Source organism: Phascolarctos cinereus, unplaced genomic scaffold, assembly GCF_003287225.1.
Source record: "Phascolarctos cinereus isolate Bilbo 61053 unplaced genomic scaffold, phaCin_HiC Scaffold_5;HRSCAF=322, whole genome shotgun sequence".
Taxonomy (NCBI): Eukaryota; Metazoa; Chordata; class Mammalia; order Diprotodontia; family Phascolarctidae; genus Phascolarctos; species Phascolarctos cinereus.
This window is the reverse complement of record NW_027555958.1, coordinates 51,217,582-51,289,670: the sequence shown is the minus strand read 5'-3', so window position 1 is coordinate 51,289,670 and position 72,089 is coordinate 51,217,582. Positions and strand designations below refer to the sequence as shown.

Below are 72,089 nucleotides of genomic sequence, written 5' to 3'. Positions count from 1 at the left end.
TAAGGTCAGTAAATGGCAAAACTGGGATTTGAATCTAGATCTTCTAACTCCAAATTATTGGCTTTTTCTACTATACCACACAACCCTTCCTTCACCACAACGTTCTGTGCCCTCCAGGAATGCCTTTACTTGCTGACCCCCTAGTCTCTCAATAATCCCCTAAAATCCTCATTTAACACAGACCAGTCGATCAAAATTCACCCATGACCTCCAAATCATCCAAATTCTGTGTTCTTTCTCATCCGTAGAACCTCCTTCATGTCTTTACAACATTGGTCAAGGCTGAACATCCTTTCCTTCTTTATTCTCACTTGGCTCCAGAAACACCAGCCTCTTCCTTCTTCTCCTCCTTCCTCCAAGATGGCTCCTTGCCTGCTTCCTTCCTTGAATCTTTCTTCTCTTCTTGGCTTCTTAGAAGGTGGCTGTTCCTCAAGGCTCTCTGCTTGCCTTTGTTTTGTTCTCTCTAGGCTCTCTTGCTTAGTAAACTTCTCTAATCCCATGGCTTCCATTATCTCTTCCATATAGACAACTCCCAGATCAACGCTTCAGCCCCAGATCCCCATCTCAACCTACCTACAGGATATCACCTCTATGTCCCATTGGTGCCTCAAACTCAACATGTTCAAAACCAAGTCTTCCCTTTTTCCTGCTAGACCTGCTGCTTCCTCTGACTTCCCTATTTCTGTTAAAGATACAGTTATGTCTCTTTCCTCCCATCTTTGTTATTTTATCTTTTGACTATTTCTTCTCTCTCAACCCTCAGAATCAATCATTTATCAAGTGCTACAAATTCTTCCTCTGCAATATTCCCCATATCTGTCTCTTCCCATCTATTCCTAGTATAACTTTGCTATGGGATCTCATTGCCACTTTTCTGAATTATTGTAATCATCTCCTAATATTTCTTTCCACCACTCCTCTCTCTCTCTCCCCTCTATTTCATTCATTTTTTTTGTTTTGTTCTGTTTATTTGATATTTTATTTCCCCCAATTACACTTAAAAACAATTGTAATATTCTTTTTTTTTTTGAATTTTGAGTTCCAAATTCTCTCCCTCTTTCCCTTCCTTCCCTAACTGAGAAGGTAAGCAATTTGACATAGGTTATACATGTGTAGCCACGCAAAACACATTTCCATCTAGGTCACACTGTGAAAGAAAGCACTCATTAATTCTTTTTTTAAAAAATCATATAAAAAATATACATATCTCCAACAGGTTTATTTTTAAAAGTAGACCTGTATGGGTGCAGGGGCAGAGGGGGATGATAGAGCATGGATTAGGAAAGAAGAACAAATGTACTCTACGTTGGTGACTGTTCTGTAACCACAACAAACTAGTACATAGAGCTCCCTGTACAATAACAACAACACAATAATGGCTTAAAGATCAAGGTGTTCTCATGTCAAGGCTAAAGATTTCCATCTCTAGCATTTGGAATTTAGGCTGCAGTTTTTGTTATTTAGATGGGTCACTGAGCAAACAGAATAGTCCCCACCCTACTTAGACTTGAATGGAAGAATTGCAACTTGGCCTATGTAGAAATCAATGAAATTGCTTGGTCTCTAGTAACAGTCAGAGTTTCTCCCCATAATGTAACACCACGGTCGGGCTGTACTTCTTGTCCAACGTCTTCTTGATACAGGCTACTTCGTCCTTTTTCATGTGATCCTTCTCCAGAGCCTATGTAGTACACTCTACAAAGTCCCATTCCCTCTCCTCCAACATGTCCATCTACATTTATTATCATGGTCTTGGGAGTCACCCGTGATTGCTGTGTGTTAACCAGTGCTCACTGCCAGGAGCAGCAGGTCTCAATGGAACTGTTTGTTAGTAGCCTGGCTTTAGCACTTCCTCTGGGTAGATACTTTCACTGACCAAATCATTTCTCATCTACCCTTCCAATTCATTCCTCATACTGCCAAGCCAAACTTCTTAATACACAAATCTGATCGTGTTACTACTCTACTCAAAAATCTTGAGTGTCACATGCCGTATCCCTGACCCTGAGGAGGCTGAGGCTAGTGGATTGCTCGTGCCTGAGAGTTCAGAGCTGCTATAGGGCCAAGCCCTATACTGGTGTCCAATATGGACCAATATGGCAAGGTGAAGGGAGGGAGGACAGGGCCGGGGGGAGGGGGGCACAGGCTGCCTAAGACAAAGTTAACCAGCCTAGGTCAGAAACTCCCATACTGATCATTAATAGGATCTGACCACGAGTAGCCACTGCACTTCCAGCCTGAGTGAAATAGCCAAAAAAGAAAAACAAAACAAAACAAAAAACCAAACTTTGGTGGTTCCCTATTGCCAGCAAGTAAAATTAAAACCTTTGCCTGGCATTCAAGGCCCAACACAGTCTTATACCAACCTGTTTTTTCAGCCTTTTCTCATACAATTAACCTTCAGACACTCCACAACCCAGACAAACCATACCATTCTCTGATCTCAGAAGTTACTTGCACTTTCTCACCTCTGCACCTTTCCTGATATTTCCTATATTCCTCCTTTACCTCTCGACCCTACTGAACTGCATTCTATCCTTTAAACCTATCATGTTAGGTTTGAACTCCACACCCCAAACTTGGTAATGCCTTTTCCCTCTAAGCATTTTGTTTTACTTCTCTCTGGGGCACTGATATATTTACAGTTATGTCTTATCTGCCACTACCCTAATAGTTCTATAACAGTGGGGGCACACTATTATCAATGGTTCATATTTCCTTCGGTACCTAGGACAATGCTCTGAAGGCAATAGGCATTTAATAAATGTTTCCTGAATAATACTGAATTGATTGGGGAAATAGGGGAGAAGAGAGAGGAAGCAGTACAAGAGCTATAGAAAAGAGAGAACAAGCCTCTCCTAAGAAATATTGAAAGAATTTAAGGTGGCTCTTGGGAGGAAGGGAAAAGAGATTAAACTTGCCTGAACATCCAAGTTTAAGGGTAATATTGATAACAAGAGTAATAATAGCTATTTATATATAGCTTGTTATTTGTTTATTTTCCCCAATTATATGAGCTTGTTATGGTCCAGACTTGATCCTCAACAACCCTGAGAGGTAGGTGCTATTATCATCTCCAGTTTACAGATGAGGAAACTGAGGCAAACAGAAGTTAAGTGACTTGCCCAGGGTCACACAGCTAGTGAGTGTCTGAGGCAGGAGTTGAATTCAAGTCTAAATATCCAGTATCACTCTTGCAAATGAACGTAGAGATCCACAGCATGAAAATAAAAACACAAAAGTGAAACACATAGCAGTCATATATCCTGAGATAAGCAAAAGCAGACAGATATTGGGTTAATAGACTATAGGAATATACACCTGCTCCAAGAGGTAAAGGATTAAAGATCCCTTCCTGCTCTAGGCTGGAATTGAAACCACAGGAATTAGTGTTAGAAGGAACCTCAAAGGCCACAGAGACCAGCTTCTTATCCCATTCACCAATTCCTTTAGAGCAGTGGTGTCCAACTCAAATAGAAATGGATCTTCCCCTGCCAGCCTGCCTATTGACTTAGAAAACCACAAACTAACATTGTCTATGTTGCATTGCATTTTTTTTTATTTTGTGGGCCATGAGTTTGACACTTCTTCTGCAGAGCATCTGGAAGAGATCTATCCTGTGTGTAGATATTGCTAGTGAAGCACAGGGTCCTCTGCCTTAGTAACCAGCCCCTCATTTCATTGTGGATAGCTTTGATTATTAAAAATACACAGACATATTTTTTGATTTGCAGCTATGATTTCATTGGTGGATGAAATTCCTTCAATACCAGCCCTTGACCCACTATGCAATATTACATCTATAGACACAATAATATATGTCATTATTATTATATAATATGTTATATAATTATGTAAGAACTAGACCTGGGATTTAGTTGATACAGGGAATTCCTAGATAAAGAAACTCCTTCTACCAATTCAAGTCAGGATCCTCTCTTCCACTTATAGTCTTCAAGTTACCTAAGGCACTGAGAAATTAAGTGAGGTATTCTTGGTTACAAGAACAGTTCTCTACCCCCTGCACTACTTCATACTGCATCTCACGAATCTAAGCTCTATTGTATCATCTTAACAAAATAGCTTCTGCTCCTGGCAATTGAGGCCATCCATAGTCTGCCTCCAGCCTACCTCCCCAACTTTTTCTCAGAGAGCTCCCATTCACAAACTCAAAGTTTCTACTAAACTGGACTATGTACCCTTAACTCATGCCCTGCCCCTGTGACTGGAATGGATCCCTACTCTGTGCCAAGCCCCTACTACCCCCATCTCTATCTATGATGCACCTTCTTTCCTTCAAGGCCCATTTCAGGTTCCATGTTCTCCACTGAGTCTTTTCTGATATACTCGCTGACAAGATGAACAATGTTCCCTACACTTTGCATGTATCTCTGCATCACACTAATCTCACTCTTCCCTACATATTAGTGATCCAGTACTTGTCCTTTTCCCATTGGATCATCATCTCCTCAAGAATAGAACCCAGGCTATTTTCTTTTTGTTGTTGTTAATTTTTTAATACTATTAAATAGTATTTTTTCCAATTACATGTAAAGACACTTTTCAATATTAATTTTCTGAAAAATTTTTAGTTCTAAATTTTTCTCCCTCCCTCCCCAAGATGCAAGCAATCTGATATAGGTTATACATATACAATCATGTAGAACATATTTCCATATTAGTCATGTTGTAAAAGAAGAAACAGAATGAAAAGAAAAAGCCATGAAAAAGAAATGAAAATAGTATGCTTTGATCTGCATTCAGACTCCATCAGTTCTTTCTCTGGAGGTGGATAGCATTTTCCATCATAAGTCTTTTGGAATTCTCTTGGATCATTGTATTGCTAAGAAGAGCTCAGTCAATCATAGCTGATCATTGCACAATGTTACTGTTACTGTGCACAACATTCTGGTTCTGCTCACTTCACTCAGCATCAGGCCATACAAATCTTTCCAGGTTTTTCTGAAATCTGCCTACTCATCATTTCTTATAGTAAAATAGTATTCCACTACATTCATATACCACAACTTGTTCAGCCATTCCGCAATTGATGGGCATCCCCCTAGGCCACATTCTACCTTTGGATCTATGGCATAGAGCCTGACAAATCACTAGTTCTCAATAAATATTTGCTGAATTGAATTGAATAATCACATGAACTGTAGCTGAGGTGGAGCACTAGAACATTTTCTAAGAAAATTTCTTAAAATCTAATTTAAGGAATTTTCCCTTAAAGACTCACTTTCCACCCCACCTCCCCATATCCCCCACCCCATATCCAATTTGTTGCTAAGGCTTGTCGATTTCACCTCTGCAACATTCTTAAATATACCCCCTTCTCTCCTCTGATACTGACACCACCCTGGTGTAGGCCTTCATCACCTCATGCCTTGATTATTACAACAGCTACAGGTGACTCTGCCTGCCTCAAGTCTCTCCCACTACAATTCATCCTCCATTCAGCCACTAAAGTGATTTTCCTCCAGCTCAGGTCTAATCATATCACTCCCTACTCAACAGACCCAGTGGTTCCCTATCACCTCCAGAATCAAATACAAAATTCTCTATTTAATATTCAAAGCCCTTTATAACATAGTCCTTTCCCATTTTTCCAGTCTTCTTACACCTTACTCAAGAACACATACTCCTTGATCCAGGGACACTGGCCTCCTGAGTGTTCCAGGAATAAAATACTCTATCTCTCTTGGCTCCCAGCATTTTCTCTGGCTGTCCCCCAAATCTGGAATGCTCTCCCTCTTATCTCTACCTCCTGGCTTCTCTGGCTCCTTCAAGTCCCAACTAAAATCCCACCTTCCTCAGGAAGTCTTTCCCAACCCCTCTTAATTCTAGTGACTTCCCTCTGTTAATTACTTCCTATTTATCCTGTATATACCTTGTTCATACATATGTGTTTGCTTTTTGTCTCCCTCATTAGATAATGAACTCCTTAAGGGTAGGGACTGTCTTCTGCCTCTTTTTGTATCCTCAGGGATTAGGGCAGTGTTTGACACATAGTAGATTGAATGTTTATTGACTGACTGAAAGAGGGGAAATCAGATCTTTCTTATTTGACAACTAAACTCCCAAATATTTAAAGAGACATCTGCAAGTTATCTGAACACATTTATCCTAATCAAGTGACATTTTTAGTGAGGCCAACTTGATGGTAACCCCACTGGATCCTCTGAGCCTCCAGGGAAATCATAATTTAGGCTTTTAAAATCAACAGTAAACAGCTCAGCCCTTCCAATCTAAAGACTATTGGATTAGTTTAACTATTATTAGTTAAAACATTGATTGGTGCAAACGTTTGTGAAATTCAAGGTCACTGTTCATTTAAGTAAACAGAATAACAAAGTGAGTGAAATGAATATTTCTGGTTCAGAGAGCTACAGAAAAGTGAAAGTCTGGCATTTACAATAGCTGTTACAGTATTCAGTTTGGGATGAACACTCCACTTAATTGACTGGGAGGTCACAGTCCTTAGGGTTATTCACCTATCTGCTCATACAATCAAAGGGCCAGCCATTGATATCCATTTATCCTCTGCCAGTAGCTTTTACAACCTGAAAGATGGCAAGCTATATTCAGCTGCTACCAGAAACAAACAAATAAAAAAGAAATGAGAAAAGTCAAGTTCTTCCCAATGTAATACAGGGCAGATCTTGGAAGAGTCCTCTGTAAATCTATACAGTTGGATGACTTACAACAAGGAGAGGTATTTCCTTTTCCTTGTTGCAAGCAACTTGTCAACAGCCTTAGGAAGATTACCATCTGAGCTGGCACAGCCCCTGCACACATCCTATTTATTAGGATCTCACCCCTGTCTCCTTCTCAAGCTCCCACCTCACATTCTTGTTAAGGATAAAGGATACCCCAGAGGGACATGACATTCTATTGTAAGAATCTGAGACTGAAATAGACTTGCTGGGGCTGAGGGCAAGGTCACAAGTCCAGTTCACTTCATTCTATTCTAGAGACAGACTTCCCTCCTAATCCTGGTCATGCATGCCTTTGGGCTCAAGGTGTGTGTGTGTGTGTGTGTGTGTGTGTGTGTGTGTGTGTGTGTGTGTGTGTGTGTGTGTGTGTGTGTGTAAAGGGAGGGGCAGGGAATCAGTAGAAGGTAGGCATCTCAGTGTGAACATATTCATTATCACTAGGTTAGAAGTCCAGATAACAGCCTATTATTACTTATTCTTTTTGCAGAGGGGGACAAATAGTGTTTAAGCTCATATCCTAATTACTCTTTTATTCAATTCAGAAAGTATTTAATAAAGACCTACCATGTGGATGTGATCATGACAGATGCTATCAAGGTTACAAAAGGAATGGAGAATGTGGGACCTTTTCAACAGAACATGCATTCAAATCTAGCCTCAGACTCTTAGCTGTGTGACTTAAGGGATAAGCCACTTAACCTCTGTCTGCCTCAGTTTCCTCATCTGTAAAATGGGGATAATAATAGCATCTACCCCTTTGAGTTGTTGTGAGGATCAAATGAAATAATATTTGTAAAGAGCTTTCAAAAGCACAATATAAATATGACTATTATTATTATTTCAAGACAGTTACAATCTTCCTGAGAAGACAAGATTTATAGACATGAAATAATTGAAGGATGGAAGTTAATAAATTTTCCTAATGTATGAGACAAACTGAATCATAGGATTTCAGAGTTGGAAGGGACCTCAGAGGCCATGTAGTCTACCATGCCAATTCGTGAATAATCATTTATTAAGTACCTACTATGTGGCAGGCACTGTGCTCTCCACTGGGGACATAAATGAAACAATTCTTACTCTCAAAGAGCTTACATTTTATTAGGAGAAACAATGTGTTCATTTATACATATGAGTATATGTATATTATAAGCAGCCTGAATGTATACAAAATGAATACAAAGTTGTTACATATAGAGCAGTTAGAAAGGAAGAGTGCTCTCAGTTGGGAGGAGTGGGAAAGGCTTCATGGAGAAGATAAGTTGGCCTGGAGCTGAGTCTGGAAGAAAGCGAAGGATTCAAAGAAGCAAGTAGGGAGTGCATTCCCAGCATTTCAGCCACTGAAAAGGCATGGAAGGGAATCCCTACTACAAGCAACTAGGTAAGTGGTCATCTAGCCTCTATTTGAAGACCTCGGATAAGAGGAAACTCACCGAAGTCCTCAATGATTAGTAAGTACAAAACGGAAGAGATTAGTGTGGGCTGGTGGAGTCATTAGGATTGCTGCTGTTTGCCCTTCATTCTCCAAGAGGACCATGACATCAGGGAGGTGATGCCATGATATCTAAGTGAATTGGGTTTCAGTCATTGGGAAAGCTCTTGTAAGATGGAGTGGATGGGATCTGAAATGAGTCTTGAATTGGTGCAGATACTCTGGAATCCCTTCTCCCCTTGTTTTCACAGTGGTCTAGCCAAGCCAGTTCTCAACCCTGAACCAGACCAACCCCATCCCTTATCTGCTTCTTCCACTTCCAATCATAAAATTTTGTTGACTCGTGTTAAAGAATTGACTCAGAACTCTACATTTTTTTTCTGCAATTCAAGGCAGTTTTTTATTACTTGGGGCCATAAGTAAAGAAGTAGATACTATTCACACAGGCAAGTCTCACCACCAGGTGCAAGTTGCCTCCCCTAGCAGATTATAAACTCCTTGAGGGCAGAGGATGTTTTTTTCTCTTCTTTGTATCTCAAGCTTTTAGCATGGTTCCTGGAATGTAGGAAGTGCTTAATAAATACTTATTGCCTTGACAACTAAATTGAAAAGACAGGGCCTGTAGGTGGCACCGTGGATAGAGCACTGGCCCTGGAGTCAGTATGACCTGAGTTCAAATCCGACCACACACATATAACACTTACTAGCTGTGTGATTCTGGGCAAGTCACTTAACCCCAATTGAATTGCGCGCACACAAACACACACACACACACACACACACACACACAAGAAAGAAAAGACAGGATAAATTAGGGTGGTACAGAGTTTAAAAATAAATTGGAGGGGAATGGGGTAGTTCAGCTAGTAGAGGAGAAAGTACAAAATTAGGAGATACTTTAGATTGTGAGCTCATGGAGGACAAGGACTATCTTTTGCCTCTGTCTGTATCCCCAGCAGTTAGCACAGTGCCTGATACAGAGTGGGCATTTAATAAATATTTACTGACAGATTGACTGAGATTGATGAAAGTTAGCAGCTGATTGGTGATTGAAACATTCTGGGAATGAATACTGCAAGTTCAGCAGGTACTTTTCAATGCTCTGCCTAATTGCACCATACTTTTCTCCTGGGAACACTTTTCCCCATAGTTTCTTCAGGTTTGCAATCTCTAATCTATCAGTGGATCTTTGTAGTAATATCAAGCTAAAAGCACAATAAAGTGACAGGCCTAGGGCCTTCATTATCCACTGGGTGTGCTTCAAATTTGTACTATTTAATCTGAATGTACAACAATCCTACCCATCTCTAATTGACTCCACATTCCCTATAGCAGCTGCTCCAAACCATTAGGGTTCCTGTCAAGGCCCTAAATCAATCCTTGCATCCCTCTCTCTTAGCAGGTTACTGAACCTATTACAGAGATTATATATTAATATGTGCACATACATAAAAGATCATATATTGATATCTGCATATATAATATATAATCTCTGTAAAGTATATTTATAGATACTATATAGATACTATATTTATATGTTTATATATATATCTGCAATAGTAAATTTATATATACCTCATTTCTATATACTATACTATGCATATTCTATATAAATATTTATGTGTACCATATGATCTCTGTAATAGTATATTTCTATATACTATACTATATAGATACTATATTTATACATATGTTGTATATAATATCTGCAATAGTAAATTTATATATACCTCATTTCTATATACTATACTATATATACTCCATATCAATATGTACCATATAACCTCTGTAATAGTATATTTATACATAATATGTACTATGTATATACAATATATAAATATACCCTATTTGTATATACTCTATATAATCTCTGAAATAGTCTATATATGATAGTATATATATATATACACATTATATATATATTATATATATAATATATATACACACATATTCTCATCATGTTCCTTCCTCCATACCTTGCAACCTTATCTTTATCCCTCCTCTTCTCCCTTGTCTTAGAATATGAGATGACCCTATTCCTTGCCAAAGTTAATGCCTCCACTTATGCCCTTGATTCTGCCTCCTCTAATATCCTCTGGAAGAGGGTTTGGGGCTAAATACAGAGATTTGTGCAATAATTGCACCCTTGAGAGCTGATAAGTTCAGCAGTGCAGTATGGAGAGAGAAGGCCCAAGGCTGAACTTTGATAGTCACTCACATGTACAGAGATGAAGACAGATGATAAACCAAGAAAGAAGCAGTTGGATGAATAGGGAAAAAGGTTGGAGGGAGTAGTGTTTATGGGGTCTGGAGGTTTAGGGGTGCAGGAACCCCTAAATCCCAACAGGACCTGCCCAAAAGAATTCAACCCAAGTCTTCTTTCAGCAAAAGACAAAGTTCATTAAAGATCTGCCATATTAGCCAGACTCTTAAGGAATCTGAGCACCTGTGAGATATTGGCTAGATTGTAGGAATCTGAGCACCTTAATGGATGGACAAGATGGATTTTATATACAGAAAGACTATGGGAGGGATCTAGGAGTGGCCAGATAGTCTGAGGGGGTGGGGGTGGAGGGGAGAACTGGATTGTGAGGTAATAGAATGCCAGCGATCTGGACCTTGAAGCCAAGGATTAAGGGTGGGAAGTGGCTGGGGGGACATAGGGAGGTAAAACAATGGAGGGCTAGGCTAGATTAAGGGTAACAGAGAATCGGGAGATGGGGCATAGCCACAATGAAAGGCCAGTTAATGGGATTATAGCCTCAGGCAAATGCTGGAGATTTGGCTTTGTGGGAAAGTCTACGGTTTTTCCTTGTCAGGGTCCAGATCCCATCCTCATCATTGTGACTGATTTTTGTTGTTGTTCAGTGATGTCTGACTCTTCATGGCCCCTTTTGGGGCTTTCTTGGCAAAGATACTGGAGTAGTTTGCCATTTCCTTCTCCAGCTCATTTGACAGATGAGGAAAACTGAGGCGAATAGTATTAAGTGACTTGCCCAGTGTCACATAGCTATTAAGTGTCTGAGGCTGGATTTGAGCTTGTGAAGATGAGTCTTCCTGACTGCATTTGGTATTTAAAAGATCTTTAGTAACCCTGCAAAGAATAGTTTCAGTGGAGCGGTTGTGTTAGAAACTAGATTATTTGGGGTTGAGAAGTGAGTGGGTGAGGCAGAAGCATTGACTGCAGAAAATTCTAGGAGCTCAGCAGTGGTGCAGAAAAGAGATAAAGACGGCTTGGGGCACAGGCAGGGTCTCATGAAAGGTTTTTAAGGTAGGAGGAGACGTGCGCTTGTTTGTAGGAAGCAGGGGAGGAGATAGGGAAATAGGGAAGATGGACTGTTGTTGTTTGTCCTTCATTCTCCAAGAGACCAAGACAGCAGGGACATGATGTCGAGACTTGCATGTGAATTAATTGGATTTAAATGAGGCAGGGCTGTGCAAAGTCACCAGCCTCACTCTCTCCTCCTGAGCCATCTGGGTCCAGTGGCAACATAAAGATCAGGAGGACTGGAGATGGCCCCTGTTGCAGTGGGAGACCTTGCCCTTTTTAAGCTAAGATCTTTCACAGGCCAGGGTTAAGTGACTTGCTCAGGGTCACACAGCTAGTAAGTATCTGAGGTCACATTTGAATTCTGGTCTTTCTGGTTAAACTTGGAAGTAATCACTATTTTGTCAGATTCAAAACCCTTGCCACCATCCCAATTTTCCATCTCATGTCACTAAGTTCCACAAAGTTTTTCTTTGCCTCCCAGCACCAATATCAGAGGCATCATGTCTAGAGATTAAGCTATGTCTTTTGCAATTAAGTGTATGTCATGGGCTGCACGGATTTTCGTCCAAATCAGATTAGGGGCAAGAGTGAAGTCTGTATCTGTACTAATACATTATGTCAAAACTGAATAATCTTCTTCAAAAAACCCAGCTGTCCTACCAACTCTCCTGTCTGTGTGCACAATCATTCTGCTAGTCCTATAGAGAATTCAAAAATCTGGTCATGTGACTTGCCCTGCTTTGCTCCTCATCTTCAGTCAATAAGTCCCACTTTTCCTTTTTTTCAGACATAGCCAACATGTTCATGTTTTGCTTGGTTGAACTTATTTGTTGAGAGAGGGGTTTGTGTTGTGGTGGTGTGTTTTTTTAGGGCGGGAAGGGGAAGTTAATGATAAATAAAGCCCTAAAAAGTAAAGAAGGTCAATAAATCACCTTTAAATAAAGAACAGAAGCATACTGAGATGGAAACATAGACAAGTTATATAGCTTTAGAACTAATGTATGGGATCTGTCACATATACATATGGTATGTGTGTAAATATAAACACATTTTAAAAGCAAGCTGCATGAAATAAATTCAGTTTCATAAACAATGCTTTTTTAATAAGAGATCCATCAAAAAAGTATATAAGGTCTCCTGCCTGAACTTTCCATCTGCTTGTTCGCTCTAATAACCATTCACTTACCCAAAAGAAAACAGGCATGTAAGCTCCTCAGACTTCTACCCATACCTTGTGGCATATTAGAATACTGGTGGCCTGCCCATTATGACTCGTTTTTGGTTACTTTCTGGTTTTTAAGGGGGTGATTATTAATCAGGCTTCTAGATGGCCCAGTAAATAGAAGAGGGATTTGGAGGCAGGAAAATCTGAGTTCAAATCCTGCCTCAAACACTTACTAGCTGGATCACCTTGGGTAAATTACTTAATCTGTCAGCCTCAGTTTCTTCCATGTAAAATGGAGATATTAATGGTAGCTGTGTTAAGGATCAAATGAGTTAACATAAACCTGTATAAAGCACTTTATGAACCTTAAAGCACTATATTAATACTATTATCTCAGTCCACTTCACAGAATCCCCCATTTCCCTTTGAAATGGGAACGACTCCCATCACCACCAGCCCACCTATGTGAAGTCTCCACGAAATGCCTGGAGTTGCTGATTCTTGGCACAAGAAAACTGAACCTTCCATGCTTATAGGCATCAAAGCTCAGCAAACCCTCAGAGTATGTGACTGAGGGGAAATGCCTCATGTCATCAACACCTGCATAGATTAGATACAGCATGGATTTTCTCTTTTATTGTGGCAAAAGAGATTCATACATTGTGTGGCCTGCCAAGGTCACAGAATAATACACACACACACACACACACACACACACACGCACACGTGCATCATTTGGCCACACCCATCTACAGAGTCCTGAGTTGGCTATTCCTGCTGAAGATATGGGACTTACCCACAGCAGAGGAATAGGGAGCTATTTCTAATTCCAAACAGCCTCAGACTGTCCTAAAATATCGTGGGCAGAAGTTCATCACCACAATCTGTGGGAAAATAACCCTCCCCTTCAGCTGGCTATGAAAGAGCAAAGATGAAAAAGAAGGGTTTTAAGAGAACAAGTCTTATCTTCCACCTGTCAACTTAGCACTTGTGAATTCTGCTTTTTAAATAACTTCTTATATCTCATCTCAAGGACCATCTGTGCCCATTAATTTTCATTGCCATCACTACCATATCAGCAACATGTAGCATTGAAGTCCAACTCAACCTGTGTGGACCCTACCCCCAGCTATTGGATTAAGGGTAGAGACTCCTTTAATGTATATAAGATATCTAAGTGCAGGACTGAGATCAAAGACAGGGTTAGAAACTATCATATGCTATAGCTTAGATAGAGGTTCAATCTATGAATGACAATGATGATGTGATCATGATGATAATGATGATTACAGCCAGGAACTGTGCTAAGTGCTTTACAATTATTATCTCATTTGATCCTCACAACAACCCTGGGAGGTAGGTGCTGTGATTATCCCCATTTTACAGTTGAAGAAACTGAGGCAGATAGAGGTTAGATTTGAACTCAGGTCTCCTTGATTCCAGACCCAGTGCTCTCTCTACTCTGCTACCTGGTTGCCTCCCTATTTTGAAAAAATTGATGGGAGGAGTAGGGCAAGGAGGTAGAAGATGTTACAGTCAGGGAGTTTCTGTACTATATCCAATTTAACCCAATATTTATTAAGCACCTTCCAATTTGCCAGATACAGCACTAGGCACTGGGGATAAAAACAAAACAATGTTGCCTGCTCAAGGAGCTTACATTCATTCTGTGTGGAAACTCAGCATTCTCTCATGCAATCTACCTGATGCCCACCCCTCAATATCCCATTCCATATCTGCCTGTCCTTTCCGTTGTATCCTCTGGAGTGCCTGCTCCATAATGAATACACTTTCTTTCATCTTGAACCTCTTTCTTTCCCAATCCCTCCATCTTCCAACACTCACTGAGACCTGGTTCCTTCCTGATGACACCACTAACCTAGCCACCCATGCTATTACTGCCTAATCTTTCTCTTAGTCAATTCAATCAGAAAACATTTACTAAGCGCTTACATATGTGGAAGGACTGTGCTAAGCACTGGGTAAACAAATAGAAAAAAAGGCAGTAGCTACCCACAAGGAGCTTACCATCTAATGAAGACAAAACACAAAAGGAAGCTGGAAAATGGAGGGGGAGGGATGCACCAGGAAAGGTTCCCAAGGAGGAGGCACCAAGGTGGAGAAGTTAGTCAGAGAAGTCTCAAAATAGTGCAGCCAGATGAGAAATGAGATTTTGGAGCTTAACTCTCCTTACAGGGGAGGTTTGGAGTTCCTGGCCCCACCCTCTAATCAGAGAGGCAGAGGGTAGTGATAAGGGAGCACCAAGGCTGATGAGATCTTTCAGGGTGAAGTTGTCCCAATAATGAGCTTCCTGAGGCATTGTGGAGAAGTCCCAGAGGAGTGCAGCCAGGTGAGAAATGAAGAGTCCTAGAGTCACAGGTCACAGTGGGAGAGTCAGAACCTCCTTGCTTCCTACTGCCATTTCCAGAATTTCCCTCCACCATTCTTTGAAGCAAATTCTTGTTCTTTGACTCCACTTTGCATCTGCCCCTCTGCCGGGTTTCAAATCCACAGACAAGATGCCCCTCCCTGAATAAGCTCATAGCTTCTAGACTCAAACTATGCCGCTAAACCTTGAAACTACTTCCCTCAGGCCTCTCTCCCTTCTGACTGGAGGACTGGAGAGTAGAACACCCAACTCCTCCCAATGCCTTCCTTTATAGGGGGCAGATAAGGGACTCTCAGCCCATTCCAACATGCATCTGTTGTTCTGCTAGTTTTGTGTCCAGTGCCATCTGGTGTCTTTCCCCTCCACTCCCTTCATTTTCCTTCCCTCTTCTGTGTGTTGTTTCCCCTTTTAGATTTTAAGTTCCTAGAGGCAAGGGACTTTCTTTTTATTAATTAATTATATCCTCAGCTCCTAGAACAGAACCCAGTACCCAGTAGCTCTTAATAAGTACTTATTAGATTGGATTGAGGTTCACACTACTCAAATTTATTACCCAATCCTGATTCTGGTGGCTGTTACCTATCAACATTTTTCCTCAGTGAATACTGTACCTAGCTCAGTCTTTCTCTCCATTTTTTGCTTTCACACTAGGGTTCAACAGCCATACTGGTCCTGTCTCAAATATCTTAACTTTTTAGCTCCTCATTCCATCCATTTCCCATGACCTACTTCTCTCCACCCCAGCCATAAACAGAGGGAGTCATATCTTTGATCTTACCATCCATCTCCCATGAGTGTTCCAGTTCCTTGTTCACAAACCTCAAAATTCTTTTATCTGACCATAATCTTAATCATTTCATGTTCCCTATGCTTTATGACTCATGACTTGGACTCCCTCCACCCTTCTGTGCTATCCCAGGCCATCACTGGAGTACTGGCCACATTCTCTTCCCTTTCCTATCTTGAGCCCTTGGTTCTATACTGTCTTCTACTCTTGGGTCCCTTTCCCTCTTGTCTTATCGCCAATCATGTTTTGCCAAATCCCAACCCTGGATTCCTCTCACCAACTGCTTGCTTTGTTGCTGAATGGAACTCGAGGAAATGATGAAACTGCTGACTGGGTGACTGGCCAAACTCCTTGAGAAATCTCTCTACACTGGCTCCAAACCTCCTTAGTCTGGCTCCCAACCTCATCAACTGCAAGTAATGATGCAACTGAAAGTGCTGCATTCTCTAAAGTTAACGATGGGCTCTTAATTGCTAAACCTTTAGACCTCTTCTCAGTCTTGCTCCTTCTGGATCTTTCTTCAGCATTTGACTATTGATCATCTCCTCCTCCTCCTGGATACACCCCTCTCTAGGTTTTCAGCATACTACTGTCTCCTGGCTTTCCTCCTACTGATCCACCACTCACTAGTCTCCTTTGCTGGATCTTCATCCAAGGCACATCCATTAACTATGAGTATCCCTCAAGGCACCATCCTGGGCCCCCCTCCCCATATACTATCTTGTTGGTAATCTCACCTCCAGTGGATTCAGTGATCTTCTCCATGCAAATGATTCTCAAATCTACTTATCAGTCCTAGATTCTCCAGAGCTAAGATTTCATGTCACCAATACCCTTCAGGCATCTCAAACTCCATATATCCAAAGCAGAATGCATAATGTTTATCCCTAAACCCTCACATCTTCCAAACTTCCCTTTTGTTACCCAGGGCACTACCATCCTTCTAGTCACCCAGGTCCTCAAATTCAATGTCACCCTCAACTCCTCACTCTTACTCACCCCACATACTTAATTCATTGCCAAATCTTGTCATGTTTACTTTTACAATAATATATATATTGAAGTACACATATATAGAAGTATATATGTATATATGTATACTGAATATATATTGTATATAATATATTATATATAATATGATATATTATATATAATATATATTGAAGTGTGTGTCTATATATACTATATATCTATAGATAGATAGATAGATAGATAGATAGATAGATAGATAGATAGATAGATAGATGTACTCGTTTCTCCACTCATACATCTACAACCCTAGTTCAAGCCCTCATCACCTCTTTCCTGGACTATTGTGACATTGTGACAGTCTCCTAATAGTTCTCCCTGCCTCAAGTGTCTTGTCACTCCAAGCCATCCTCCCTTCAGCTGCCACAGTGAGTACACATATAACCTCGTCACTCCCTTCTCAGTGAGTTCCAGTGACACCCTATTACCTCTGGAATCAACTACAGACTTTACTTCTCAGCCATCTTCTTTACCACACCTTCTGCTCTGAGACCATCATCTTCTCTCTCCCAGTGGAAACTCAGACTCTCCTGGGTTTCGTGACGCTGATAAGTCAGCTTTGGCCCTATATTTCTGGGATCCAGGCATCCATACCACTTTCTGGCCATTTCCATTCCACTTTCTCTCATTGCTTTCTGCATTATCTTTCCTCCTTAAGAAGGTAAGGGCCTCAAGGACAGGGAGCATCTCGTTTTTATTCATATCAAAGCTCAGCACAATGCCTGACCTATAATATGTACTTAATAAATGCATAACCTAACTATCGATCTCTTTGGTATTTAGTACTTTTCATAACTTAGCCCTTCTCAACCTTTCCATTCTCCTTATACTTTCTCTCACTCCACAGCCTCTACAATGCAGGAATGCTTTCTTCATGCTCGTTCTCCCACACAACATTCCGTCTCTGGTCTTTGTGCCTTTATACTGACTATCCGTTATGCCTGCAATGCTCTTCACTTTACTTTCTCAAGCTTCCTTCAAACTCAGCTCAGAGTACTCCTTCCAAAAGAGGCTTTTACTGGAACTGACAATAACAATGTTTTTCCTTACCTCTGTTGGGAACATATCTGGTATGCACCTAGCTGTTTGCACTTTGCCTTACTCACTGGAATACGAATTCCTTGAGGGCAGGGACTGCTTTTGCATTTCTTTGTATCCCCCTGTGCTTAGCATGGTGCGTAGTACCATAATAAGAGCTGGATAAATGTTTGTTGATGGACAGGTAATAAGTAAAAAATACCTACAACACAATTTGGAGGATGAGGAAAAACTAACAATCAGGGGAATTAAGAAAGTTCTTATGTAGGAAGCAGCATTTGAGCTGAGTCTTGAAGGGAGCTAGGGATTCCAAATGGTGAGGAGGAAGAACATTGCAGTCATAGGGGACAGACTGTACAAAAACACGGAGATAGAAATAGAAGGCAGAACAGAGACCTCAGAACAAATGAGATCAATACCTGGGGATACAGGTTTTTTAGCTGAAGGACCAGAGGCTATAAGTAATGTCTAAAACAGAAGCAGGATCAAAACTGAAATCAAACCAAATTGCAGTGGCACAAGGTCCTGGGGTCAGGTAGCAATAATTCAAGTAACAAGGTATACAACAAAGAGCAAAGCTTCAGAAAGAGTATTCTCAACTTGCTACACTCAAAGATGCTATAAATACAAGCAGCTATGTAGCATGGTCAGCCCTGCCTTGTAGGTCCTTCTGAATTCTCATTAGCTGGAGGCTCTCACTACTACTGTCTCTCTTCGTGTACTGCAGAAATTGCCAACACTAACTGCCAATGCACATCACCTTGATTAACAATGGCTTTGGACAGTGTTCCATCTAACATAAGGGTCCGCTTACTTGTCTATTACTAAGAAGAATAGGGAGAGAATCTCAATGACATGACTGTTGGCTATACTTCTAGCCTGGGTCCAATGTCTCACAAGGCAAGTCATTAACTGCACTGTTGATCATACGTGTTCACTAAACGTATGAATAAGATTTATGGATAATCAATGAAAAGAGTATGGACAGGCCATGAGTATGTTGGTATTGAAGAGATGAGTTTCTAAGAAGATGAGTTAAAGGTCATTGAAAATGCTACATAATTTCCCCCATTCAATAGGAGGAGCCAAGTTCCTATTCAATTATGGGTCCAGCTCACTATCCATTTGAGAAACCTGTCAAGATTATTATTATTGTTATTATTATCATCACTATCATTAATAACAATAGCTAATTTATATAACATTCTAAAGTTTTCAAAGCACTTTACAAGTATTATCTCATTTAATCCTCACAATAATCCTGTGAGGTAGGTACTATTATTATCCCCATTTTACAGATAAGGAAACTGAGACTAAGTTGCCCAGGGTCACACAGCTAATGAGTGTCTGAGATGGGATTTGAATTCAGGTGTCCTAATTCTTTTTTTGTGTGTGTGAGGCAATTGGGGTTAAGTGATTTGCCTTGACACAGCTAGTAAGTGTCAAGTGTCTTGTCTGAGATTGGATTTGAACTCAGGTCCTCCTGACTCCAGAATCAGTGCTCTATCTACTGTGCCACCTAGCTGCCCCAGGTATTCTAATTCTAAAACCAGCATTCTATCCATTATGATGCCTGACAATGGTTTCATTCAGTGGATTGCCAGCCCAATTACATTCATAATCTAAACAGAATACATTTTTCATCCAGTTTGTTTTCATAGTGTAGTTAGTTGGACTGCTCTCATTATCATTACTATGTATTTCACTGAGGACACTTGGAGGCACCCTGGAGTTTCATGAGCTTATGATATCATTTACAAAGCAGGACATTTGGATCGCCCTTGTGTAACTCTTATTCGTTTCCATTAAATATGGGAAAACTAAGACTCAAACAGATTAAGTGGTTTTTTGTGGTCACACAACTAGTAAATATATAAGATGGCATTTAAATATAGATCTCCTGACTCTGGGTAGAACAACGGACTTAGAATCAGAAAGACCTAGATTCAAATCATACCTTAGACACTGACTGGCTAGCCGTGAGAAGCTGGTCAAGTCACCTTAATTCCTCCAGGCTTCATTTTCTTCATCAGTTAAAATGAGGTGATTGAATTACATAGTTTCCACCCAGACCTAAATCGACGAGCCCATCATTCCAAATACTGTGTTATTTCTATTATACTACATTGCCTCTCAAATCAATCATATAACTTGTGAGTAGAAGACTTGGTTGGTCTCTTTTCTCTCTCCCTCTACACTATTTCACTTGGTAATCTTATCAGCTCCTATGAACGTAATTACCATCTCTATGCTGGTGATTACCAAATCTACCTTTCCTGCTCGAAATTCCTTGCTGACCTCCAATCCCACATTTCCAACTGCCTTTCAGACATCTTGAAATGGATGTCGAATTGACACCTTAAATTCCATATGTACAAAACAGAACTTCTTTCCCTTTCTACCTTCCTTGTTACTATGGAGGAAGGGCAACACTGTCCTCTCAGGCCCTCAGTATCTCAACCTAGAAGTCATTCTGTATTCTTCCCTATTCTTCACCCTTCCTCTCCCCTGTTGAGGTTTAGGAGTTCAGGGGTGCTGGGAACCCAAAATCACAACATGCAGGTCCTCTGCCTGAAATAATTCAACCCAAGCCTTCTTTTAGCCAAAGACAAGATTTATTAGAATATCTGTCATATTGGGCAGACTCAAGATTATTAAACTATTGGCTAGATTATAAGAATCTGAGCAGTGGCTAGATTATAAGAATCCAAGCCTCTTTTTTTTTTTGGCAACACAGCTCGTAAATGTCAAGTGTGTGGTCTGAGGCCAAATTTGAACTCAGGTACTCCTGACTTCAGGGCCTATGCTCTATTCACTACACCACCTAGCTGCCCCTGATCCAAGCCTCTTAATGGAGCAAGATGGACCTAATATATAGAAAGACTATGGGAGGGCTCTAGGAGTAGCCCAGTAGTCTATGAGGTAATAGAACTACAGGGACCTGGACCATGTGGCCAAGGGAGAATGGAGCCTAGATAGGATTAAGGGTGGAAAGTGGCCTGGGCTATAGAGAGATAAAACCAAGGAGGGCTAGGCTTAGTTAAAGGTAACTGAGAATTGGGAAGTTAGGTGTAGGCAATAACAAAAGGCCAGGTGATGGGATTATAGCCTCAGGCAAACGTCAGAGATTTGGCCATGTGGGAAGGTCCAGGGTTTTTCCCTTTTGGGGTCTAGATCCCATCCTCATCACTCCCTTATCCAATCTATTGCCAAAACCTGTGGGTTTCATTTCTCTCATATATATGCTCCTTTGATATTGCTACGAGTGCCAAGCCCTCATCACCTAATGCCTGCTGGTCAGTCTGCCTGCCTCAAGCCTCTCCCACCAAAATTCAATCCAACCATTCAATCAAGAAACATTTATTAAGGACCCACTATGTACCAGGCACTTTGCTAATCCTCCATTCAGTCACCCTAGGGATTTTCCTAAAGCATAGAACCAATCCTGTCACTCCCCTACTCCTAATAAACTTCAGTGGCCCCTTATCTCCAGAACCAAATATAAAATGCTCCCTTTGGCATTCAAAGCCCTTCATCACCTAGCCCTCTCCTCTCTTTCCATTCTTCTTATATCTTGTTCCTCTAAACATACTCTTTAATTTAGCCACACAGCCTCCGGGCTGTTCCACAAACAAGGTATTTCATCTCTTAGTTCCTGGCATTTTCTCTGGCTATCCCCCCATGCCTGAAATGTTCTCCCTCCTCAACTCCACCTCCTGACTTCCCTGGCTTCCTTCAAGTCCCAACTTTAACAGGAAGCCTTTCCCAACCGTGATGGATTCTAGTGTCTTCCATCTATTATTTATTTCTTATTCATCCTGTATGTAGCATATTTTGTATATATTTGTATCCTCCATTAGATTATAAGATTCTGGTGGGAAAGGATTAGTTTTCGGTTTTTTTCTTTTTAATCTCCAGTGGCTGGCACATATTGGGCTCTTAATAAATGTCTGATTAATTGATTACTGCCTTTTAACCTCTAGCAGTTCTATGTCTCCTCCCAATCATCCTGCATGTACTGTGGGACAGAATACCTGTATTAAGGAGGTCACAGGTCCATTGATGAGATGCGGCACATCACACTGCAAGGTTTTTTAAGAGGTTTTCTCACAAAACACTAAGAGATAAGTAGTTTAAAAAAAAACTATCATTCCCAAGGTACAAGTGAGGAAATTGAGACTCAACAAAGTTATGTGACTTCCTTTTTGTCATGAAGCTATTAGGTGTCAGGACTTGGGATTTAAACCCAAATCTCCTGGCTGCAAGAACAGAACTCTTTCTACTCTACCTCACCCTCTTGGGGTATATGAAGGCAAACAAGAAACATGTACATATATACATATACATACACATTGGCTGTTTTCAATCATGTCTAACTCTTCAAGACCCCATTTGGGAATTTCTTGGCAAAGACATCAGAGTGGTTTGCTATTTCCTCCTCTAGCTTATTTGACAGATGAGGAAACTGAGGTAAACAGGGTGAAGTGACTTGTCTAGGGTCACATAGCTAATAAGTGTCTGAGGCTAGATTTGAAGTCAGAAAGTTGAATCTTTCTGAATCCAGGCCCGGTGCTCTATCCACGGCACCACCTCACTGCCCCTAGACACAGACAAAGATATAAACATAGACATACACATACACATTCTCGTACACATATACATATACATACACATACAAATATATACACATACACAGCAGCTAGGTGGTACAGTGGATAGAAAACTGGGCCTGGAGTCAGGAAAATCTGAGTTTAAATCCTACCTCAGATACTTGCTAGCTGTGTGACCTTGGATAAGTCACTTAATCTCAGCCTGCCTCAGTTTCCTCAGCTGTAAAATGAGGATAAAAATAGATCCTATCTTCCAGGTTTGTTGTAAGGATCAAGTACGATAATATTTATTTATCTACTTGTAGGCAATTGAGATAAGGTGACTTGCCCAGGGTCACACAGCTAGTACACGTCAAGTGTTTGGTCTGAGGCCGCATTTGAACTCAGATTCTCCTGACTTCAGGGCTGGTGTTCTATCCACTGCACCACCTAGCTGCCCCAAGGTAATATTTATGAAGTGCTTTGAAAGTGATACATAAAGGTATGTTAATATAAAATATTTAGGTGGCTTAGTGGGCCTGGAATCAGGAAGAGCTGAGTTCAAATGTGTCCTCAAACACTTACCAGCTGTGGAACCTTGGGTAAGTCATTTAATTTTGGTTGCCTCCATTTCCTCATCTGTAAAATGAGCTGGAGAAGGAAACGGCAAGACTCTCTAGTATACTTGCTAAGATATCCCCAAATGGAGTCACAAAGGGTCAGACACAATTGAAAAACATGACTGAAGAACAACAAAACACTCATATAAGTGAATTCTACGTGCCAGGCACTGTGCTAAGGGCTTTACAATTACTGTCTCATTTGATCCTCACAACAACCCTGGGAGGTAGGTGCTCTTATTATCCCTATTTTACAGATGAGGAAACTGAGGCAGAGAAAGGGTGAGCGGCTTGACCAGGGTCACATAGCTAGTAAGGGTCTGAGGCTGGATTTCAGCTCAGGTCTTCCTGACTCCAGACCCAGCGTCTGTCTACTGTGCTACTTAATGCTTCACACAGGGAAATGCTAGCTATATTTTTTATTGTTGTTATTATTAATAAATCACATCACCTTTCTGGGCCTCAATTTCATCTCTGGGCATCAATTTCACCTTTAAATTAATAGATTGAACTACTTTCTTTCTGAGGTCATCTTTTTTTTTTAATATACAATTTTATTTTTGTTACCAATTACATATTAAAACAATTTTTTAAACATTTTTTTAAAAGTTTTGAGTTCCAAATTCTATCCCTCTCTCCCTCCCCTCCCATTTTCTTGAGATGTTAAGCAATCTGATATAGTTGAAGTGCCCCTCTTAACTGTCACATTTATCATATGTCATAATTTAACTGTCATAACTATCATTCTATCATATATGGTACAGTGGAATCTAGCTCAAAAGACGGACAAGGGCTGAACCTTAATAGCTGCATATGACCATGGGCAAATCCCTTAGCCCCCCACGTCCAGTTTCTTTATCTATAAACAAGAGAGATGAGCTTGCCCTGAATGATCCTACACTTCCACCCAAAACTGTCTCTACTCCTTTAAAGTACAGAGCCCAGTAAGAGTGAACCGAGGGCAGTGAGCCCTCCTCAGCCCGTCTGAGTGTCTTAGCTCACAGAGACCCGGCAAAATCTGGTTTCAAATATACCGTTATTATGCAACCTTTTTCCCCCATTCCTTTCTTTCTTCTGCTGGAGCCTTGGGAAACACAGTATCAGCCGAAGGGTTTCAGAGCTGAATCACTCCAAGGACTGACCAGACTCGTTCTCTGTGGGCAGCACTGAAGCCCTCTGCTCATTCCCCACCATCCCCCCAGTGCCCGCCTCCACTGTATACAGTGGCAGGCAAGGAGCCACATTAGGTCACAGGATGAGAACTAGTTGAAGCTGCCTGGGACAGCTCTAGCATATCCATGCCTTGGCCTTGCTTCACTGAGGCTTGAATAATGCACTAATAACCAGCTTCTGAAGCACACAAAGGCTTTTGGAAATCCAGAGATGAAAGACACTTTGTGTTGCTACTCCTATTGCAGTAGAGAATACAGGCATAGGTATTCCCACAGGGACCAGCCATTTTCTTTGCATGGAGCATGGAATGAAAATAACATACAGGGGGGTCTAAGAAATAAAATGTCAGTGGCAGAGGGCAGATTTATTTTGAAACAAGAAGAGACAGTATGCAGTGTGAGTTTCGTGCTTGGCTCTTTCTCAACTTTTATTTTTTGAAACAAGAAAAAGTCAGTCCTTATGAATTGTGGCATATTGTCCAACACTAAACCATCAGGAGCTGAAATTAGATTGACACAGGGTCACAAGGAGGTGAGGTGAGGAAACTGACATGTATTTTCTTTTCCTGCCTCTCTGGATTTGTTCATTTAGGCAATGCAGTTCCCAACCCAATCTTCCTGTGAGAGCCATAACCAGGGTGGGGCAGCTGGGGCTTTTCCTAAGGACTGGAATGAGGGGCATGTTTCTTCTCTGAAAGAAGCCAGAATTTGCTATACTACAAACTTCCTAGTCCTTTGCTGACTGGCACCCTTGCAACAGCCATGGAGAGGAAGAGAAAGCAGGGTCTTTAGCTAGCAGAGGTTAGAGTAGGGGAAAGGACAACCCCTCTCTAGGTGTGATTGCATCTGTGTGTGTGACTCATCTCTTCTGGGACCATCATCCCAACCCTCGAATTGTCCAAAGTACTGGGATTCCTGTACATAGTATCCACCCCTTCCTCAGAAATGGAAAGGACCATGATTTATTTATCTTACTGATTTATCTTCTCAGATTCTGTGTTAGTCCATATCTTGTGTATTTCATATTTCATTTTTCCCTTAGGAAGACAGTTCAATTCAACTCAACTCAATGAACATTTATTAAGCTTTAATACTTTAAGTAGTGACAAGCATTATGGGAGATTTTTGGTAGGGGCTGGGTACAAAGGAAAAAACAAGGCTCTCCCTGGACTCAAGAAGTTTACATTTTAAAGGAATTTTACATCTTGTTTAACCCCTTTCTTTTGTGGATAAGGAAGCTGAACCCCAGATAGGGGATATAATTTATCTAAGGTCATACAACCCTGTTGGAATATACTGTTGTTTAAGAACTAAACTCTCATAGACCAAGGATTTCATCTCTTGAATATTCAACATGACACACTGGGCACAGTTAGGTCCTTAAATATTTAAGTTTGCTGCTGCTGCATGAATCAGTCTAATCATATTTAAGTGGCTGTAGTCATCAGCTGCTATGCAGACCACTACAGATAGTTTAAAAAAAAAAGGATTCTTCCCAGTCTTATACTGAGTTGCTAGTTTAATGAAAAAGACAAAATCCCCAGAGAATTCCCATCAACGTCCACTCCCCACCCTGAAGCAGCAGTGGGGGGAAAAGCTCTAGCCTAGGACTCTTAGCTCTGCCACAGACTAGCTGTGTGACCTGGAGCAAGTCAAGTCATCTCTCTTCCTCATCTGTAAAATGAGGGAATGGGACGAGAGGTCACTAAGGTCCTCTATAGCTCTAACACTGTCTTCACCAGAAGACCTCATCATCCCACAAGATCAAATTAGCCTTGGGACTTACAACTGCTCAGGACTTTCTGCCCTTTGGATTGGAAAACAGAGCAATGAACTCCAAAGCCTCCATTTGGGAAGGGGGCCCAGGATAGCCACCTCTTCATTCCCAACAGCCTTTCTCCATCACTGCCACCCCCTAGTCCCCCACTGCCACCTTTTCAGCTTGCTTTTTTTTTTTAGGCAGTTGGGGTTAAGTGACTTGCCCAGGGTCACACAGCTAGTAAGTGTCAAGTGTTCAGCTTGCTTTTGTGTGTTGTCTTCCCACCTTAGATTGTAAGCTCCTTGAAGGAAGGAATTATCTTTAGTGCTTAGTACAGCGCCTGAGACATCATAGATGTTAAACGTGTGTATTGGTTTACTAACTATAAAAGGAAGCGGTCATAACATATCAGAACTGGTCCATCTAGTTCTAATACCCCTGCAGCTGGGTTATTTGGTCAATAGAGATATGGTCTATGCCAAATGCCATTTGGCAATTGTATGGCCTTGGTCATCATTTCCTTGCTCTGCGCTTTAGTTTCCACACCTATAAACAGTAGCCAAAATCAAATAGATAGTAAGTAGCCCGGGGAAGGAATAAAACTCCAATTCCCATGATTGTTCCACTATATTACTAGCATCAAAGATACTTCCAGCTCTGATATTCTATGACTATATGCTTCAGTTTCTCCCTGCTCTCAAGATTACCAGCAGAGAATCTCTTTGGCTAAGACCAGACAGAACCATACACATAAACAGAAGCGCTTTACCTATATGCCCAGAAGGATGGAAGATTTTTTAAAATATTGCTTATGTTATTTTGGGGAGGGGAAAGGTGAGTTACAAAGGTGCTATTGGACTCTCTCTTCTCCATTCTTCTTCATGTCCTATCACTCAAGTGCCTCTGCCATTATCTCCCCCTTCACCCCTGTCTCACATCATGAAATGGCCTTACTCCCTACCAAGGCTAACCCCTCCAGTTTTTCAAATGACCTTATTCCAACCCATTTCCTCCAACAGATTGTCCTCTCTATCATCCCAACTTTTTCACTTATTTCCAATCTCTCTCTGTCTCCTGGCTCCTTTCTTGATGCCTACAAACATGCCCATGTCTTCCCCATCCTCAAAAACCCCTCAATCTCTCCCTCCATCCCTGCTAACTATCATCCTATATGTCTTCTGCCTTTTTCAATTAAACTCCTTGAAAAGGCTCTCTAAAAAAGATGCCTCCCCTTTTTTTCCTCCCACTCTCTTCTTAGACTCTTGAAATCTGGATTCTGACCTTATTATTCTACCAAAACTGCTCTCTCCAAAGTTACTAAAGTGTCATTAGTAGCCAAATTTAATTGCCTTTTTTCAACCCTCATTCTCCCTGACTTCTCTGTATCCTCGGACATTGTTGATCCCTCTCTCCTCCTTGATACTTTCTTCTGTATAGGTTTTCAAAACACCACTCTTTCTTGGTCTTCTACCTATCTAACTGACTATTCCTTCTCCACCTCTTTTGTTGGACCCTCTTCCATTGACTTCCCTCAGGGCTTTGTCCTGGGTCCTCTTCTCTTCTCCCTCTATACTACTTGGTGATCTTATCAACTCCCCCAGATATAATTTCCGCCTTTATGCTGATGATTCTCAAATCTACCTATTCTTCCCCAATCTCTCTGTTGACCTCCAATCTCTTTCAGATACCTCGAACTAGATGTTCAATAGACATCTTAATGCAATATGTCCAAAATGGAACTCATTATCTTTCCCTTTAAAACCTTCTCCCCCTCCTGCCTTCCCTATTACTGTGGAGGGCAGCACAATCCTCCTAGTGCCTCAAGTTCATGGCCTGAGATTTATCCTGGATTTCTCACTCTCTCTTGCTCCCCATATCCAATCTGTTGGCAAGACCTGTCAACTTCACCTTTGTAACATCTCTTGAATACACCCCACTTCTCTCCTCTGACACTGCCAATGCTCTGGTGCGGATTCTCATCACCTCATGCCTGGATTATTGCAACAGCTGTGAGTCTGCCTGTCTCAAGTCTCTCCCCACTTTAATCCATCTTTCATTCAGCCACTAAAGTGATTTTCCTAAAATGAAGATCTGATCATGTCACACACACACACACCCCACTCTGTAATCTCCAGTGGCTTCCCATTGCATCCAGGAGCAAATATAAAATGTTCTGTTTGGCATTCAAAGACCTTCATAACCTCGTCCCCTCCTACCTTTCCAGTCTTCTTAAACTTTACTTGCCAATACATACTTTTTGATCCAGTGACATTGGCTAATTTGTGACATTCCATCTCTTGGCACCGAACATTTTCTCTGGCTGTGTCTCATGACTGGAATACTCTCCCTCCTCTGCTCCAGCTACTGACAGCCCTGGATTCCTTCAAGTCCCAACTAAAATTTCATCTTCAACTGGAAGCCTTCCCCAACCCCTCTTAATTCTAGTACCTTCCCTCTAGTACCTTCCTATTTATCTTGTCTATCACTTGCTTTGTATATATTTGCTTGTATGTTGTCTCCACCATTAGACTGTCAGTTTCTTGAGGGCAAGGACTGCCTTTTGCCTCTTTTTGTATCTGTATTTAATTCCCAGAGTGTACAGGGTGTTCAGAGAGAACTAACACCTCTGGTGTGAAAGCTTGCTGAGACCTTTTCAGAGCTGCTTATCCACTTTTGGTGTCCACCTCTCACCCAGCTCTCACCTGTGGCTCCAAGAAGCTGTAGGATGCAATGAGGCCACACCCCAGTAAAACCCATCTTGGCAGACAGGCTAAACCAGGCTGAGAGTAAATAACTTGCCTCAAACCCATGGGTGGGTTAGGAGAAGATCTGCCCCAAGCGTGTGAAGACTTCCCTCAGCAGAATAGGCAGATGAGAACAATTTGTTCCAACAGCTGTGAAGACAGATAAAGCAGATGCTATGGAGTGTTTAGAGCTTGGTCAGACGTCAAATGACCTTGGGGTCACCCACTGCATTCTGGGCCATCATTATCTGTCTTGACTTTTGTCCTGCCACTGGATTTTGATGACTCTGGAAGAGAAGAGTGAGGCTGACAACTTTGTGTAACTCTGACTCACTTAAATCCAATTCACTCAAAAGTCAAGACATCACCCCCTGATATCATTGGTCCTCTTCCAAAACAAAGGACAAACAACAATAACATTTAATTACCAGAACTGGAAAAAGAAAGAGTTGGAGAAGATGCAGCATGTTAGGTTGAAGGGTTTTTTTGGAGTTACAGCAAGAGAAAAAAAGCTGGAAGGAAGAGCCACAGCAGAAGACTGGCTGTCTGTGTTCTAGTAGTGAACAGTCTATTATGAGCTGACAAGAAGAGAGCAAAAGGTTTTTAAAAAATAAAGATTTAAAGAAATAGAAATTCCTTTGGCAGTACAAATAAATGCATAACACTGAGCATGCCTAATGCAAGGTTTATTACTCATGGCGATATCTATTTCAGCTTCTGTTTTCAATCTCTTGTTTATTGATATGTCAAAGCTATACTTCTTTAGATTTCAATCACTTTTAAAGGAAAAAAAAGGTTTTCTTTAATACCCAATGATGGTCTCTCAACTGCTCCCAAAAGGAATGTCTAGAATGAAAAGAGAGTGGCAGAGGCTAGAAGAGCTAGTGGTGGTGAATCACAGATCACCCATTTAAAAGTAATCATCTAAGGGGCAGCTAGGTGGCACAGGGGATAGAGCACCAGCTCTAGATTCAGGAGGACCTGAGTTCAAATTCAGCCTCAGACACATAACACTCACTAGCTGTGTGACTCTGGGCAACTCATTTAACTCCAATTGTCTCACCAAAAATAAAGAAATAAAATAAAAGTAATCCATAAGAAAGTCTATAGGTTCTCAACTTAGCCTGTGAACTTGTTTTTTTTTCTAATATTTTTATACTGCATTTTAATATAATTCGTTTCTTTTTAATCCTAAGTATTTTGTTTTATGCATTCAAAAACATTATTCTGAGAAGAGGTACATACATAGGCTTCAACAGGCTGCCAAAGGAGTCTACAATGATGATAATGACAATTATGACAACAACAACAACAACAATGATGATAGCTAGCATTTATATAGTGCTTTAAGGTTTGCAAAACACTATATAAATAAATATTATTTCATTTCATCCTCACAGCAGCATTGGCCAAGTAGGTGCCCCTTTTTACAAATGAGGTACAGCTCTCTCACACACACATATACACACATATACAAGATTAAGAACCCCAGATCTAGTCCAACAGCTTTATTTTATATAAAAATAAGGAAATTGATTCCCAAGTTAAATTACTTGCCCAGGGTCACACAGATAATAAGTGACAGAAGAAACACTTAAGTCCAGCTTCCCTGACTCCAAATGTAGCTCTCTTTCCACTGCTTCCTTTTTTTTTTTTTGCATTTTTTACATGTGATTAAAAATATTTTTAAAAAAACACCTTAGAGTTGAAAGAAACCTCAAGAGAACCATTTAATCCAACCTCTGACCTTCTACAGCACTCTCAACATATGATCAGCTTGTTTGAATATTTCTAGGGATAGGGTCCTCACTACCATATATAACCTCCTAAATTTTTTATAGTTACTTTGAGTGCTGAAAAAAATCCGTTCAAACTGAGTTTTCCTTCCCAGTTCTGAAATTCACAACAATGTATCTACAGAGCCATAGAAAAAAAAAGAGGCAAATCCAGCCTTCAAATTTTAGTTTAAAGAGATCTCAGTTGTGCTTGTGATATCTACAATGCTGTAAACTAATATCCCACCAAGAACCACGTATGCACATGAACCTAATGTTCTTTGGCCCAGGGTCTATGTACCCTGGCAATCAGTATGGACTCATCAAGCATGAACCATACCACACCAGGGTATGGCTTTCTTAACAGGGTCAATAGACTGAAATATCAGAATCCCATAAACATACTATACAAGGCATTTGAAAGTCCCTCATGGTGCATGTGTGGACAAGAGGAGAAGAGAAAGTATAGAGTATGGCACAGTTTGGTGAGTTCAGACTGGATGAATAACAGATACAAGAGGTGGCAATGAATAGATCAATGTCAACCCAAAGGTAGGCTTGAAAGGGAGCTTCCTAGGATCTGTCCACGGTCCTGCTCTGTTCACCAATTTTTTTTTAAAAAAAGAACAAAGGTGCAGATGGCAAACTTGTCAACCTCGCAGATGATGCAAAATGAAGACCAGCTAGCATGTTGGATAACAGAATCTTGGATCCAAAATAATATTGGCTGCCTGGAATGCTGCTCTGACAATAAGGAAGAATTTAATAATGATTCATGTAAAACTATGTTGAATTGGTAATATAAACATGATAAATATTTTTAAAAAAATAAACTGCATAAGTACAGGATAGAAAAGGGACAGCTAAATGATAGTTTATGTGGAAAGACCTAAACAAGGTCAATATGAATAGACAGTGTGACCCAGCAGACAGTGTACTCTTAAGCTGCACAGAAACATGGTGTGTTGAGTGAAATAAGAGATCTTATCAACAGCACCTATGACTGGAATAGGAGAGAGGCTGGCCACAAAAAGAAATCAAGGGTTAACAGAGAGACAGCTTGAATGTTAGAGTACCAGCACACTAAAGACCTGGAGTAGGGGTTCTGAGCCTTTTTTGTTTTGTCCACCTTTTTGGCAGTCTAGTGAAATTTTTGGATCCCTTCTCAGAATCATTTTTTTCAAATGCCTAAAATCAAATACATATGATTACAAAGGAATCTGGATATATTGCAATACTATTATCAAAATATTTTTTAAAAAGCATGTTCACAGACCTGGGTTAAGAATCCCTGACTAGAAGGAAGGGAAGGGAATAAGCATGTATATAGCATCCACCATGTGACATGCACTCTGCTAAGTAGTTTGCAAATATTGTCTCACTTGATCTTCACAACAACCTTGTGAGGTAGGTGTTGTTACTGTCCTCATTTTGTAGTTGAAGAAAGTGGATCTGACAGAGGTTAAATGACTTACCCAGGGTCACACAGCTAGTAAGTGCCTGAGGTAGGATTTCAACTCGGGTCTTCCTGATTTTAGGTACAGAGAACCATCAGAAGAAGGCCTTCAGCACACTGGATGGATCTTCTATGGAAGACTGGTAGAAGAACATGGGCAAAAGTCACAGTAGATGTGAGGAAGTCTTCAGGTTGTAATTTGACCTCATGAAGGGAGTATCCAGATGGTGATAAAATCATAGGACCATTAAAGAGAATGTCCTAAACTAAACATTATGTCATTATAATGACAAGCTCAGAATCAGAGAAGAGATTTTTAAAAATGTCTCTCTCTCCTTTCTTTGTAGAGGTGGAGAATTATGGGTGTGGAACAATGCATATACTGTCAGACTTGATTGAAGCATTGCTCAGTTTTGTGAAACTTCCTTTACTCCCTCTTTTTTACTCTTTGTTGTAAGAGATGACTTAATGGACAGATTAGTGGGGAGGGTGTATTGGAAATGGAAGTGAAATTTAAAAATGTATATTGATACATTTTAAAAGAAAAAAAGTAGTAAGTGTACAAAACAATGTTGATTATACTACTCTACCCTGGTCAGACCCTACCTGGTATACCTACCTGGTATGTTATACTCAGTTTGGGTTACCATATTTTGATAAGCTGAAATAGAACCAAAAGAGAGTAACCAATATGGGGAAGGGACTAAACACCATGCTAGAGGAGAAATCTGAGAATTCATTGAAATAACTGGGAATGTTTCACCTGAAGAAGGAAAGATTTGGGTGGAGGATGGGCTAATGTGGAGAGAAGACACGACAACTCTTTTCAAGAATTTGAATGTGGGCAATAGATCAGACTTTTTTTTTCTTGTTCCCAGAGAGAAGATCTAGCATCAAAGGGCAAAAGTTGGCAAGGGACAGATTTAGGTTAAATATGAGGGAAAACTGCATAATAAAAAGAGCTGTCCCAAAGTAGAACAAGCTGTCTCAGCAGGTAGTGAGGTCTTCAAGCAGAGGCCAGATCATTTATGGGGGATGCTATTAGAGGGAATCCTTGATCTGGGTCACATTGAACTAGATGGCCTCTAAGGTCCCTTCTAACTCTCAGACTCCATGATTCTACTGGTTTCCTACTGGGATGCTTATAGGCTCTCTGGTTACACAGGGAGCTGTGGTTTGAAATTCAGCTCAGCAGGAATGTTTCCATAACTACTCCCTAGAGGAAATGAAAAAAAAAAAAAAGCTAGTCAGCTTTGAGTTATCAAACTAATGGAAAAGAAAAGCCTTAAGTTGGCTAATATAAGACAGTAGGTCATCTGCCTGGGTTTTCTCTTCTCCCTACCACAATGGCACTTGAGTTGTGGATATGGAGAGATGAACTAGAGAAGCAGGAGACAGGGAAGTGTCCTTGAAGAGCTAGAGTGATGAATTTAGACACATTTCCCCTAGCCATTTGGTTGTGAGTCCTTTAAATAGCTCCTCTCCCATTCCTCATTTTGCCCTTCTCTAGTTCTACCTAGATCTAAGAGGTGTTTGAAGGACTCCTCCCAGTTTCTCAGAGTATCTCCTCTCCCTGTTCAGAGCTTTGTTCTTCGTATTATAAATTCAGCAACCCCATCTCTGATTGCCCAAAAAAACCCTCTACCATCAGTTTGGTATGCAGAGGGACACAGAGGAAGAATAGAGTTCACGTAGCATCAACAGCTAGAGAAAGACTATCCCAAGTGGCTGCACATAGGTGCAGCCTCTGTGAATCCAAGTGGTTACCATGAGACTTCTGCCTGGGGCTGTGTAAGCCAGTACACTAAAAGAAAATAGACTCAAGAAAGGATGCTTTAGGGGAGAAGTTGCAATATTTTATGAGTTTCTGAGAAAAGGGGTGAGATAATAGAGTGAGATGGGGGCCTGCTGAGATGGTGAGCATAGTACAACAACATTAGAATATGGCTGAATCCCTTGTAATCATCATGTTTGAGGCCTTATGCATTCTTGTTACCCTCCCTTTGGGGATAGCATCAAGGGAGTTCTGATGTTTATAGCTGTGGAGTTATAATTTCATAGATTTTTTGGAGCTGGTAGGTTCACATAATCCAATCTAAAGGTGTTACATATATTTCTGGACTATCCTGTTGTCTGGCCAGGGGGCTGATATATGTGTACATAGTATAAAAGGCTGTGATGATGCCCTGGACCAGGCCTAACTCAGGCTAGTCCAATAATTTAGGCTCAGGATTGAAATGCAAAGAAATACTCTTGAATGGTATATAATCAATAGAAAAAGATTTACTTAGCAATATTGGTAAGGATTAGACCTGGGATTTCACTAGTATACAAAACTCTTTGGATGAAGAAACTCCCTCTACCAGTGCAAGTCAGCACCTTCTCTGCAATATATAGTTTTAGAGACTTGCCCAGAAAACTGAGAGATCACAGAGGCAGAAGCTAAACCCACATCTTCCTTGCAACAACAAGGTAGGCTTGCTATCCACTATGCCACAAAGCCTTAACAATATTGTAAAAGGATATTAACATTGATGAGTGAACTATGTTCCTCACCATTCATCACTGTGACAGTGCCCAGTCAAGAAGAATGAGCTTCCCTTGCAGTGGGAATTCCCTAGAGACTGAGGTATCCCAACTAATGGGCTGGGATTTTTTTTTTTGTCTCAAGTTACCAGGAAACCATACCAATGGTTGAATCTCTGGTCCCCTGGAATGATCAAGTCCCAAAAATGGCCCTTTAGAAACCAGCCCTGTTAGTATAAAACAGATGTCACTCTTCACAAATTGTAAGATCAAGCCAGGGTCAGTGAATTGGTGAGCTTTTACCTTATCTTTCCCTTGTCTCAGGACCACCATGCCACTTCCAAGCCATTTCCATGCCAGGCTATCAAATGTATACTCTCTGTTCCTCCATTACTCCCTTTTCTATCTCTGAGAACAATAATCAAACACATATTAGCCTTCCTGGTACAAAAATATCAATTGTCCTATGATTCCAATTATGTCTACTTTGACTTCTTTGGCTCTTTCTGGCCATCACTCTTCAACGTGTATTATATTTTCCTAGTAGATTGTGAGTAGTCTTGCTTGGATTCTCTTATGTGCTTGTGCGTGTGTGTGTGCGTGTGTGTGTGTGTGTGTGTGTATTGCAACATTTGCAAATGTACATATGTATATGGATGCATCTATGTATGTGTGTCTATCTACCTTGGCATAGTGCCTGGAACATAGCAAGTGCTTAATTATTGCTTTTTCATTGATTCATTCATCTATTTTGCCTTCCTGAGAACAGTTCCCTGAGTAACTTCCCCTCCACAAGAGCCAAATAATACCATTAGTGAAGAATTTAAGTTATTGGAAATGTGCTACAATGTAGTACAATGAATGAGTTGGAAGCTAGTTTACAATTCATCTCCTATTTTAAATGGAAGCTAATTGAGAGTAACCAGTCACCACAGATGAATGGAGCTCTTCCTTAGCACCTTCTAATAGCACCAGCCCAAAGCTAAATGTTCTGGCTGTGAGACTAGAGTATCAGGTAACACAATGTCTGCAAAACACAAATAACATGCCCTGGCGTCCCATTGGTTGGTTTAAGTTGCAACTCTCATGGAAATGCCTCCTCAAATGAGCAGTGGCAGCGAAGTGGGTTTGCCCCCATTGGAAAACAAGAAGCAGCTCAACGAAAGTATTACTCGCTCAGAACCAAGAGATTCACACCTGAATCCTTGCTTGAAGGCATTTCTTTAAATACTGATGAGCAACCTTGGCCTGAGACAAGAGCCTCATTCCTTCCTATCTGATTCTGTCAGAGAAAGTAGTTTGCAGTAAAACAGGGAGATGAACCACTCATGTGAAATTGACACAAATGTTTCCCAGTGCTTTGGGTAGCACAATTTTTTAACATACTACACAAGTACATACTCACATGAAAGAAAAAGTATTTCTTAAGTTCTTACAATGTCAGTGCCAATGACTCTGCTATGTAATGGGAAATGGGTAGAGACTGAAGTGTTTGTATGTGTAAATAAATGTATGTGTGTATGTACATTTTCACACATGTGTGTACATGTGCATATAAACATGCATATGAAGATATGTGCATACATATACTCATGTGTACACATAGACTTCCCAGAGATTACCCATTTGGCTATTGAAGATAGTTAAACATATTAATCAATTGTCCTAGGAGTCCAATCACATTTACTCTGACTTCTGTCTCTGAAGTAGTAGTAATAATGGACAATCTTTAATATAAAACAAATATTTTAAGTACTTTGAAGAAATATGGGGCTCTTGGGCAGCTAGGTGGTGCAGTGGATAGAGCATCGGCCCTGGATTCAGGAGGACCTGAGCTCAAATCCGGCCTCAGACACATAACACTTACTAGCTGTGTGACCCTGGGCAAGTCACTTAACCCCAATTGCCTTACCAAAAAAACACAAAACATGGGGCTCTTTTGTGTTTTGGGTTTTTTTGGCTAGGCAATGGGGTTAAGTGACTTGCTCAGGGTCACACAGCTAGTAAGTATCAAGTGCCTGAGGCCGGATTTGAACTCAGTTCCTCCTAACTTCAGGGCCAGTGATCTATCCACTGTGCCACCTAGCTGCCCCTACTCTTTTGCTTTTACATCACCTATATTTACTAATGTGTGCTTTCCACCCTCTTCTCTCAATGAGCCATTTTTTATTACAAAGAATAATAAATACGAAAAGAAACCAGTTTGGTCAAACTAACCAACAGTTTAACCAAGTCTAATATGTAGTGCTCCACACCCATTGTCCCCCATCTCTACAAAGAAGGGAGAGAGATACATTCTAATCTCTCTCTTTATAATTCGATAGCATTCATTTTCAATTGTTTTGTTGTCATCCTTTCCATTTCCACTGCCAAAGTCATTGGGTATATTTTGCCGGTTTTGTTTACTTCACTTTCCATCTCTTCATCTATTTTCCCATAGTTTGCAGTATTCTTCATATCCATCATTTCCTAGGAAGAAGTAGTATATTCTGTTACATCAAAGTACCATAATTTGTTTAGTCATTTCCCAGTTGATGGAAATGTATTTTGTTTCCAGTTATTTGCTACTGCAAAAGGTGCTGTTATGAATATTTTGGTCTATATGGGACCTATCTTTTTATTATTGACTTCCTTGGGGTTATCTCCCTAGTAGAAGAGTCCTGGAGTCAACGAGTTTGGACATTTTAGTCACTTTCTTAGCACAATTCCAAACTACTTTCAGAATAGTGGGGTCAATTCACAAAGGAATGATGTTTTTAAGATGCTATGCACACATGTTTTTCAGCGAATATCCATTGGACTCTTAGAGATAATAATAGTAATGATGATGATGATGATGATGATGATAACTGACATGGTGAGAGGCAATAATGATGTAGCAGACAGAAAGCAGGTCTTGGAGACCTGAGTTCAAGTCTATTCTTTGCTGCATACTGGATATGTAACTCTGAACAAGTCACTCTGTCCCTAAGTGATTGTCATCATCATTGTCGTCATCATTGTTGTTGTTATTGTTGAGTTGTTTCAGTCATGTCCAACTTTCCATGACCCCATTTGGGGTTTTCTTGGCAGAGATACTGGAGTGGTTTATCTTTTCCTTCTCTGGCTCATTTGACAGATGAGGAAACTAAGGCGAACAGGGTTAAGTGACTTGCCTGGGGCCACACAGCTAGTAAGTGTCTGAGGCTGGATTTGAACTCAGGTCTTCCTGACTCCAGGCCAAGCACTTTATCCACTGCGCCAACTAGTTGCCCCATGATCTATAAAATTTTCTAATTTTATAAGGTGCAGAGCAAGTGGAAGTGTTCTCCACTGGAGAACAAATACCAATATCTATATCAATGAAATCACAGGCTCAGGCTAAAACAAAACAAAACCTGATTAGATAGATAGACAGACAAACAGACAGACAGACAGACAGACAGACAGATAGATAGATACCATACGTGTATATACACATGTACATATACATATATATTAAAGCTTCTAAGATGCTTAACTAATACTATCTCATTTGACTTTCACAACTCTGTGAAGCAGATACTCCAGGTATCAATATCATTATTTTACAGATGAGGAAACAGAGCCTTAAAGAGGTTACATCACTTACCTATTAGGGCCCCACAGCTAAGAAGTATCAAAGGGAGAGGTGGGATATTTGAATCCAACTATTCCTGGCTTCATCTACTCACTGTACCACTTTCTGGCATTTTCCTTGAAGGTGCTCATTTTAAAAGATGTTGGGACTAATTGTATTGAACACACTCCTGGATACGTTGGCCACAGAAGTCTTGGCTTTGTGCCTTAGTATGAGAGCCAGCTGAGGCATGCTGTTGTCAGCTGTCACTTTGTGATCTGCCCTGCCTTGTGTCATGATTGGTGTCCTTTCTGTTTCCTTCAGTCCACTAATGCACCTGAAGGTCACCAACATAACTAGAATTTCAGCTTATATTAGCACAAACAAATCTCAAATATTTGTCATGTGTGAGCACTTCAAAACCATATGTCTATTTCACCCATTATCACAGAGTTCTTGGTGTATAAAATCACATCTAATCACATCTTTGCTATACTACAAGCCCAATGTAAATTCAAACAGGCATTTACATATAAATGTCATGACTAAAGAAAGAATGCTGACTGATATAAACAAGCAGGAAGAACAATCTCTAAATGAATTATGTTTCTATTCACATCTCTATTGCTAAGCTCTCATATTTTTTCTTAAGAGGTTCTGTTGGAAATACAGAGCTTTAGTTAATCAAAACTGTTTATATCTATTATGGATGCTTGAATTATCCAAGTCATGCATTTTATAAGAAAACCAGACTCACAGACTATTTGGGAGACCACTTCTCTCCACCATAACCCCCTGACCTAAGTTTGCTGGGATTCCCAGCAGGGTAAGGAATGTAGCTGGCACCCCTTCCTTCACTCCAGTTGGAAACTTTGCTGTCAGTACTACCTACCTATCCCTCAAGCCCACTTTCCAGTGATCTCAGGACAAAGAAGAGATAAAGGGTAGTTGAGACAAGGAGTCACCCAGGATACAAGGTAGGGGAGGATAGGATGTATGATAAGAGACACTTTTCCCTATTACTTTTGATAAATTAACATTGTGACTACAAACTAATATGCCTAGATGGCCTATAACATCTAGTCAGGCCCAGCATTACTTCATATTCTATGGGGTTAAAAGATTCATTCAATCAGCTAACAAGCATTTATTAAGTGCTTATTGTGTGCCTGGAATCATGTGAAGTACTAGAGATACAAAGACAAAAGTAAACTCCTGCCCTAAAGGAGACAACTTATACAAATACAAGTATAGGCAAAATATATACAAAATGAAAAGAAGATAACTTTGGGAGTGGGGCGGAGCATTGTCATCCTGGCTACAGAACAGCATTCTTAACATCCTCACTGTGAATTTTTATTATCCTCGTATCCAGGCAGAATGCAAGGGCCGTGCTGGGTGTTTACTACTTACTTGGGCACAAAATTCAATTCTTTGCTGTCTATTTGGGGATAAAAGCAATTATAAAAGAAAGAGAGGGAGGGAGAAAAAGAGTGAGAGTCAAGGAGAAAAAGAAGCATGAAAGAAGTTAGAAGAGAGGAGCCAGGATGTTGTAGTGAAAAGCACGATGGTAAAGGAGGCCTGTATTTTTATCTTGGCATTGCCAGTCCTTTGCAGTAAGATGTCTAGCAAGTCACTTTGTAAGTCTCCACTTCTTCATCTCTCAAAGAACAATAATTCTTCCCAATAGATAAATGGCCAAAGGCTATGAACAGTTTTCAAAACATGAATTGAAAACTACAAATGATCACTTGAAGAATGCTAATAGCCAGAGAAGTGAAAATTATCACAATTCTGAGGTTTAAGTTCTCTTTGTAGAAAATTGACAAAGAATGAGAACAATCAGAGTTAGAGGGGCCAGGGAAGACAAGGCACACTGACATACCTTTGGTGGTGGTGTCAAGTGATCTAAACATTACATCTATCGATCTGAAATTATGCAAGAAAAGTAATTAAATTGTCCATTTCCAATAGTGATCTCACTACAGTGCACAGACTCATAAAGAGGTCAAAGGCAGAAATAAAAGTCTCATAGATACCAAAACATTTGGCATTCTGGGTCATGTGATTAAAAAAAAAATGGAAGACTGGACATTTTCTCTGATCTTTACAACCTCTCAAACTTCTCCAAAATAGTAATTATGTACAAAAGATGAAGCAATTTCAGCTGCCTCCACAGTCTAGGACACCACCACCAACAAAGTAATAATCTGATGAACTAAGAGTAGAGAGCCTTGTACTTGCATAGAGATCATGTTTTCTCTTAAGTGAATCCTTTTGGTTCTCTTCTTCCATATTACCCTCTATTCTGCATATTGTCTACTCTTTCGGCTGATCTGGAGGCCATATTCCCTAATACCTAATGTGCTCACACAGCATCCCTTCTCACATTGTCCATAATAGTCAGGTATGGCAGCACAAGCTGGTGCAGCTTGTTAAAAAAAACCAAACACACCTCATCTCTACCTCCCCTACTCTCATCCAGTGCCAAAGAAAATAAAAAAGCAGAAGCTTGTCCTGTCTGGGACAGCAATATAGCAATATTCTGTCCTGCAAGAGAGCTTAGTCAGAGAACCAAGGAACACAGGGAACTTGGGTAGCATACATGTGTATTTGTGTAAGTGAGTATATGTGTGCAGGGCTAGCAGTCCCCTGTTCTTGAAAGAGAGTCCAGGATCCAATTGGATCCAGACCTAGAAGTCATTTGGGACTTCAGCTAATGCTTATGAAATATAAATTGCCCAAAATGGGATGAGGCTGAGGTAAGGGTGCAACCCTGAGGGAAACTGCTATTAAAGGGATATGAATGAGAAAGGGAGAGATAGCGAAATATAAGACAAAAAAGGCTGAAATTACCAAAGATTTCAAGAAGAAGAAAAATTAGTTAAAAATCTTCAGCATAAGCAAATAAACAGGAATGATATTAATAACAAAAGGGAATACGGCCTCCAGATCACCCAAAAGAGTACAGACATCTATGAATTAATATTTTAAGACAAAAGAAAATGAATGAATACCTGATGAGGCAGAGGACATTGTGTATTCCCAAGAAATCATGGAAATAGCAGGCTCTTCCTGAATGGTTTAAAGAGAAACAAGAATTTTAAAAATAGAATTTATTACTTCCACAGCAGAAATAATGGCCAGAACAGAAAGGTTCTGATAAGTCTCACAAAGAAACAAAATAGAGGAAGATTGATTAAGAATACAATATGCAGAATAGAGAGCAATATGGAAGAAGAGAACCAAAAAGAATAACATTAAAAGAAAACATGATCTCTATGCAAGTAAAACATTTACTTTGAAGACAGGATGCAAAGAGACAGCTTAAGGATTATAGACCACCCAAGTGAACATGACAAGTCAAAAAATGAATATAATAATGCAAGAAATGATACAAGAAAATTGCTCAGAACTTCAAAGTACCAATCAAAGACATCCATAGATCACCTCCAGGAAAAAGCAAATAGATACAGCAAACACCATGCTGCAAATGCTAAGATACATAGTGGTTGAATTTATTTTTTAATTTTATATATATTTATTAATTGTTTATATATATATATATATATATATATCTTATTTTTATGATACAATATTTCCCCCCAATTACATGTCAAAACAAATTTTTTTTTAAGTCTTGAGTTCCAAATTCTATCTTTCCCTCCCTTCCTCTCCCCACCCCGAGATGGTAGGCAATATAATAGGTTATACATATGTAGTCATGTAAAACATTTGCATAGTAGTCATTTTGTACAAGAAGACTCAAGGAAGAAAGAAAGGAAGAAAACAGAAAAACAACATGCTTCAGTCTGTATTCAGACAGTATCAGTTGTTTCTCTAGAGGTAGCATGCTTCATCAGGAGTCCTTTCAGATAGTCATTCACAGTTCTTCATCATACAATATTGCTGTTACTCTGTACTGGTTCAGCTAACTTCTTTGCATCAGTTCACACAAATCTTTCTAGGTTTTTCTGAAGTCATTCTGCTAATCATTTCTTACAGCACAATAATATTCCATCACAATCACATACCACATCTAGTTTAGCTATTCCCCCATTGATGAGCATCCTCTCAGTGTCCAATTCTTAGCCACTACAAAAAGAGCTGCTATAAATATGTTTGTACAAATAAGTCCTCTTCCCCCCCATTTGGTGTCTTGTGGATATAGAATTAGCAGTAGTATTGCTGGATCAAAGGGGATTGCCGGATCACAGTTTTATAGCCTTTTGGACATAGTTCCAAATTGTTCTACAGAATGGTTGGATCAGTTCACAACTCCACCAACAGTGCATTAGTGTCCCAGTTTTCCTACATCCTCTACAATATCCATCATTTTCTTTTTTTGTCATATTAGCCAATCTGATAGGTGTGAGGTGGTACCTCAGAATTGTTTTAATTTTCATTTCTTTAATCAATAGTGATTTAAAGCATTTTTTTCATGTGATTATAGTTTTAATTTCTTGTCTGAAAACTTCCTGTTCATATCTTTTGACCATTTATCCACTGGGGAATGTATTTTTACAAATTTGACTCAGTTCTCTATATATTTGAGAAATGAGGCCTTGTTGCAAAGATACCTGTTTCAAAATTTTTTCTCCAGTTTTCTGCTTTCCTTTAATTTTGGTTGCATTGGTCACAGTGGTTGAACTTAACAATTCCAATAATAACAAATTCTACGTGTGAACAGGAGAAAGAGCTTTAAATACAAAGGAAAAGAAATCTGAATAATACAAGTCTATTCTGTACCCACCAGAAACAGCAGAAGGGGATTGGATACCAAAATATTCATCACAACTCTTTCTGTGCTATCAAAGAATAGTGTTAGAAACAACTTCCTCGCTATGCCCAAAGGGCTATAAAAAAGGTTCATACCCTTTGACTCAGCAATAGCACTTCTGGGTATGTATCCCAAAGAGATCAGAAAAATGGAGAAAGGACCTACATGTACAAAAAATATTTACGGCAGCTCTTTCTATGGTGGCAAAGGATTGGAAAATGAGGGGATGCCCATCAATTGGGGAATGGCTGAACAAGTTGTGGTATATAAATGTAATGGAAAACTATTGTGCTGTAAGAAATGATGAGGGGGCAGCTAGGTGGCGCAGTGGATAGAGCACCGGCCCTGGATTCAGGAGGACCTGAGTTGAAATCCAGCCTCAGACACATAACACTTACTAGCTGTGTGACCCTGGGCAAGTCACTTAACCTCATCGCTTAGACCCCCCCCAAAAAAAAAAACGATGAGCAGACAGACTTCAGAAAAACCTGGAAAGATTTGTATGGTCTGATGCTGAGTGAAGTAAGCAGAACCAGGAGAACATTGTACACAGTAACAGCCACTTTGTGCGATGACTAACTTTGATAGACTTAGCCCTTTTCAGTAATACAAGGATCTAAGACATCTCCAAAAGTCTCATGATGGAACATGCTATCCACATCCAGAAAAAGAACTATGGAGTTTGAATGCAGATCAAAGCATGTTATTTGCTCTTTTTTTTTCTTCTGTTTTGTTTTGTTTCCTCTTTCTTGTGGTTTCTCCTATTGGTTCTAATTCTTCCTTACAATATGACTAATGTGAAAATATGTTTAATAGGAATGTATATGTAAAGCCTATATCAGATTGTGCACTGTCTTGGGGAGGGAGGGGGAGAAAAATTTAAAACTCAAAAGCTTATGGAAGTGATTGTTGATAAATCAAAATAAATGAATAATAATAATAAAAAAGAGAAACAGCTTCCTCACAGAGCTGGTGGCTCAGTAGATAGAGTGCTGTGCATGCAGTCAGGAAGACCTGAGCTCAAACCAGCCCCAAACACTCAGTAATTGTGTAAGCCTGGGCAAGCCATGTGACCTCTCTGCCTCAGTTTCCTTAGCTGCGAATGTAATGATAACACCTATTTCATAGGATTGTTGTGGGGATCAAATAAGATAATTTCTCATTTGTAAAAATAAAAAGGTGCTTGGCACGTAGTAAGTGCTATATAAATGCTTATTCTCTCCCTCCCTCCCTCCCCACCAATTGGAGGGGGAAATCTCTAAGTATGTGAATATAATGGACCCTAACTGCAATAAGAAATGACAAATATGAAAAATTTAAAGACATATGAGAAGAATTGCATGAACTGATCCAGAATTAACAATTACCACAACAATGTACGAGAAGATCACTAAAAAGCAGAATTCTGAGTAACTGAAAAAAGCAATGACATCCTGGAAGAACAGATAATGAAACATATCTTGCCTCATAGCAGACAGGTGAGGACAGTTAGATGTATGCTGCCAAATGGAGTCATTGCACTATATGCTTCTGCTTACTTGTTTTTCTTTGCTATAGCAAAATACAGGAGGGAGAAGTATAAAATGACTGTGATGTAAAAAAAACCAAAAGGAGTTAAAATATTTTAGGCCAAAAAACATTCATAAAATGCTACTAAATAAATGAATGAATAAAAAAAAATAATGCCATTAAATATAATGTTCACTTTTCCTCCAAATCTGACATATAATTTGAGTGTGGCTAATAATAGATGATATTTTTCAATGTATACCTTTTTTCCCTTTAATAAAGATTTCTTTTAAGTAGTTCAACTTATATTTGGGGGCAACAATACCTGTCCTACCTCCCTAGATTGGCTGTTGCAAGACTCAAATAATAATAAGGAAGATAATAATAATAACATTTTACATTGATGCTTTATTATTTCCAACACATGTTCACATAGGTAGTCATTTGATCTTATGAGCCACCCTGTGAGGTAAGTGGGGCAGATATTATCCCCATTTTAGAGACACGGGGACTGAAGCTAGGAGAGGGGAACTGATTTGTTCACGATCACACAGTGGTAGAGAGGAGACTTGAATTTTGTTTTCCTGACTCCAAATCCAAAGTTCAATATACTCTATTTCTTTTTTTAAAGAACCAAAGTGATTTTTATTCCATAAATTAACCCATTTATTGTTGACTATGGGCTAGAGATATTTGATGAGAAGATTTTACTGGTTTTTCAATTCCTTCAGTCTTCTGATGGCAGATTTGACTGTGACGGCAGAGGTGGTATTGTAGGTCCATGCCCCACTAGCTACTGTTTTTATACAGGATCCATAATTCCCAGCACCCACAACCTGTCTCTTCATTTTGGTCTTGCCACAGAAAGAGCAGGTATATTTGGCATGCTGGCTAATCTCAATTTTCTTCACCATTCTTCTAAGGGATGCACCATAACATGTTCCATATTTACCAACAATTTCAACCTTCTTGGTACGTTTAGCCATGTTACCAGTTGTGGAGCCAGAGCTCAGAGGGACTATGTACTGTATTTCTGACTCTTTCCAAGGTACCATATACTACATGCAAAGTATTACAATACTTAGAATAGGCATACAAGCACTTTAAAAATTATGAAGACCCATCTGGGTTGCCAATGCCAAGAACAATAGTTAAAATAATAATAAGTGGAGAATACAAGTTCCTTAAAGCAACGTCTCCAACTGCTTCAGGGAAGGATCTAACACATTTTGGAATCTCAGTAAAAATCAACAGACACTGATAATGACAACCATTCAACTGTCCTGCCAGAAGAAATGGAAAAAGGAGGTAATGAATTTATTTTCAAAGCACCAAAATAGTTTGAGTCAGTTCTTCCATTGAGCCCAAAGTCTAGGTCAGCTCTTGTTTGGCTCAATCACTCCCTCTTCTTAGCTAGTTTCTATTTGTACTTAATGTCTCATGCTGTGAAACTTGAAATAATCCTACATTCCTTACATCTCCATATTCTGCCAAAGAGATCATTACCAAATCAGTTTGGACTTCAAGTCAAATATGTATGAAAATAAACCAGTTTCCCAGCACAAAAAATTCTTTGGAAGTAGGGTCATGTGAGAGGAAAAGGGACTGGCACATGCATTATATCTCTGACATCAATTCCCCATGGAGAAGAGTCTGGGAACCTGCACCCAGGAAAGTCATGATGATATCTAAAGGAAGTGCCTTGAAGAGAGACTGGAGAATAGGATTGCTGTTCAGTCATTTTGCAGTTGTGTCCAACTCTTGGTGGCCCCATTTGGGGTTTTCCTGGCAAAGACACTGAAGTGGCCATTTCCTTCTCCAGCTCATTTGACAGATGAGAAAACTGAGGCAAACAGGGTTAAGTTACTTGCCCAGGATCACACAGCTAGTAAGAGTCTGAAGCCAGATTTGAACTTATGAAGATGAGTCTTCCTGATTCCAGGTCTGATGCTCTATCCACTGCACCACTTAGCTGTCCCAGATGGTCTCTAACTAGTTCCAATCTGCTAACCACATGATGACTAGCAGTCTTTTTGATTGTCTGTGGTTATGGAACTGGAACTGGAGGCTTTCAAGAGGCATTGAGCATTCTCTTCAGCTGCTCTCTCTTGATTTGATGCCCTCGTTGACTGTGTCTGGTAAGAGTCAATGCTATAAGATGGTGGAGAGAGGGCCTTGGGCCTTCTCCCCTTTTAGACCAACATGTGAGCTCTTGAATATGGCCCTCAAACCTTTCACCTTATTATTTGTTATTTTCATTTTGTGTGAAGAAAATTAATCTGGGGGCTTTGACATTATGATCTTCAAAAAGTCAGGAAAGAGAAACTCTGAGAGTCAAGGAGTCTGAGTTTAGGCTTTGCAGTCATTCCAGTATCAATGTTCTAAAGAGCAAGGAGTGACCTTGGGAATGACTTGTAGCACCCAGTCCAGTGGCAGTGAAATGAGGACTAATCCAGCATTCATCCAGCATCTGGAAATGGACATAAAATAATAATAATAACAACAACAATAACTTGCATTTATACAGCATCTACTCTGTCCAAACACTGTGCTAAGTGCCTTTTACAAAATTACTTCATTTGATCCTCAGAACAAGCTGGGAGATAGGTGCTGTTGTTATTTCCATTTTACAGTTGGGGGACTGAAGCCAGATTTCCACCCTGGTCTTCTTGAGTCCAGGTCCAGCACTTTATCCACTGTACCACCTGGCTTCCTTGATGGAACCACTGTCATACAAAAACTACCCTGAGTCTGAGCCCAATGTCCCTGGAGACCGAGGTGGCATAAGCAATGTAGTGTTCCCCAAGGAACTGGGAGAAAATGTTTGTTCTTTTGTTACCGCTGTCTTCTAAGCAGACATCCCTTTGTACAAGCTAATTGATGATAATTGGTTAAATGGAATCAAGGTGCTCATCAGTCACTGGTGGCTAAGAGTGGGTAAAAGCCAACAGATGAGGGCTTCAGCGAATAACAATATTACAGAAGTGACACCCCACAATCCCTTAGGGCACCCCTAGAACTCTAAGGGGGAGTGCTGCCATCTGGCTCTATAAGCCAGGGTATACTCACTACATGGAGAAATTTTACTAATGGAGCCCTAAGAACAATTATGGCCCACAGGAATTAGTGGTAGGAACAAATCGCTCAAGTTTTGTTTTGGTTTTTAAACCGACATCACTGTCTAGTTGAGCTGTCAAGAAGCATCAGGTCAACCAAGAAGGATTTTAATTGGCTATTACACGGTTGGTCTGATGTTTATCGACAACTCAGCCAGCCACTGATGAGCTCAGTAAGTCTACCGAATGTCTACTGGTCCTTCCGCTCTACTTTGCCCCTTCAGAACAAGAACAAAGTCTCAGGCTGCAGTCTGAGAAAGCAGCAAGTGGACGCTTCCTGCTCAGTAAATGTCAGAGAGCAGAACTCACTATGAAGACCTCAGTTTACAACATAATGGCTCTTTGGTCTTTTCATATACTACTGGAAAAGGGAAAAGCCTTACAGCTGGACTTGGGCATCCCCCAACATAGCAATCCCTCCAGATTCCCAAGAGTGATTATGCCTTGGTTTGAAGAACACACAGGAGAAAGTATCACTCCTTTTGAACCAGAGAGCTCATTAGAAAAGGACAGAAAGCCGTCTCATATAGCATAAACTGAGAGGCATGGAGAAAACTCACCTTTTCAAAAATATGACTCTGCTGGATTAGAGTAACATTTTAGTTCCCCTTCTTCCCTCTTGCCCACTGACTTTACAAACATCCTTTAGATCCCAACTTAAAGGTACCGTCTAAATAGTCTTCTCTGATGCCCTCTTTTGCTGGGGGCCTTTCTCCCCTGTGACTATATACAACTCTGCTTGAACTTTCATAATGCACTTATATATTATTTCATACCATAGTTATTTTTTGAATATGTTCTAGAATCTAGAACTAGAGCTCTCTACTAGAATGTAAGTTCCACAAAGGCAAAGACTGTGTCTTAAAAAATTCTTGCATCTCGAAATGTGTCACACAATGGTCTCTATACTGTGACCCTTAATCAAGGGTATGTTGATAAATGTTTAACAAACAGCTGGGGGGGGCGGGGAATCACACAGAACATACTTTTAAGCTTAATCTGCATTATTGCCTGGCTTCAAAATCAATCTCTGTCGCTTACTACCTGTGTGATTTTGAGCATGTCACTTAACTTATCTTGGCCTCAATTCCTCATCTGTAAAATAAGGGATTAGACAAGATAGATCTTAAATCAAAATTTCAGGAGTATGCTGGTAAATGTTTAACAACACTCTAAGAAAGCAGAATACACTTTTAAGTATACTTTGAATGAACATTTTTCTCCATCACTTTTTTTTTTTGGCTAGGAAATGGGGTTAAGTGACTTGCCCAGGGTCACACAGCTAGTAAGTGTTACGTATCTGAAGCTGGATTTGAACTCAGGTCCTCCTGAATCCAGGGCTAGTACTCTATCCACTGTGCCACCTAGCTGCCTGCCCCTATCACTTTCTTAATCAATGAAACAATAAAACAAGCTCTGATTTGCACTGCTTGCAGATTTCCAAGGTATAAATGCTCACACTAAAATTTTAACAATCAGGTCTCCTGAGCAGGGTGGAGCTGGCTTTAGAACATTCCTGCTAATAATTTTGTTGTTCTACTGAATTTCATTGAATTTCTTGTGTTCTGGAATGCTTTCCTGGCTTTAAAAGTGATACTGATTCCATAAAAATGCGTGTGTTTGGGGAGGACAGGTATAAGTAAGAGTAATGATCATTTAAGCTCTTTCAAATTATCAACTAGATAGAACAGGCCTGGGGTCTGTGGACAGATTTTAGGGGGTCTATAGACTTGAATGGAAAAAAATATACATATAAGGGGCAGCCAGATAGCGCAGTGGATAGAGCACCAACACCATAGTCAGGAGGACCTCAGCTCAAATCCTGTCTCAGACCAGACACCTGACACTAGCTGTGTGACCCTGGGCAAGTCTCTTGACCTCAGTTGCCTCACTAAAAAAAAAAAGTGTGTGTGTGTGTATACACACACACACACACACACACACACACACACATATGTCATTATTTTCACTAACCTCCAACTTAAATTCAGCATTTCCTTAATTATAGGCATTGCAGACATTTTCCTGAGAACGGTGTGTATGTTCACTAGACTGATAAAGAGATCCATGACATACTAAAGGTTAAAACTTCCTGTTTTCGAGGGCTCAGAATCATCTAAGTTTCAGCTATGTGCTAGGCACAAAATAAGGAGAGGGAGAGAGGGAGAGAGAGAGAGAGAGAGAGAGAGAGAGAGAGAGAGAGAGAGAGAGAGAGAGAGAGAGAGAGAGAGAGAGAGAAAGAGGAAGAGATGGGGGAGGGAGGGAGGGAGAGAAGAGGAGAAAGGAGAGAGACAGAGACACCAAGAGAGAGAGGAAGGAAGAGATAGATGGGGGGAGGGAGGACAAGAGAGGGAGAGAAAGAGACAGAGACAGAAACAGAGACCAGAGAGACAGAGAGATCCTGCTCTCAAGGAGCTTACATTCTATTTGGGGGAAACAACATGTACAAAATAATATTGATAAAATAAATATTTTTTACAAGATACAAAGTAACTTGGAAAGGAGGCAGACACTGGCAGCTAACTAGGGGATAGGGATCCTTAGCAGCAGCAGAGGCATGAGGGCTCCCCAAGGCAATGACAGGAGATGGAATGTTGTGCAGGAAGAACAGCAAACAGATCTGTTATTTGGAATAGAAAGTATGAGAAGAAAGGTTCCACAAACCCTGGAAGGTAGTCCAGAGCTATATTCGGAAGGGCTTTAAATTTTCTCCTGGAGGTGATGAGGAATGTCTTTAGTTTGCTGTTTCCTGGCTCCTCCTTTATTTTTCAAGAGGAATGGCTCAACTTGCCCGTGAACCGAATTGAAGTGAGGCAGATCTGGGCAAAGTCATCAGCCTCACTCTCTCTTCTCAAGTCACTGAAGTCCAGCCACAAGAAAAAAGTCATTGAGCAGGGGAGGTCAGAACTGTGCTTCTGGAACATCATTTTGGCAGCTTCTTTGGAGAGAAAAGAGATTGTTTACAGGGAGACCAATTAAGAGGCCATTGGACAAGGGACTGAATTAGGGTAAGGTTATATGAGAAGAGAGAAAAGAGCTGATGCAAGAGATGCTGTGGAGGTAGACGTGACAAAGTTGGTCAACTGATATGGGGGGCAAAGTAGAATGAAGATTGAGGATGACACTGGGATTGTGAACCTGGATGACTAGAAAGATGGTGGCTCACTCAACAGGATTAAGTAAGTTAGGAAAAGAGATGGGTTTGGGGGAAAATATGAAGTTGGTTGGGTTTTTTTGACGTGTTGAGTTTGAGATACCGTGGGACATCCCCTGGGAAATATCTAATAGTAGTTGATGATGCAGGATTGATACTCAAGCAGAGACTCAGGATTGATATCTAGATCTGGGGGTCATACATATGCAGACTGGAGCAAAGGAGATGAGACTGGAGGTTGATAGCAAAGTGTTTTAAGATGTATAATAGGGAAGAAGAGAGTTGATGGGTGAATGGCTTCTATTTTCTCACCAAAGGATGAGGTAAGGGCCTCTGCTCAGAGGGTAGTATGGGAAGCTTGAGGAAAGAAGAAAAGAAATGGAATAGCTGATGGGGGACCAAAAGGAAATTACCTGGGGAGGAATAGGATTGCCTTGCTGTAGTAAGGGCCTAGTTGAGGTTAAATAGCGATTTGTAGTAGATCTAGTCAGAATAATTGTGTGACTTCCTCCTTACTAACTGAGAGCATAGGGTCAGACTCACATGGCTTCTCCTCTGGGAAGCTCTTGGCTGTGCACTCTAACCTGATGTGATGTCTCCCACCTCTGTGCTCATACCCTACACATCTCTCTTAGTCTCCACCTCATATCTCTTTTCTGTGACCAGTCTTATGGCACTCACATCATTCCATTTCAGAACATCTCTTCATTTCTCACCTGGCTATACTACTTGAGGACCTTCCTCAGCTTCCCCCTCCCCTTTTTAAATCCTTTTGCATGTTGTTTATCCCCATTAGATTGTGAGCTTCTTATAGACAGGGACTGGGTTTTTTTTTTTGTGGGGGGTTGGTTTGTTTGGGGGTTTTTTTTGCCTCTTTTTGTACCTAGAGCACTTAGCACAGTGCCTGGTACATAGTAGGTGCTTAATAAAACCTTATCAATTTATGTGAGGATTATAATTGTCCATCCTACAATAAAAGAGACTGAGGCAGAGCCCTGAGGCAATGGCACTTTATTAAAGTGTCCATGGTCCCCTCTAATGGAGTGGACCTCAGATCTGCCTCGTGATCTGAAATGCCCCCTTCTTCCAGGACCTTGTATTTATCGAGTTTGATACCGAAGTATGCAAAAGAGGAAAGATGAAATACAGAATCTCATTGGTTGATAGACCTTGCTTTTGAGGGCCAAAAATGACACATCAGCAGGGGGGTCCTAGGCTGGGTGAAGCATGGGGCATCTCAACTGACTGAGTGGTCAGAAGATGGTCACCTGCTGGTGTTGGACAAGAGAGAATGGTCCAGGGGTACAAAAATAAATTGGAAGACTTTCCATGTAGTTGAATCACCTCCCTCATACTGGGCTTGGTCACCATGACAAGGAAAAACAAGAGTAGAGGGTCTCTAGTTATCTTCCTATAATTAAGTGAGTGAATTTACAATCTGTAGCTCACAGCTCCAGGGCCAAAGATAAGGAATTTATAATCACTGCCCCTATAGAATCATATCAAATTGATTGATCCTGATTGGAATAGACTAGGGTACTCAATGAATCAACTTTCTCAACTGAATTGATTTTGTATTTGTATCCCCAGTGTTTAGCGTGGTACCTGGCATATAGTAGGTGCTTAACAAATGTTTGTTGACCGACTGACTAAAGTGGCCCTCCCAGGGCTATTGTGAGGAAAGCATCCTTTACACCTTCAGAGTACTATGTAAATGTCAGTTATTATTTTAACTTTTCATGCCCCACTTCACCAATGAGTTGGTAAAAGCACCCACAATATAATAGAAAGAACAGTAAGTTTGTAGTCCGGAGGACATGAGTTCAAAACCAACAAAAAGTAACAACTTAGTGACCACTGTCTTCTGCTTGGCCCCCCAGAGGGCAGAACCAGGAACAACGGGGAAGCTACAACAAAGAAAATTTAAGCTTATTGTCTTCCTAACGATCAGAGCTATCCAGAAATAGAATAGGCCTCCTCCACAGGTGGTGGGTATCCTTTTATTTGAGATCTTTAAACAAAGACTCAATGACCCTCCATTGGGTTTGCCCGTCAGTTGATGAGGAAATATATTTGATAATAAACACTTTCTTTCTCTTATCAGTGTAAATGTCCCTTAAATGCAAACAGATATCATAATTTTTACTTTGAAATGAAAATTTGCAACCTACCATCTACTGATACAGCTTAGTCCTTAACAGTATTCTTAAATTCCATTATTTCTTAACAGATGCAATAGCGTTCATCACATGTAGGCCCCTGAAGTGCCTTCCAATTTCAGACATTCTGTAAAGTTACTTAATTCCTCTCGGTGTCATTTTTCTCAGCTATAAAACATAGGGAGTGGGCCAGATGACCTTTATGGTCTCTTTTAGCCTATAACCGTACTTATAGGAATCTGAGATATAGATAAAGGATTCACTGAGCATAGCACCATAGATTCTGATTTGGAATGGATGTTAGAGGTCACCCGGAAAAATCTTTTCATTTTGTTGTTGTTGTTGGGTCATTTTTCAGTCATGTCCAACTTCTTCTGACCTCACTTGGGATTTTCTTAGCAAAGATACTGGAGTGATTTGCCTTTTCCTTCTCCAGTTGATTTTACCAGATGAGGAAATGGAAGCAAACAGAATTAAGTGACTTGGCCCAGGGTCACACAGCTAGGGAGTGTCTGAGGTCAACTTTGAAATTGGGAAGAAAAGTCTTCCTAACTCCAGGCCCAGGCTCTATCCACTATACCACCCAGCTGCCCTACACCCCATATTACAGTATATCTTTTGACCACAGGCAGCATATCTGGGAGATGCAAAAGTCAAAGAAAAGAAGAGAAGATATATGTGTGCAGCTACCATCTATGCCTCCAACTCTATCTCTGACAACTGAATCAGTTTTGCCCAATGAGAGGCAAGATCCTAGAGCTGAAAGACACTGGATTTGGATAGGTCAGAAGACGTAGGGTTGAGTCCTAACTCTTTGTGTTAATGGTGCCATCCGAGCTCACCACCTTGGAGGAATCTTTCCCTCTTCCCTCCCCCTCCGGATGCTGTTGATTCTACCTACACCACACATCCCTCTGAGTCTCCACTCTTCACTCTCATGAAGCCACTACAGCCTCCATTACCATGTGCCTGGACTATTGTCAGAGACTCCGAATTGGCTTGCCCTGTCTCCAGGCTCTCCTTACAGGGTCTCATAAGCAGGGAGGACAGTATGGTATAGAGCATAGAAAGCTAAACTTGAAGTCAGAAAGATCCAGGTTTAAGACCTGCTTCTGAGACAAACTGGCTGTGTGACCATGAGCCAATCACTGCACTATCCCGTGTAACTTTACTCTAAGTGGCAGATGAGTCTCTAATCATCTATTAGCTCTTTGGTACAGGAAGTTCCCTCCATTGACGAAATCAGTGGCATGGAGGAGTTACAACATAGTGCAGTCAAAAGAATATGGGTAGGGGCAGCTAGGTGTCGCAGTGGATAGAGCACTGGCCCTGGAGTCAGGAGGATCTGAGTTCAAATATGGCCTCAGACCACACACTTGACACTTACTAGCTGTGTGACTCTAGATAAGTCACTTAATCCCAACTGCCTAAAAATTTTAAAAAAACATCCTTAGAGTTTCTGAGTTCGAATCCAGCCTCAGACACTTAATACTAGTGACCCTGGGCAAGTCACTTAACCCTAATCACCTCACCAAAAAACAAAACAAAAAAAAAGAATATGGGCTATAGAGTCACAAGATTTGGTTTTGAACCCTAGCTCTGCCCCTTGATGGCTTTTTCATCTCTAAAGTAAAGGAGTTAGAGGGGCATCCAAAGTCCCTTGCAGCTCTAAATGTATACAAATATAATTAATAATACTAGCTAGCATTAATATAGCACTTTAAGATTTGCCAAGTACTTTGTAAATATTACTTCATTTGATCCTCTCACAACCACCCTGGGAGATAGGTGCTATTGATGCCCCCATTTTACAGATGAGGAGACTGAGGCACAGTATTGAAGACTTGCTCAGGGTCACACAACTAGTGACTGGGGTAGGATGGTAACTCAGGTTTTCCTGACTCCAGGTGGATCCCCAGCAGCTTTTCATGAAAAATTGATCATAGTTCCTGCCTTCTAGAAGCTTATGGGGCAGCTAGGTAGCTCAATGGATAGAGACCTGGGCCTGGAGTCAGGAAGATTTATCTTGCTGAGTTCAAATCTGGCCTCGGATGCTTACTCTCTGTGGGACCCTGGACAAGTCACTTCACCCTGTCTGCCTCAGTTTCCTCATCTGTCAAATGAGCTGGAGAAGGAAATGGCAAACCACTTCCAAGCAAACTCCAAAATGGCATCATAAAGAGTCAGACCCAGCTAAACAACAAAAGGAGCTTATGGTCTATTGGGGGTGGGAAGAGATACAGCCTGTATGAAGGTAAGGCTAACATGAGGCAAAATGCCATAGGGTCAAACAGCCAGTTCCTTTGGTTAATGTGAAATAGGACTCTAATAGGTAAAAATACTATCTACTCACACACCAACTCACACAACAAAGTAAGACCAGTTTCAGAGTGTTAGCACTCACTTTGGTCCCTTCAGGAAAAAAAATCTCCTTGGAGGTTTTTTTTGTTGTTGTTGTTTTTTGTTTGTTTTCGTATTCTTTCAGTCTTTCCACTGTTTTTGTTTGTTTGTTTTTTGGTTAGGCAATGGGGTTAAGTGACTTGCCCAGGATCACACAGCTAGTAAATGTCAAGTGTCTGGTCTGAGGTCTGATTTGAACTCAGGTCCATCCTGATTCAGGGGCTGGTGCTCTATCCACTGAGCTACCTCACTGTCCCACCAAAAAAAAATCTCGGCAACAGAGCTTTAGGCTAAATTTTGAGAAGAAAGAAAGAGAGAGAGAAGGAAAGAAAGGAAGGAAGAAAAAAGAAAGAAAGGAAGGAAAAAGAAAGAAGGGAGGGAAGGAAGAAAAGAAGGAAGGAAGGGAAAAAAAACTTTTTCCTGGTCTCCTAGCTATCAGAGGCTAGAGTGGGCATGTGGAAGGGTTAACCACAGTGAAAAAAAGCCCTTTCTAAAGATGGAAATCTGACCTCAATAGAGCTGCCTTTATTGGAACTGGAGTACTTTAGCAAGGGCAGTAAAAAGTGGACTCAAGTCTAAAACCACTAGACTGTTCAATCAAACAGAACTGGCATGGGGTGGGAAGAGAGAGGGGGGGGGAGAGAGAACTCCTCTCTCCAGGAGGGAATTGCTCAGGATTCAGTAAACACCTGTGTATCACCAGGAGCCACAGTCCCCGAACACTTCAGCACTTTGGCCTGGAACATACTATTCTCAAGTGCTGCACAGTGAACTTTCTCAGAGGATATGTCCTAGTTTGTTATTATTGGTAGGAATGCTGAAGTTTCAACTCGGTGCTTAAAAACAACATTTCCTAAGGCACAATTGCATAGAAGGGAAAAAAAAAGAAAAAGGGAGGGGGGAGGGAGTACTTGGAGCCTTAGCGAGCTCAGCAGAAGCTGGGAAAGAAAATAGGAGCTTAACTCAGAGGGCTGAGCACTGGAGCCAGAGACCTGGGTTCAAATCCTACCTCCAGATACTTACTGCTTGTGTGACCCTGAGAATGTCACTCAGCTGCAGTTTTCTCATCTGTAGGGTGGGAGTGACAATGCCTAAGGCATTCACCTCACAGATTTTTGTGGCAAGGATGAAGAGGAAAGGGAATAAGTATTTATCATATACCATCTACTGTGTGCCAAGCACTGTGCAAAGTGCTTTTTATGAATATTATTTCATTGGATGAAATAGCATAACAAAGTGTTCTGACCTTGGTTGGTTGGTTTTTGTCCTTCCTTCTCAAAAAGGAGCAAAATGACATCACTACGTTGGGGTAAAGGGGTATTTGTGGCTGATCAGACCAATATGAGCTCAGGTGATGTCTTTTGACTAGAGCATAAACTTGATTTAAGTGAGGCAGAGGTGCACAAGATCATCAGCCTCACTCTCTCTTCCAGAGCCGCTGAAGTCCAGTGGCAAGACAAAAGTCAAGATGACTGGTGATGGATGCAGGGGATGACCTTGGCACCTTCCATGTCTGACCAAGCTCTAACCCTTCCACAGCATCTGCTTCAGCTGCCTTCATGGCTATTGGAACACCTTGTTCTTATCTGTCCATTCTGCTGGGGGGGAGTCTTCACACGCTTGTGGCAGACACTCCCCTAACTCGATGAAGGGTTTGAGACTGCTCAGTTCCCCTCAACCTGGTTTCCAGGGTGTGGCCACTGTTCATGCTACAGCTTCTTGGAGCCACAGGTGAGAGTTGGGTGACAGGTGGACACCAAAGGTAAATAAGCAGGCCTGAAAACGGCCCAGCAGCCCTCGCTGCAGAGGTACTAGTCTTCCCTGAACACACCTTAAAGGAGCTAAATACTACTACTACCATTACTACTACTACTACCACCACCAGCACCACCACCACTATTACTACTACTACTATTACTACTACTACTACTACTACTACTACTACTACTACTACTACTACTACTACTACTACTATTACTATTACTACTACTGCCACCACCACTATCACTATTGCTATTACTACTACCACCACTATTACTACTACTAATGATAATAATAACAATAATACTAATTTTTGGTACTGTTCAGTCATTCCAGCTGTGTCTGACTCTTCATGATCCCATTTGGGGGGTTTCTTGGCAAAGATACTGGAGTGGTTTGCCATTTCCTTTGCCTGCTCATTTTACAGATGAGGAAACTGAGGCAATCAGGGTTAAGTGATTTGTCAAGGATCACATAGCTAGTATGTATCTGAGGCCAGATTTGAACTCAGAAAGATGAGTCCTCCTGACTCTAGGCCTGGCACTCTATCTACTGTGCCACCTAGCTGCCCTCCTTTTACAAATACTGCCTCATTTTATACTCACAACAATCCTGGGAGATAGGTGCTATGTTTATCCCCATTTTACAAATGAGGAAACTGAGGCAAACAGAAGTTAAATGACTTGCCAAGGGTCACACAGCTACTAAGCAACTGAAGTCACATTTGAACTCAGGTCTTCAGGAAGGCTCCAAGCCCAGCATTCTATCCCCCTCTGAACTTTAGAGGGTCATAGATCTAGGATGGGAATGGACCATTCAGTTATTTTTCAACTGAGGACACAAATCCAAGTCAGGCACTCTTTCCACTTCATTAGTCTGCCTCAATAATTAACTAATGAATTAAAATAAGCCAGTTCCTCTCACGGACCCTAATTTGATCTCCACTGCCCTTTGTACTTTCTTCAAGCTGAGGAGATGGAAGTAATTAATTCTTAACAGTATCCACTGCTGCTGGCTGTTTCCATACAGAAAGTGCTAACAGGAACAGGGACCTGTTTATAACTGAGGCTGGAGAAGGAGATCACAGTAGGACTTGGGGCTATAGCCAGGGCCTATTCAAATGAAGATGCCTAGCTTCTGGAGGAGCCTGAACACATCGAGTATATTTTGGTCCTTGGATTTTCGACTGACCCTCCAGCACACCTGCCTAGTTTTCCTTTTGGCAAGGAATGGCCAAGCTGGGTTTACCAATCTTGGACCTATCTAATGGCTCTTGCTCTCTCATGTAAATGAAACTGGTGATACTGGACTAGGAGATGCAGTGGCCAAACTTAAGGTCAGGAAAAACTGAGTTCGAATCCTGCTTTGGTCTCTTAGGAGCTGATACTTAAATTTTCTGAGCCTCAGATTCCTCATCTATAAAATGAGGGGGTTGGACTTAGCAGTGTCTATCATCCCTTCTGGCTCTAAATCTATGATGCTCTAAGTGTGGCTGTTCTAGGATTGCTGCCTTACTTCTGTATCCTTAATCCCAAGCAAGTTAGTTCCTTCCCACCCACTCTGTGGAATGTTCCCTGGCTCGTCCTAGGTAAGAGAGAGTTGTACAACTAACTTGTGCATTCAGGTGGAGCCTTCTTGCAAATTTAAAGGATTTAGCTCTTGTGCTATTTTAGGTAAGTACAGGATTTTATGGCTTTCTGGCAGTCCTTGATAACAATGTAAATATAATTTAGTAAATTCATAGCTTCTATAAGCAGGGTTATAGCTGCATGACTTTCAGGTTGGTTTCAGGGGTCTCCTTACCTTACAGGATCTCTAAGCAAAGGTCTGCTCAGATAGCAGCAACACTTATGAACGCTCAAAGCATGGTTTAGGGGAAGCTGGAGTGCTGGAGTCAGAAGAACCTGAATTAAAATATTGACTCAGACATAAGGAAATCACCGCTTCCATTTAGCTCAGTTCCCTCATCTGTATAAATGGGCTTATATGTATCTACCTCCCAGGGTTATTGTGAGGATCAAACGAGATGATTTTTGTAAAGTGCTTTGCAAATCTTAAAGCGCTACATAAATGCTATGAATTGTTGTTGTTATTGTTGTCGTTGTCCTTTATTGTCAAAGAGGACCATGACATCAAGGAGGTGATACCATGACTGGCAAGTGAACTGGATTTAAGTGAGGGAGGGCTGTGCAAAGTCACCAGCCTCACTTTCTCCTACAAAGCTATCTGGGTCCAGTAGCAAGATATAGATCAGGATGGCTGGAAATGGCCACTGATGATGATGATGATGATGATTGGAAAGAATACTGGATTTGGAGTTAAAAGACATGAGTTTAAATCCCAGCTCTTCATTTTACTACCTGTGTGACTTTAGATGAATAATTTGACCTCTCTGGACCTCAGTTTACGTATCTGTAAAAGTGGTTGAACTAGATGATCCCTCTGAAGTCCCTTCAGGTTCAGAAAGCCCTCTTTCCAACACCACTGAGTTGTTTCTCTATTGCTCCAGAGTAAAGTATTCCTCATCATTTCTGAGAGACTTCCAAATATACCACCAAAGGTCAGGTCAAGATAAGTAAACAAGTATTTATCAAAAGTCTACTACGTTTCAGGCATTGTGCTACATGCTGGGGATATAAAGAAAGGCAAAAATACAGTTCCTTCCATGAGGAAGGAACTATTGGGAGAGACAACATGCAAACTCCTAGATGTAATCAAGATGTTTACAACATTGGAGTTAATCTCAGACGTGCATTAGCATTAAGGTAGACTTTTACCTGAGACCTGAAAGTAGCCAGGGAAGACCGAAGGCAGAGATAAGGAGAGAGTTTTATTAGGGAGATGGAAGGCCTTGTGGAAGGAATGGCCAGGAGGACAGTGTCAAGTCCCTGGAGGGCAGTAAGATGTAAAGAGTCTGAAAAGGTAGGAGGGGGCGAGGTCATAAAGAACTTTAAAAGCTAAATAGAAGGTTTTATATTTGATCTTAGAGGCACCAGGCAGTCAGTGGAGGAGGTAAGGTCTAATCTGCTTCCAAATATCTTGGACCAATAACCTATATTAGTTAGAGTCAACCTCCGATGAATAATTAAAACTCAAAAGTCCATATATACCATTGAATGGGCCGATAACTGTGATACCTTATCAGAATTTAACTCTTCAAATTGACTCGGAGATACTGTTCTTGAAAAGAAATTGGGAAAGACTTGTTCTACTTTTCAATCAAAGATTAGAACTTTTGTACTTCTGTACTATCTGTTTTTTACTAAGGAGGCCAAAACATTTAAGGTAAACTTTCACTAATCAAACCCCATATAGCTCCATGCGTATATAAAACAAATTTTAGAGAAAGCAGAGATGCATGGTCCCCACAATGAATAGTAGTGCTGATAACATGGTATAGTGAGTGAACAGAGAGCTGGCCTCAGGGCCAGGATATCCAGCCTCTGACACATACTGACTGTGTGCATTAATGTCTCAATGCAATAGGGGATTCTCTTAACACTGTACATTGCAGCAGAGGAAGGTGCTGACCTGCTTTTGTAGAGGGAGTTATTCAGATTAATACCTCTGAATTAATTTGAAGAGGTAGTTTGTGATGAGCTATTAGTTATTGGCCCATTCAATAGCACGTGTGGCTGTGAGTTTTAATCATTCATCAGAGACTCAGCTCACAACCTACCTCTTACGAGAGGCCTTCTCCCCTACTCCCCCTCACTATTAGCACCCTCCCCATTTGTACACTGTTTATATCTTATATGTAGTTATTTATAGGTTGTTTCTCCCAACACACACCCCCCTTTAAAATGTGAGTTCTCTTGCATGCATAATACTACTCGGGTATAACCTATATGGAATTGCTTGCCTTCTCTATGTGAGGGGCAGGGGGAGGAAGGGGGAAAATTTGGAACTCAAAGTTTTAAAAACAAATGTTAAAAATTGTTTTTACATGTAACTGGGGAAAAATAAAATGCTAAATAAAAGCTTAAAAAATGAAATAAAATGTGAAGTCTTTGAGGTCAAGGGCTGTGTCTTTGCCTTTCTTGTGTCCCCAGAGCACTGCTTGGCATGAGATGAATACTTAATAAAGGCAGCTTCATTGACCAACTGGGACTTTGCTATACGAATGAAATCACATGTCCAATCCCCATTCCTATCATAAAGAATTTCATAGGACCATGAATTCAGTGATGTTGTTTTTTTGTTGTTCAGTCATTTTTCTGTCACGCCCGACCCTTTGTGACTCCATTTGGGGTTTTCTTGGCAGGGATCCTGAAGTGGTTTGCCATTTCCTTCTCCAGCTCATTTTTTATAGGTGAGGAAACTAAGGCAAACAAGGTTAAGTGACTTGCCCAGGGTCACACACTTATTAAGTGTCTGAGGTCAGATTTGAACTCAGAAAGATGAGTCTTCCTGACTCTAGGCCTGGTACTCTATCCACTGCACCACCTAACTGCCCCTATGGATTCAGTGATATTGCAGGTCAAATGTTGTTTCTCATGATCTTAAGTCTACAGGTGCACCCATCTGCTGCGCCTCTGTATATCTAAGGATAAGAGCCCATATAAACTAGCTGACCTGGGAACACCAAGGTTATCATGGAGTTCTATTTCAGAATGCTTCCCTCAGTAGCTGTCAAATACAGCTGGTGTCTTAGACACGAGTGGGGAAGAGATATCACTCCTGCTGGGTGTTAACAGCAAAGAGAGGCCATTTCACCCCCTTCCAGGTACAAATGGAGCCCCACTGGGAAAGCAGAGGCGAGGAGTGAAGAATCCACCAGATTCCAATTCTGCAGCCAGCATCCTCCAAGCCAGCCCCAGAATTTGCATCATTTTGTACAGCAGCAAGCTAGCCAATTTGCACACCTTTCCTGCACGTTGACCCCTGGGAAATCATGTGATGAGAGGCAGGAAGAGGGACGGAGGACAAGTAGAGGCAGAAACAGTATTCCTCTGTCTTTTTGAAAGCCAACAGCTTGATCTCCACAACACCAAAGGATAGGCAATGAAGGTTCTACTCAAATAAGGATACAAAGAGTTTAATATAGATCCATGCCAGTTTCCCGGTGGATATGGGTGTGGGGGTGGGAGGAGATTAGAGGATGGTGAGGGTCATTTCCATCTTTACTTCTGAGCATCTGGACAGCCCTAGGGAGAAGCTGAGACTGGCCACAGCAGAGGTTGGGGAGGGAAGCAGTTCTGAAGAACCTCTTCCCCAGAGCCCACTGAGGGTGGCATGGAAAAAAGAGCCTATGCCATTGCTCAGCTGTCCACCCCACTCAGATTGTAAGTTCCTTTCTTTGTATCCCCAGAGTTTAACACAGCACCTGGCACATAACATCTGCTTGTTGCTTTGATGCCTCCATTCTATTTCATTTTCATTCATTCCTTTTTTATTTAAATAAATATTTTTATGATAAACTTGACAGTAGTCAATAAACCCAAACATTTCCTTATACAAAGAGCCAAAAAAGACAGTTGCATGTGAAACTACGTTTCTAGCTTGTCTAGCTTAGTTTGGTTTTTTTAATGAATTTATTTTGATTTATCAACATTCACTTACATAACCTTTTGAGTTTTAAATCCCCCCCCCAAAAGAGTGTGCAATCTGATATAGGCTCTACATATACGTTCCTATTAAGCATATTTTCACATTAGTCATGTTGTAAGGAAGAATTAGAACCAATAGAAGGAACCACAAGAAAGAGGAAACAAAACAAAACAGAAGAAAAAAAAAAGAGCAAATAGTATGCTTCAATCTGCGTTCAATGTTTGTTTGTTTTTTAAATTTACATGATAACTTTATTATATATTTAAATGGAATAGCAAGTTATACATTATAGATTTGCAGTTTCATGTACAACCTTTTTATTATTATTATACTATGTTATGGAAATTTTCGTTTTATCTTTGTTTTTTTTAAGTACACATCAAATTTATCAGTAGCATCAATATTGTCCTTCTTGTCTATGTCCCCTTCAGAAATTTCTTCTCTTCCCTCCTGTGTATCTTTTTTAATCGTTTCATTGACTTTGGATTCATTTAAGGCTTTACATTGAAAGTAAGGCTCAGGGCCCTTGTAGAGGAAGCATTTGCTCTTCTGTGGCCCAGACCCAGACTATTGATGTATGTCGAATTTTTCTCTAGTATTTACACGTTGGCTTTCTGCACCTTCTGTACCCCAGCATGACGGTGCATCCTTGGGCCATTCACCCAGGGCTTCTATGGTACCAGGTCCTGGGCTAGCTCCCTTCTATTACTGTTCCTGTCCCTTTCTATTACTGATAGTATTTGGTATTCACGTGCCTTTACTTCCAAGGACCCACTAAGGGCCTTGGCTCAGTAAATAGAGTACTGAGCCTGGAGTCAGGAAGACTCATATTCCTAAGTTCAAATCTGGTCTCAGACACTAACTAGCTGTGTGACCCTAAGCAAGTCACTTAACCCTATTTGCCTTTGTTTCCTCATCTGTCATACAAGCTGAAGAAGGAAATGGCAAACCACTCCAGTATCTTTGCCAAGAAAACCCCAAATGGAGTCGTACTCATCCTCATAAAAGTGGAGTTCAGAGAGGATTTTTGAAACAAGCATCCTGGGGCACAATTCAGGTAGAATTTTAAGGGTGCGCCACCTCTGACTGCCAGCATCTCATGACCACTGATTGATATAGCTAAGCTTGAGAGAACAGAGAGAAGCTCTGAAGATTTTGTCAGGGTTCATCTTCTAATGATCATCAATCCCCGATCTCATGACACAGGGCCACCATTGCCTAGCCCTTCTGGGAATTTAGGTCCAAGATATAAGATAGTGAGAGATTCAAGACTTCCCCAGACACTTGAAACATATACACATGCAGAGAAAGAGGGAGACAGAGTGAGAGAGAAAGAGAAAGAGAGACAAAGAGACAAAGAGAGAGAAAGAGACAGACAGAGAGACAGAGTGTGTGTGTGTGTGTGTGTGTGTGTGTGTGTGTGTGTGTGTGTGTGAGAGAGAGAGAGAGAGAGAGAGATGGACAGACAGACAGACAGACAGAGCCAGATCTGGAAAACAGAGCCCACAAAGCCTCGTTGCTCTTCTGTGATGGGTAGGTCTTTCCCAGCCCTTCCCCAGCCACTCCCAGATGCTAATGGCTTCCTCTCTGAAATGACCTTCCACCTATTTTGTATATATCCTCTAGGTACCCAGTTATTTGCATATTGGCTCCTCCACTAGGACCTGAGCTCCTCAAGAGAAAGGCCTTCTTTTGCCTCTCTGTATCCCAATTACTTAGCCCAGTACCTGGCACCCAATAAGCATTCAAGATATGCTTCTTGATCCACCATTCTGCCATGCAGAGTTCTTCCCTGGCTCTCCTTCCAACACGCAACTCACAGGATCATAGACTTAGAACCAGAGGGGCTCTTATTTTATAGATGGAGAAACTGGGGATTCAAAAGGCTAAGTCACTTTCCCAAGGTCATACAGGTAAGTGGTAGGGCAGGATTTGAACCCAGGCTCTCACATTCTGAGCCCAGCCTTCTTTTCTCTGTGCCACATCAACAACTTACACCATCTCAATCATCTGTACTGAAATGAGCCACCCCCCACTTCCCAAAGGAGACCCTGGAAAAAAGGAGAGCCCAGGGTCACACAGCTAGTAAGTGTCAATACCAGATACTTATTGTTCCTTCTCTTGGGTGATTTTCCGCTATTACTTGCCTACTCCTACTTAGAAACAACCATTTCCTTGGAGAGTAATGGTACCACCAGTGCTGAGCTCCAGCTAGCTATGACTAAGTTAGGAGATTCTGGAAGGTGGGATCAGAGCCTGGACATAAAAACACATACCTATAGAAAATGATGAATTAGATGAAATCTTTGCAGAGTTCAGACCATCTCTGTTCTTCCCATATTGAACCTTTCCTGATTCCTCTTTCCCATTAATAGTACCATGTTGGGGTTTATAGGCTAGATTTTTTTTTTTTGCGAGACAACTGGGATTAAGTGACTTGCCTAGAGTAACACAGCTAGTGAGTGTTATGTGTCTGAGGCTAGATTTGAACTCAGGTCCTCCTGACTTCAGGGCCAGTGCTCTATCCACTGCGCACCTAGCTGCCACCCAGCTGCCCCCTCACATACTATCTGTTTAAAGAAATCCAGTACATTTTTTTGCACTTTTTTGTTTTGTTTTGTTTTCATGTGAGGCAATTGGGGTTAAGTGACTTGCCCAGAGTCACACAGCTAGTGAGTATTATGTGTCTGAGTCCTCCTGACTCCAGGGCTGGTGCTCTATCCACGGCGCCACCTAACTGCCCCCATTTTTTTGCACTTTAATAACTTTTAAAAATTGTTTTGAACTTTACGAACAACAGTAAACTTGAATGTGTCACATCAAAGAATAGAAAAAGAGGATTACATATGAAAATGCTCATCCCTATTATGTATAACTTGTTTTAAAACATATATAATGTTATATATGTACAAAATATGTGATTATATATAATAAATTCAACAGTTTCAAAGCTGTCCTGCTTGGCGCTCTCCTCGCACCACTTTGATGATACGCATTGGAAATTTGCCACACAATGGGCCTGCCAGCTCCATCAGGGACAGTCTTCATGTTGCAATAGTCTACTCCCTTCTAAGCTAGCCCTAGGTTCTTTGGTGAAACCATCTGGCATTTTATTGGAGGAATTGACTGACCTTATCTGAGATAAACTATCTGGAATCATTGGCAGATGTTTTATCTGCCGAGTACTCAAAGAGAGACTAGAGATTTACAAATGTTCTAGTCCAGCCCCCAAACTTTACAGATGAAGAAACTAAGGTTCCCCAGAGATTAAGTGATATACCCAAGGTCAGGCAGACAGTAATTGGCAGAGCAGATATATGAACTCAGGTCCTTTGATCCCAAACCCAGTGCTCTTTTATGCCGCTTGCCTCAATGTGAGGCCACCTCAACTCCATTTTTACTATGAGATGGGTCCAGCTAATCTCTCCATCCCAAAGTCCTCCCTTCCAACTATCGCTCAATCTTGAAAAGTCCATGCAGTTCAGGAGAACCTGAAGCAGACTGACAGCAATCTAATAGCAATGTGTTTTCCTTCTACTCATTCCTCTGGCATCAGGCCAGGGTAATACTCAGAAGAATTCTCCAAACTTGTGTCTAAAAGGATGACAAGTGAAAAAAAAAGGGAGATTCCACAGTGATGAGCCAAATTTTTCTCCTCCACTCCATTCAGACCTGAGTTCAAATCTAGTGTCAAGAAGCTACTATTTTCTACTATCTGACCCTGAGTAAATCACTTAACGTATGTCTACCTCAGTTTCCTAATTTTAAAATGAGAATAATAATAACACCTACCTCTAAGGGCTGTTATGAGGATTACACACAGTAAGTGTTATATAAATAGTAGTGATCGTCATTGTTATTATTATTATTAACCTGTGGAGAAACCTAAAACCTTATTTAGAAGTATGAGGAGGATAAGTAAAAGACAGTATTTCAGGCCAGCTAGGGACAAGTCAAGTATTAAGTACTGTCTTGAGTGTTGTATGAAATTCTTGGCATTTCCCAGTGGGTTATGAAGTCAGCCTGGAAAACAGTAAGACTTGGATTCAAATTCTGCCTCAAACACATACGTGCTGTACCCTGGGCAAGTCATTTATCTCGTCTCAACAACATCTGAGCAGCTCTCTAAAACTACAAGATGCAAGAAAGATGCCGGCTTGAATTGGTAGAGTTTCCTCATTCAGAAGGTCCCTACACAAATCCAGCTTCTATCTGCTTCCCATATGAACTCTGTTAGGAACTTTACAACCTTTTGGACCCAATGATAGGACTATATTTATGGTAGAAGAAGCATCTACTATAGTCCCTACCACATAGGCAGGGCTAGTTTAATACAGTTCCTACCATGTGGGATTGACTAGGGGTTTTTCTTCCTTACTAAAAAGCAAGGAAACATGTTCCCAAGAATGGATTGATCCAGGGGAATTAGGGCTTACGTGGTTGATGTGGCTTCCCAGTAGCCTATGGCATGAAAAGGTCAGCCCGTAAAGACTCAATGACCCTCAGATTTCACTGCTGGCTGACAGCCATGAAAGTCATCATGTTCAGTTAACAGATTCTTCCAACCAGCTGGTTGCTGTATGGAGGCAAGGGGAGCTGCAATTACCTGAAGGAGTATTGTATCCTCACTGAGCATCTTTTGGATATTCACTTGTTCTGGTTCAATGTTAGGTGGTCTACCACTATCTCATTTCATTCCAATTTCAGGTCTGGTCCACAACCGATCACTTCACAGTATTGTGATTTATACATGGGACCCTGTGCCTGAATTTTAACCTTGGTAAAAATCATTCTTTGGCATCTTTTCTCAGTCCTCATTGCCCTTGATTTCTCTTGACTTCTGCAGTCTTTGACACTGTTCATCACTCTCTCCTCATAGATATTCTCCTCACTCTAAGTTTTTTGGGACACCCTGTGTGCTGATTTTCCTCCTTCATGTCTGACTGTTCCTTATCTGTCTCCTTTGTTTGAGCCTCTTTGAGATCACCTCTAACCATAGGTGTCCCTCAGAGTTCTATCCTTGGCCTTCGTCTCTTCTCCCTCCACACTACTTACTTCATTTGGTGATCTCAGCAGCTCCCATGGATTTAATTACCAACTCTATGAAGACAATTCTCAAGTCTACTTGGGCTACCCAAATTCTCTGCTGACCTCCAGGCTCACATCTCCAACCATCTTTCAGACATCTCCAATTGGATATCCAGTAGACATCTTAGACTCAGTATGTCCAAAATGAAACCCACTATCTTCTCCCCTAAACCCACTCCCCCCTCCTACTTTCCTTCTTACTATAAAGGGCAACATCATCTCCCCAGTCCCTCAGGTTCACAACCTAGGAGTCACCTGAACTCCTCACTCTCATCCTCCGTACATAAGCTGTTGCTAATGCCAGCCAATCTTACCTCTACAACATGTCTCAAACACACCCCCTTCTCTCCTCTGACGCTGCATTAATCTGGTGCAGATCCTCATCAGATCATGCCTGGATTATTGCAATTGCCTGCTGCTGGGTCTGCCTACCTCAAGTGTCTCCCCATTCCAATCCATCTTCATTCAGCCACTAAAGTGATTTTCCTAAAAAGAAGGTTTGATCATGTCACACACCCTCCCTTACTCTGTAAACACTCCAAATATTGCCTCCAGGACCAAATACAAAATTTTCTGTTTAGCATTCAAAACCCTTCAAAACCTATTCCCTTCCTAACTTTCCAGTATTCTTATACTTAACTCCCCAACATACACTCTTCTATCCAGTGACACTGGCTTCCTGGCTGTCCATAAACAAGAAACTCCATCTCTTGGCTCTCAGCATTCTCTCTAGCTATCCCCCATGCCTAGAATTCTCTTCCTCCTCTGCTCCAACTACTGACCTCTCTGATTTCCTTTAAATCCCAACTAAAATCTTATATTCAAGAAGAAGGCTTTCCCAACCCTTCTCATTTCTAGTGCCTTATCTCTGTGAATTATTTCCTTTTTTGTTTTGTAGATATTTGTTTGCATATTATCTTGTATCATTTGTTTGCATATTAAACTGTAAGCTCCTTGAGGGCAGGGACTATCTTTTACATTTTTTTATTAATTTATTTTGATTTATCAACAATCACTTCCACAAGCTTTTGAGTTTTAAATTTTTCTCGTCCTACCTCTGTACCACCCTCCCCAAGACCCTGTGCAATCTGATATAGGCTATACATTACATTCCTATTAAACATATTTTTATATTGGTCATGTTGTAAAGAAGAATTAGAACCAATAGGAGGAGCCATAAGAAAAAGGAAACAAAACAAAACAGAAGGAAAAAAAGAACAAATAGTATGCTTCAATCTGCATTCAAACTCCATAGTTCTTTCTTTGGATGGGGATAGCATTTTCCATCATAAGACTTTTGGAGATGTTTTAGATCCTTGCAGTGCTGAGAAGGGCTAAGTCTATCAAAGTTAGGCATCGCACAATGTGACTATTACTATGTACAATGTTTTCCTGGTTCTGCTCACTTCACTCAGCATCAGTCCATACAAGTCTTTCCCGGTCTTTCTGATGTCCATCTGCTCATCATTTCTTATAGCACAATAGTATTCCATTACATTCATACACCACAACTTGTTCAGCCATTCCCCAATTGATGGGCATCCCTTCATTTTCCAATTCTTTGCCACCACAGAAAGAGCTGCTATAAATATTTTTGTACATGTGGGTCCTTTTCCCATTTTTCTGATCTCTTTAGGAGACACGCCAGAAGTGCTATTGCTGGAGCAAAGGGTATGCACATTTTTATCGCCCTTTGGGCATAGTTCCAAATTGCTTTCCAAAATGTTGGATCATTTCACAACTCTACCAACAATGCATTAGAGCTCCAATTTTGGATAGGGACTATCTTTTACCTCTTTTTTTTTTTTAATCTCCAGTGCTTAGCACAGTGCCTAAGTGCTACATTGTAGGTGTTTAATAATTGTTTATTGATTGGTTGGTTGACCTAAGGCAAACTGATTCATTTATTAGAAGAAGAAAAAATGTCTATTTGAACAGAAGCTGGGCTTCCCAGAGCATGCGACAGATTAATATGGAAGATACGTGGACCCACAACAGGTAAAGGAGATTTCACAATATGGGACACTCATTGTATGCTAAGCACCTACAGAAATGTTGGAGACTTGAAGTCTACTAGGGTCAGTGTATTCACATGTTCTTTGGCCCTGATCACATCTCTAGTACATCGGAAAGAGTTCTGACTCTAGAATCAGAGGTCATGACTTCAAATTCCTCCTCTAATGTTTACTACCTATATAACTTTGAGCAAATCACTTAACCACCCTAGGCCTCAATTCCCTTATCTAGAGAATGAGTAGATTGGACTTAATGGGCTTTGAGATCCCTTATAGCTCTATAGATCCTAGATCTTTTGGTCTTTCTGGGTTTACATAGGTACACTAGGGCTTTTTACTAACTCCAAGCTGAAATGATTATTCATATCAGCACCCATGAAAAAGTATCCAGAACCCTGGAAGTCATTGAGGAGTAAAGATAGACATCAACGTTTCCTTCCAACCTGCCCTTAAATTAAGCTAGAAGTAGATGTAGTTGGAGCTTTTGTTTTCATTTTAAATTTAGGAACGTATTCTATTTAATCCACAAGCTTTATATAGCTTCATTTTAAAAAACACAAAAAAAATTAAAATGGTAAAAACATGACAATATCCAAAACTAAGACCCTTCCACCTTTCAAAAGCAAGAGCTCTGAAAGTTCAGTCTACCAACTGGAAGGACCCTAAATAAGACAAGAATTATGAATGAAGCAGTGATGGTCAATAAGCTTTTGTTTTCAGCTGTTGACATTTTAAAGTTGGGACAGGTAGGTGGTGGGTAGGTGGTGCAGTGGATAGAGCACTGGTCCTGAAGTCAGGAGGACCTGAGTTCAAATACGGCCTCAGACCAAGCACTTGACACTTAATAGCTGTGTGACCCTGGGCGAGTCACTTAACTCCAATTGTCTAAAAATATAAAAAAATTTTTTTGTTTAAATTTCAAAGTTGTCTAAATGCCTCCATTGTGCATATCCCCAAAACAAAGGTGAGGAAAACAGTTTGATAGAACTAATATCCATAGAAGAAATCGACACTAAAGGAGATACATTTTTAAAGCCATTGAGGGATTATCTTCAAAGTGTCTATGAGAGGAAAAGATGCATGGGAAAATAAGACCTGATTATTACCCAAAAAAAGAATTTGCTGGTCTCCCCCACCCCAAGTCTTCTATTTTCAATTTCTTTCGTGGGGCTACTTACACTTCTTATAAGCAGCTCTTTTTAAAGCTAGGACAAAGGGCTCCTCTTTCAATCCAATCAGGTTTGACTCCCAGTCAAGTCCACAGTCTAATTCAAATAATAGTCAAATAAAAACTCCAGTCTTTTTCATGTGAACATTTTTTAAGCAAGACCCCAATCAATTAGTATGTATAGAATTTATCTTAACCGAAAGGTAAAACTTTTTATATATCTCTGTTCAATTTCATTTATTTTAGCCCATCCCTCCAGTCTACTGGGATCTTTTCAGATCTTGATTTTATTTCAAGTATATAAGCTATCCTTCCCAAGGGTGTATCATCTATCAATCTGACAAGCCATCTGTGTCTTCCTCTCAGTCATTAATAAAAATATCAAACAATATAAGGCTAAAGACAGAATCCTGCTGCATGGGACAAAAGATTTTTCTGTAGGGCAACATTAATCCATTAATTAACATCCCTTTAGTATAACTATTCAGAGAGCTGTGAATATGCCATCCTGTGATATCATCCGTCCTCTATTTTATACACAAAGATATCATGAATTATTTTTCAAAAGTCCTACTGAAATTCAGCTAGAATACATCTATAGCTTTCCTTGATCTACCAGACTAATCAAAAAAATGAAATGTGGTTCAAATGGCATGACTTGTTCTTTGTGAAATCACTGGGGCTCATGATGATCATCATTTTCTTTGTAGGGCAAGACATCTACTCAATAATATGTTCTAGAACTCTTCCAGGTATCAATGCCAAATTTACACCATTATAGTTTACACAATCTACTTTTCCTGTTTTTCAAAAGTTGTCCTCATTACTTTTTCCTATACTTTCCCACCTCCACCACCCCGCCTCCAGTCCTTCACTAGATTTCATTCATTCTTCCTCATCTTTCCTTCTCTATAATTGATCCCACTATTATTCTTCCTCTGCATTCTTTTTAAACTAACATAATAGACTCCTATAAGCCACTGATACTCACATCCTGTGTGTACTTTGGACAAGTAAAAACATCCTGTGCCTTAGTTTCTCTTTTGTAAAATGAAGGGATTGTAAAAAAAAATGGCCTCCAAAGTCTCTTTCAGCGTTAATCCTATGATCCTACAGTATTTAGAGATGGGAGGGAGCTTTGAGATCCAGATCCCTCATTTTGTAAATAGGCAAACTTAGGCCCAGAGAAATGACTTGCCCAAGGTTACACAGGTATTAAATAGTAGAATCAAAATTTATACCCAGAGCCCCTGACTCCAAATCCGATATATTTTATATTAATGATGGGACAATGGAATGACCTGAATTCTTTCCATATGTACCCCTTGGATCTCCCAAGCT

At 40.6% G+C, this 72,089-nt stretch overlaps 1 pseudogene; it reads right to left on the bottom strand.

The window, feature by feature from the left end:
• Window positions 1–44,805: 44,805 nt before the first annotated feature.
• Window positions 44,806–46,800, bottom strand: LOC110216859 (large ribosomal subunit protein eL43 pseudogene; annotated as a pseudogene).
• Between the last annotated feature and the right edge of the window lie 25,289 nt (window positions 46,801–72,089).